At 38.5% G+C, this 50,859-nt stretch overlaps 3 protein-coding genes across 4 annotated transcripts; 2 read left to right on the top strand and 1 right to left on the bottom strand.

Moving 5' to 3' along the window:
- The first annotated feature begins 14,188 nt into the window (after positions 1–14,188).
- cbx1a (chromobox homolog 1a (HP1 beta homolog Drosophila)) lies at positions 14,189–32,840 on the top strand. Its single transcript, XM_057345682.1, has 6 exons — positions 14,189–14,379; positions 16,089–16,192; positions 24,645–24,801; positions 24,956–25,118; positions 31,259–31,353; positions 31,633–32,840. The coding sequence occupies exons 2-6, from the start codon at positions 16,144–16,146 to the stop codon at positions 31,775–31,777; spliced, it is 609 nt and encodes a 202-aa protein (XP_057201665.1). The 5' UTR covers positions 14,189–14,379; positions 16,089–16,143; the 3' UTR covers positions 31,778–32,840.
- Positions 32,841–32,944: 104 nt separating this feature from the next.
- nfe2l1a (nfe2 like bZIP transcription factor 1a) lies at positions 32,945–40,893 on the bottom strand. The gene is made up of 6 exons (XM_057345681.1): positions 40,798–40,893; positions 39,475–40,124; positions 36,568–36,738; positions 36,035–36,124; positions 34,909–35,052; positions 32,945–34,805 (listed from the first exon to the last, which is right to left on the bottom strand). Exons 2-6 carry the CDS (start codon positions 39,988–39,990, stop codon positions 33,489–33,491), a joined length of 2,238 nt encoding a protein of 745 aa, XP_057201664.1. The 5' UTR covers positions 39,991–40,124; positions 40,798–40,893; the 3' UTR covers positions 32,945–33,488.
- Positions 40,894–41,703: 810 nt separating this feature from the next.
- Positions 41,704–50,534, top strand: copz2 (COPI coat complex subunit zeta 2). 2 transcript variants are annotated; one of them, XM_057347181.1, is made up of 10 exons: positions 41,704–41,815; positions 43,221–43,289; positions 43,855–43,939; positions 45,664–45,755; positions 46,004–46,059; positions 47,400–47,477; positions 47,637–47,688; positions 48,752–48,790; positions 48,982–49,014; positions 49,564–50,534. In XM_057347181.1, the coding sequence occupies exons 1-10, from the start codon at positions 41,798–41,800 to the stop codon at positions 49,609–49,611; spliced, it is 570 nt and encodes a 189-aa protein (XP_057203164.1). In that variant the 5' UTR covers positions 41,704–41,797; the 3' UTR covers positions 49,612–50,534. The 2 variants fall into 2 exon arrangements, with proteins under 2 accessions (XP_057203164.1, XP_057203165.1); XM_057347182.1 differs by lacking the exon at positions 48,982–49,014.
- Positions 50,535–50,859: the final 325 nt, after the last annotated feature.

The following is a 50,859-nucleotide window of genomic DNA, read 5'->3' as shown; positions in this document are numbered from 1 at the left end:
GAGAGAGAGAGAGAGAGAGAGAGAGAGAGAGAGAGAGAGAGAGAGAGAGAGGAGGGTGTAAGAGACATCCAAAGAACGACAGTGTGAGCTCAGACCTTTCATGCACCAGAAACTTTGACAGTTCGACAGGTTCTCAGCGACTCAGAAAGGCCAAATGATCACTATGTAACCCGACAGATAAAAGAAAGAGTAATAAATATAAATTTTTTGAGACACACACGCATCATTTTCGTTCCTTATTAAAACACACAGTTTCATAAGCAGCAGCGTGGCTTTGAGCCTGTGAGGTCCCGGTTTGCGTCGCAGCTGTCGGTGTGCGTATACCGTGCGTGTGTGGCCGCAGGCGGTGTGTTCTGCGATAATGGAAACGGTGTTTGAGGCTGAGACTGTATTAAGGGGATAATTGAGTTGCTCGATCAGGCGAAGCTGAATTTTGTAAAGATTCGTAGAGTTGGCAGACTAAACCGCCTCCCTCTTTCGCTTGTTCTTTCCATTTCTTTCTCTCACGTCAGCGTTCTCTATTTTACTTTCAGCTCGCACACACACAGAAGAATAGTATGTGAATTTCACGGCTCGTACACACTGCAAAGTTTCGGGCGTGACGACCACATTTATGTGTGGGAGTGAACCCCTTAAATTATCGTTCTCTGGGTGTGTATGGATTAAAAGAGTCTCTCTCTCACCACACCAACCTCACAATGGTTGACGTGGTGATCGCCATAGAAAGGGTTTGGCATCTTGCGACTGTAAATGAAAACATGCATGCCAATGGTTTAAACCATTCTTTGTTTTTTAATCAATCAACACAGACACTACTTTCAAACAAAATGGTGTTTCTAGACCAGAATGTTTCAAACCAAGGGCCAAGAGTCACTAGGGGACCTCAAGACAACTTACAACTATTTAAAACAAGCATAACATAAGCTAAACCATTACAATTTAGGACCTTCCTTTGTGTTTGGCTGTTTGAGGTGGACAACAGTGAAATAGATTTACTCTGGTATAGTACAGAAACTTGAAAATGTACTTGAGTTGAGTGTTTTCTACTTTGAAGTGAAACAGATTTTCCCCAAGTAAAAAACACTCGGATAAAGTTCAGATATTTGAAAACGTACTTGAGAGGAATAATTCACTACTATCCATCTCTCTTTATAACAAATATATATATTTCTAGTTATGCCAAGCTGTGGAACACTTTATTTGGTAGAAATTGTGAGTGGTCAGAAAGGTTGGGATGTGTATACTATGTGTAGGCAACTCTATAAAAACTTGGTAGTCAACACCAACATTTTGGGGGGAATAAACTCGTAGAATGCAGTTATCAATCCACTAAATAACCAAACCCAGTGTGTACAGAACAGAACGAAGCACTCAAAAGAGGAGTGACAACCGCATTCGGCTGGCGTGTAAACGTGGCCTCAGAGATTTTGGTTGATGGTTGATATAAGCTATACCTCCTCTCTCTCTCTTCCTCCAGATGGTAATGTTCTCCTCCTCGTCCCTGTGCAGACTCAGCTCCTGGAGATGGAAGGAGATTTATAGGGGCTCCTCGTCTCAAAATCACCGCTTTGAGTCTCGGCGCACACCAGGGTGTGTGTGGGTGTGTTTGACGGCATATCTTAGCGTTGCAGCTTGTGCGCGTATACATTCCACCCGGCTGTGCATATGCGCGCACGCACACCCATAATCACACACACACGGGCAAACAAACAGGGGAGTATGGCAAATATGAGTGTGTGTGCTGCAGGCGGGAGGTTTAGCTGTGTGTGTGTGTGTGTGTGTGTGTTTGTGTGTGCGTGTGTGTGTGTGCGTGCGCTCATCTGCAACCTGCTTGCTCTCTCATTTTCAATCTCAGCCCAATTAATTTAGCAGAATTAATCTCTCGCTGTGCACAGCCGTTCCTACCGCACACACACACGCTCCTCCTCCCCGCGACACAAGGCACAGTGAAACATGAAATAGTGTCTCATGCCACCATCCATCTGGCATCTTAGTACACGCACACCCACATACACACACATGCACGCCCACACCCCGGTGACATTTGCAGATTGGGAGCGTGTGAGAGATGGGGAAATGATTTCCTCTCCTAATGAAGAACTTGCTGTGTTCTCGCAGGCAGAAAGCTAAGGGCGGAGGGGATGAGGACGCTTTTCAGCCACTCATTTCACCGCCGTTGATGCCTCTGATCGCGAACACGCACAACGTCCGGATGGATAGAGTCCGATGAAATAGACGCATTATTTTGCTCACAGTTCTTCGTGGTGATTGGTTGATGTTGCAGCTGCTCTTCGACCCGATTGGTCAGAGTAAAATGTCGTATTTCATATATGGAACTTCACAGGCCTAAAACACTGTGTCAGAACCACACGTGAAGTAAAGGTTCCAGCGCCAAGCGTACATGTTTAATATAAATCTCCGTCCTACATTTTTTTTAAATGTTTTAGAATTTCAAGTAGCCGTAAAGAGCTTGTTTGTGTTTGATCGGGTTGGAGCTAAACTCTGCAGGACAGTGGCGCTCCAGGACAGGAGCTGAATGGGTTTGATATATAGCCTGTGGGGTGGGATCCTAAAGAAATTCATGGTGGGCCGAACCTCAAAGCGTAACGCCGAAAAAAAAAACAAGAGTTTGACAAAACATTGGATCTTGTTGTCTACTACGAACATAAACACAGATCTAAAAGTAAACGTACATTAAGAAATCCTATCTGGGTTTACTAAATCTGTGTTGTTCACCGCCAGTTCAGTATTTTGTGCCAAACTGTTGTTAACACAACAAGACAAAGGTCTTACACATGAGAAATTAACTCATCCGAGAATTTCTTCATCAAAATCATTTCTATCCACTCGGGACACATGCTGCCGTCTGAACACGTTGCGTTCAATCGTTCAAATGAAATGCACGTCTGACGGGGGTTTGCACAGCACCCAGCTGTCCTGCCCAATATAGTCTCTATGCCAGCCACAGTTTAAACCAGCCCTGCCCGAAATCATGCCAGCGGTTGTCCTGGCAACCTTGGCTTACGGCCCGCAACAGCTCCCTGACAAAGACAAGAGGTGAGAAAAACGGTAAACCAAAAAGTATTTCATTATAACAGTCCAGTTAAGACTTCACATTTAACAATCCATAATGTTTATAGAATCCTATAAATTACGTAGACGCATAAAACTGAAATAACTGTTTGTTAAACTGGATAAAGAGAACAATCTTGTATTTTTTTATGCATGTACATTGAGAAAGAAAGACGTAGGATATTTGCAAAAGGAAGGAAATGAGTCAAAACTCTGAACACATTCAATATAATATTATAAATGCCACCTTGTATCTCACATTTATATATGTACAGTATGAGTGCTTCTATGGTGAGCTAAGCTTTTATGTCCCATGAGTTCATTTAAAAAAAGGATTTTTACCATTTAATCATTGTTTTTAATGATATTTAAGGTTAGATAGAAACTGTGATGGAAACGTATACATTTTTGTTCCTTTAAAGATTAAATGAGTGGAATTAAAAGTGCAATGGATTTACTTATATCCCAAGTCCACGGTTTCTGTCTTAAAATATATTATTATTTAATAATTGTTATTTAATTATCTTTATTTAAACTTTAAATTTTTATTAAGTAATTAATTTAAATATTAAAAAAACATTGTGTACAAATTATATATTTAACAGGTTTTTTGTTGGAAATTTGTCCCTTGTTTTGACAGCTTTTCTTTTCACCATTACCAACAATTTTGCAAATAATAAGTTTGACAGAAAATATAACTTCATTTTCAACTAACTTTAATTTTGTCAAATTATACAAAAACGGCATTAAATTGTGTGCATTTAAAAATACTAACAATACATTTGGCCTTAGTGAAATAAAGTCTGCACTTTTATTTGACCATTCCATTTTCACCACATCTCAAATCACCATTACTTGTATGTGGTGGAAATTACACTTGTACATAACATACCAAAATAATATGGCAGATTTTCCTGCAATGTACGTAAATCCAAATGGTGGGCACTGGTCAACAGATAAAAGAAAATAAATAGTCAAGTTTAAAAAGTGATTTAAAGCAATTTCTAGTCCTGGGTTTAATTTCTGAAGTTCAAACGGTTGAGAATTTAACAAGCCTGAACGACACGAGGAGATATTTGTATTATTATTAACATTAACACTATCCTCCGATTCCATAACTATGTCTAACCACATTTTCAATTTGTATGTTTTTTTGCTTTTCCACCACTTTAGTATAGAATCAGATAAGAAGTCAGGGATAAGAAAAAAGTGTACATGGAAAAGAAGGAAGAGGATTGTGGCACAGCGCTCATCCAATTAAAACCTACCATCTCTAAAAATCACCCAAAACATGACCACAAGGCTAACCATTAGGCCACATTCTGACATTTTATTTTGCATTTACTTGTATTGAAGAGGAACAGATAACTATCAGCCAATGATCCTTAACCAAATAACACAAGCCTTGAGCTAGCACAATATGCACTCATTTTCAAATCACAACCTTCTTACATGTTTAGTGCAGAAAAGTTTAGCCATTTCAGTATACAGAAGCTGAATTCAAAGCAGTCGGTACTAGCACTCATTCTATCAAGCGTGCACCAGACACTGCTGACATCTAGAGTCCAAATGCTGCTATTAACACACTACTGCCCCCCACTTCGGATTAAGAGTCACTGGGGGCCGAAGATCTCATGGGTTTTTACAGTCATTGGGCCGTTTAAATGAAACATTGTGATAAGGCTATAATGCTTCAGCTTTTTTACTGAGATTCATTTGATTTAATTTAAATTTGATTCTAAGAACCAATTTAATTAGATTGTTTTTTTTTAACTCTGCACGCACATCGAACAAATGCAAAGTCAGAACGGGTTAGCATCGGGGCTCCTCCAATCAGAACGCTGCGTTCCGTTAGACAGAGCAATGCCGCCCAAAAATAACCAACTATGTACCAGACCAATGGTTTAGAAATTATGGACTAGGCATTACGGCCTCTGGATATCTTCCTGTTTCATTCAAGCTCCCTACGTTTGAAGTCCAGGCACGCCCCTCGACACAAACATGTCTTAAGGGTGAATAAAAGCCAGGTCACAGAGTTCCGTTAATGAATGGTAGGAATATGAGTTCATGGGGTTTGCGGATGAAAATATTTAACCTGTGTGCCGCCACGCATTCGGGAAGGGCCCCGAGGCTTGCTCCCCCCCACAGATCACAGCACAGGCTGTGCACCATTTATCTTATTGTTTGGACCACATGAAGAAGCAGGTAAGGACGTGTTTACGTGTAAAAAATGGGGCCAGATTACGAGCTTCCGTCCTGCACTAACTCGACTTACACTAACAGTTTATATTTTAATGCCCGATAAATGTTTAAACTGTACAGACGGAATAAATGGGGCGGTCCAGCCACGCAGTGCACAGAACCATAAAACTATGACTTTAAATCCTGACCCTGCATCACAGATCACCGCCCTCAAATGTGAAACTAATGATAAAAGCATCATGATTTATTCCGAATCAGCACCACGACACATTCTGAATCAGCATCGCGGTCTCCACCTCCAGGCGTCCGTGTTTGAAGGACTGATGGAAGGTAGCAGCTCAGGTGCACGTTGAGATGAGATAGGCCGGGAAACAAGTTACGAGGGTGGATGGGGACGAACAAGCATGAAAGAGAGAAATTAAAGGAAGGCATTAGAGGAAGAAAGAAGCAAAGCATTCCATCAGTAGGCACGGAGGGGCTTCATTTTTCCTCCTGACCTCGCGACGACCCTGGCGCTGATGGGGTGAAGAGCAGGTGGAAAGAGAGAGAGAGAGAGGTATGAGGAATAGGGCTTTCAGGAAAGACCGGCTTCCTGCTGGTAAAAAATATCTCTATGGCAATGCCACATGGAGCGTCTATGATGTCAGATGTTTAGAGCCACCACACACACACACACATACACACTCTCTCACTCATTAATGTGTCAAATTGTACAGAAGATAATGAGGCAGGGAGAGAAAGGATGGTCACACACTGAAAACGTTGCAGCCATTATTCTATTGTATTCTGCTAAATTAAATACTCCTTCCCTATATTCCCCTTCTTCATGCTCTAACTCAGTTCTTGCTCTCTTTCATCATTTTTTGTTCACTTTTTAGCAGGGCCGGTGCAATACACGCCCTGGCACAAACACGTACGTGTGCTCAGAAGCAGCGTGCTGCATCGCGTGCCCTCGGGGACCTAGTATGACTGAGAACAGGGGGTCTGCCATTGCCCTGCCGTTGAACCCGTTTCGTTCCTCCAACCGAAAACACACACACATACGCTGGGTGAAACATTGTCAGTTTTGGCAGCACCTTGCTACTAAAGCTGTCGTACACAAGATTCTGACCTCTAAATCCCAGCCACCAATCACATCACTGATAAGCACTATTAGGCCAGGACATGCCCCCCCACACACACTACTGTAGTCTCTGAGACATGACCACTGATATTTAACCACGTGTTATAAAGCCATTATTGCACAAACATTGAAAGGGATAGTTCACCCAAAAATGAAAATTCTGTCACTATTTACTCACCCTGAAGTTGTTCCGTTTCTTCTGCGGAACACAAAAGAAGATATTTTGAGAAATGCGTCAGTGGTTTTGTGTCCATACAATGGAGATCGATGGGATAAAATATCTTCTTTTGCGTTACAGGCCTTGAATGACATAAAGGTGAGAAAATGATTGAAAAATTACATCTTTTGAGTGAACTATCCCTTTAAACACCTTTTGAATAATAGTAAAATAAACCCAAAGTTAAATAACATGAAAAATAGAGGTATTTACCCCTAGTTATTATTTTACCCTGAATCCAGGTTTATTTTAATTCGGATTTATTTATATAAAGCTTTTTTACAATGTTGCATCGTCTCACCAAGACAATGAATCACACAAAAAAGAATATATAGCATACATATGGAATAGAATGCATGGCATTATTGTTCATTTGATCATCATCATAAATAGATTATAATCTATTGATATGGTATATGGAAGGTTGACAACTAGAAAAAAACTAAAGGAGATAAACCTCTCTTATGCTATTTTATATTATAAATATTCATATTAATGATTTAAAAGAATATATTATTTACAGTTTGTTTTCTCAATTTTTGCTGTCACACCACGTGGTATGGTTTATTTGTCAACTATCTGTACACTTTTTTGAGATTATGGGACATTTAGTCAATTAATGGCCTTTAATAGTTCCAAAATTTCCCTTAATACTAAGAAAATGATATAAGAACGTATAATACACATGCATAGCATTTCTGCCCCTGCTAATGACACCCGGCGGTTTGTTATTTCTGTCTGGGGCAGGTTTGTCTTTAACTGTTTCTGTAGGGGACATGTACATGGACCCACTGTCACCGCACGGTTAACAGATCAGGCATCACGTCCCTCAAGTCAATACCCCGACCATCACTGCAGCGTGTGTATGAAGAAATGAGCTGGATTCTGTCAGCCCTGCACGCTCAACTGATAGAAGACCATCTGAAAACCACTCCATCCTTCTACCTCACTCCCTCTCCTCTCCCCAGGGAGCGCGTTACTGATGCTTCTGAGGGGCCGTAATGGCGGTTTAAAGCGGACGTGAGTGGATGTGTGGAGTGGCCCTAATGATGTCTGTTTACGGCGCTCCCTTCCATCTGTAATGATTAGAGGCTGGATAGATGAGCCCTCGGGCCTGCCGGTGAGCCAATCAGGACGCACGGATGCACCGTCGTCCTCTACGGTGGCTCGGAATGGACATGGAACTCCGACCGTGAGATGACCCCTGCGTCTGACCGGCGGATGAACCGGATTACACCCAGGTCAGACGCAGGTCAAGAACACGCAGACTATTTATCTGAAGGATCAGACCGATTGGTGATTTTGCGTTCCTCTGTACAGCTTTAGGAAACGGAGCGCCCCTACGCCGCTGACCGCCAGACGACCTGCATCCCGTTTCGGGTGAATCTGAGGTCAGATGAATATTAATCGAAGTGTGTGAAAATACCGACTTTTTTCACTGACGTGATGGGAGCTACGGGGTGAGAACGATTTTCTGTTACAGAGATGGAATCCCCATTGGCATCCAGAGAACTTCAATCGAACACTAAACAAACACAACTTTCATCACAGGCTTTAAGCTACAAAACCTTCTCAACAGAAGAATCCCAAATTGGGTCGACTAGACTCCAGTATCCATTTTGCATGCAAATACTTTCGAGATTTTACATAAGTGCACCGTTGTTAAGGAGGTCAAACATCCATAAAAGACAGAGGTCAACGGTAATAATTTGGGTCAAGCCATTAGCCTCACGAATGTTATCGAACATTTGGGTTTTACAGAATGATGCTGACTACTGACTGACCTGTGACGACTGACGGTTGGGTGAAGACCAAACTCTCAGTGTTTGAGTCACCTCGGGCTCTTTGAATACACTGCTATGACTTCTGAATGACCCCGGGTTTCAGGTCATGGTGGGGGCAGATATGTATTAGAATAGTGGAAACTAGGCAACATCATAGATTGCCAGCTCTTTGGGAAAATTCTCTGTAATTGCCCGTTAGTTGACCTGCACGTCGATCTGAACCTTGGGGTCATACTTAGGTTAGAACATGTATTATGTATGTTAATATTGTATTATTCTGTATAAAAATCATTATTTTCTGAAAATGTTCCTTGCCTATAAACATGAAATCTAACACTATACTGTCAATGCAAAACCGATTAGATCACTTCAAAAGGAAAACCAAAGCATGGGCACATCACATAAACACAACAACGAATAGATCTTAATTTAAACAGAAATACGAGAGGACTAGTAGTTACAAGTTGAAACACAAGACCTGTCCTTTGATGCAACACACACTGACCAACTGAGTCACCTCAGTGGCTTCAGGGTCTTGAACACACCACTGATGTTGACCAAAATGTGACCTGATGTTGACCGAGATGTGAACCGAGGCCGCAGACTGACCCCTCTGCCGCCATGGCCGCCAGCTGACCCCCGTAGAGGTCACAGAGGCCGCAGCCTGCGGTCAGATCATTGCTGGACACAAAGGCTCACAGAGTGGGATGAGAAAAGAAACATAGGGTGGGAATAAAAGAGTGAAAGAGAAAAGGAAGACGTGGGGTCGGAGGTCACCACGGAAGCTCTTCCTTTCCCCGTTTCATCATCTTCGCCACCTCTTTTCTCTTTTCTGCACACTCGTTTTGAATGACCTCTGACGTGTGTTTCGGGCGAGGTCTGTGTTGACCTGACCGTGTACAGCGTCGCATTTGTAAGGCTTGTAATTACCGATCATTATATAATCCCAGGAGACCTAAACTAATAAGCGGTACACGATAAACCAGAGCAATAGTCTCATTCAGCCTGTCAATCACTCCTGGATTCACCTGTCTCGTCACTTACAATTAATTATTTCTCAGACGCTTTATCCAAGGCGTGTAAAAAAGAAGGAATTAAATGCAACATGTATGTTGGTTATATCACTTTTAGACTTAAAATATGTATTTCATTAGAATTTAAATTATTTTACAAATGTAAAGCTGATCATAACACACATCACAGTTTTTGATGAATACCATGCCTCCCTACAAAGGAGGTCTGTATTTTTGTTAGGTTTTTTTATAGCGTTAGAATATTGTATCCATTTCTTCAAGCATCTGGATGGATGCCATTACAGCTTTTTTCCCATCACTACAGAGAGACAGAAAGGTATACTTAAGATGAAGCAGGAAAGAAAGAGAAGAAAGTATGTAAGGTGGATTATGAGGCCAGAAAGTGCATTTCTGAACCGCAGAAAAATGACAAGAGGGAGGAAGAGACAGAAAGCATGTCTGATGTATTTATCCAGTTAAGTGCCAGCTTCTCTGTTTTGCAGCGGAAAGAATGTTAAAGAGCTCTACACACATGGACTATGGACACATAACACCTCACAGCACGGCGGGTGAGAGCGAGATGAACAGAGGAGGTGAGGGGGCAGAAATAAAGCAAAAGAGAAGACGATATTGTCAAGAGGAAGAGATGGAAAGGAGAAGAGAGTGGAACTTATGAAAAGGCTGGTTTAAATTGAGATGAAAGGCTTTAGGAACAGAAGAGCCGAGCTTCCCTCTGTGCTGCACTTATCAAACGCAGGTCTTTGGGGTCATCTATCTGTTACAGTGTCAGGACTGAGTCATTTCAACTTCTGCTGTCTTTATACGACTTGACGTATAGGAATTCTAGTATGGCGCCCTCTGCTGTGCGCATAAACAACGACACCTGTTCTTATTCACGCTGGAAATGTATTAGACACGTAAAAAAATGAAAATCATTTTAAAAAATGTAAATGAAGTAAAAAAGTGTTAATGGTGTTGTGTTTTTATTTTCTAATATTTTTGTAATACCCAGAAAAACTAACCACGATTTACAGTAACCATTGTTTACCTAAGGTGAAGTATTTGTAAATTACAAATGTACCATATTTTTAATTTACCAAATTTAACTGCATCGCTTTAGTTACAACAATCCACACGTTTACACAATAATGTCCATTATTAAAATATTGTATAAATATTAATAAAATAAAATAATATATTACAGTTTTTTCTCATGTTTTGCTGTCACACCATAGGACCAAAATATCTATAATAAATATAAACATGTATAATAATTATATTTTATTTATTTTAAATATTAAAATGTATAATGATTATATATTACGTGAAAATTAATTTAGCTCAAAACACAACTAAGGCCTACTGAACTTGCTTCATATTTCAACAGATTAACGGCACTACAACAGACTAATATTTATACTATACTTATATCCCATCTTCATAAATTCTAAACATTCACTAATCTTTAAACACAAACGCGAGTTTGTTATTGCAGGAAAGACCGTTTATTCATATATTTGTAGGGCTAATCTTATTGGACTCCCAAGCGCCATCTGGCAGTGAACAGCGGTACTGCAGGCAAGCGTCTCAACTCGATCACTGTCCAACACAGCTGTAAATAAAGCAGGCCGGAATGACAGGAGGGATTTTCTATTTCACGGTATAAAGGGCTGTGTCGGCACATCTGACGAGCAGATGCTCCAGGCAGGATTACATTCCTCAGCCGCGATGATGGTGTATCGATTTTTATTTCCCAACACGCGATGTTGTAACTCATACGACCAGCCTACCTACTGAACCTTCATCTGCATCCCAAAACAATTCATTTCAACACAGTTTCACCTGAAATGCTTTGAATTAAAAGCGTGTATCACTGAAATATTTTAATCAGCCACCATGTTCGCATTTGTATCGAATCTGTCATTAAAAATCCAAGCAGCACGCCACGCATTCAGCACTTAAAAGTGTTTAACATTCTCGTTACATTCTACGACACATGCTTGAATCGTCGTCATAATTAATGCTTCATGTAGCTTCATCGGGAATTACTTGAACTGTGAGTTATTACAAGACATGTTGTGTTACCTTGTGATTATTGGAAGCAGATCACGCCACATGTGCTCTCAACGCTCAGGGAAAGGGTTAATTCGTTTCGTGCCGATAGATGGCAGACTTGCACAACATTTCAACCTTTAATGTCATGCTTCGGTTACGTTGATCCAGACATAAGAGGGCAGTATACGAGTATCTAGTGTTGAGTTTTCACACAGCCTCTAGTCTGATATCCGGTTGCACTCTTAATAATAATGGTTTTTATTATAAGGTTCTTAGTAGGGTTGTAGGCTAAGTAATTATGTTCCATACATACATAATGCATACGTTTTAAAGGGATATTTCCATTTTTACAATTGTAAAATGTACAGCATACACGGTTGTAATATATACAATACTTTAGCACATCTCTAAAGAACTCTCACACTCGCATAGAATTACCTAAATTATTCAAAAACTTAGGTGTTTATTTTTTTCTATTTTTCCATGTTTATGTATATACTGTATGCTATGGTGCTCCTGGCGATTTTTAAGAACCTTTGACATAAAAGTTTTCTGAGGTAACACCTTTTTATTGAGTGTACGCAGATGTGTATTTTTTGTGACTTTATATTTTGTTTTAAACACCTAAAACCTGAATATAGAGAAGAGCAAACTGGCACTTCTCAGTGAGCACTGAGAGGTACTGTACTGTTTTAAATGTTACACATTTATTTTAGAAATGTGTAAAATTAGAAATTTTTATGTCTGTAAGACAAAATAACAAATTTTAAAACCTTATAATAAGAGAATTGTGTCATACAAGCTGTAGTTTTGCCAATGTTTAAAGCGGCTAACATCTCTCTCTCTCTCTCTCTCTCTCTCTCTCTCTCTCTTTCGCTCTCTCCCCCACCCCCGCCCCCCTTCTCTCTCTCTCTCTCTCTCTCTCTTCTCTTCGCTCCCCCCCCTCTCTTTCTCTCTCTCCTCCTCTCTCATCTCTCTCTTTTCTTCGCTCCCTCTCGCCCCCCCCACTCCTCTCTCCCCCCCTCTCCTCTCTCTCTCTTCTCACTCTCTTTCGCTCCGCTCCCCCCTCTCTCTCTCTCTCTCTCTCTCCTCTCTCTTCTCTCTCTCTCTCTCGCTCCTCTCCTCTCTCTCTCTTTCTCTCTCTCTCTCATCTCTCTCTCTCTTTCGCTCCCCCCCCTCTCTCTCTCTCTCTCTCGCTCTCTCTTTTGCTGGTTCTACGATTTCTTACCTCTCACTCTATGTGCAGAGTCCATATGATCAATAGGTGTAGGGGATTCAATTAAATTGCAGGAAGTTGCTTGTGTGTCCATGGTTACGAGCGAACTACTGCAGTGATGCAGAGCTCTAGACATCACCATGAGCCGGTCACTAAAAAGCACTGTTCAGTGGCAATATTGTTTTAAATTTGTGCACTTTATTATTAATAAACAATAATGTTATGATAATGTTATACATTTTTAACAGTACGTTTTATTTTGGTTGAACTACACTCTGCTAGGGCACAAGTGTGAAGGAACTGAATTCATACATCAACTAAAAACAACCCCGGGACAAGTTGGTTAAAAGCAATTGCATAGTGATGTTAGTGCTGGGAAAAGTTCTGTCATCTTTCATATAAATGTATACAATGTTTATTTTGTATTGTAATAAGGAGAATGTTGTACCATTGGAAATGCAAGGCCAGAAACATGCACCCAATGTACTTGCAGTATGTTTCAGATCTGGAGTTTTCATCAACTTCTGTTCTGCATCTGTTTATAAAAGTTTTTGGAGATAATGGACAGAAGCGTAGAGCCATCATTTTATATCCCCACCCTGGCAGCCGCTGCAGATGACAATATAAATATCACCCTCTGTTTGTGGACGTGTGGCTGGTTTGTTTGAGTAATGGGGTAATTAACTCAATCATGACACTCAGACAGATGATGTATTTTGTTAATGCTCCTCCTTTGTTCTCCACTCGTTTCTGAGCAGGTCTTTTTCCTCTACATTAACCCGACATGTGTGCTCGCACACAGACAGCATCCTCTGCCACATCCTTTATGAAATACTAGGTTGCGTCGACTGGAACAGTGTGAAATAAGTTCAAATAGGCTGCTTTGTCTTCTCTCTGCTTGTTAGGTCAACATGCTCTTGTTCACTGGGGCAAAGTGTACTATTGTGAAACAATGTGTGACTCCTTTTCTCCAACACTGAGATACTGACACATATTATAGAGGCTGTCAGGCCTCACACTTGATCTGATTGGTCCAAACCAGAGTCATATTCCACCCCTCCTCTCTTTTTGCATGGTGCATTTGTGTTCAAAATGCTTGTTCTATTTGATTTTATTTATTTTGTGTTTTTTACAATGCTGCATTGTTTGAGTCATCATTGTAAATATAACTGTGACTATTACAAGCTAGGTAATTGGACAAGATGCTAGTTTTCTGTCAGTGTTTGCCTTTGTGCTACACAAGTATTTGCAATTATAAATAAATTATACTATAAGCTGTTTTTTTCTTGAGAATTGGCCGAATGGAAGCCATAGAGCCATATATATATATGTATATATATATACACACACACACACACACACACACACACACACACACACACAAATAGTATACACAGATTGTACAGTAATACCAAATTCAAGCGCTTCAAAAATGGTCTCACTCCCTCCCACAATGGAAACTACAACTCCCATGATGCTCTGCTGTGTACGTATTCAAACACGTTCAGAATTGGCGGTTTGCTGTCTGTAGTCGTATAGCCTTTCCTTTTGTCTCACCAGCTGAAGAAACTCGGTAAAATCACAGAAAAAGCAGTAAAATAATAACAAACTCTTTCTGCATTCGACAATTAAGGCATAACTAGCACCACTGAAGTGCCAACATTGGTGTTTTATCGTCTTAATACGTTTTTTCAGAGGTAAGTGACGTTCTTTACAGACTGAAAACAACAAGATTGAGTGGATTTGCTTTAATGGCTGTGACCTTTGATTTAAGACATGTGCTTTTTTTGGAACAAAGATACAATATTTACGTGCTTCAAGCAACCAGTTGCTCTTGACATCTGTATGATATTCGTGCAATTTGTGGCAGTATTTAAACTCGTATCCAGGTCAACATGGAGAAGCTAGCGACCATGCTTCTGCAACATTAGCCACAAGGCTAGTCGGGGCGTAACGTAACTGTATAACGGTCATTTTTGCCTAATAAACGACAGCATACTATGCATGCATTGTGTTTAGACAGCAGAAAATGTACGTATTTGTTAAGTGTGCTGATATTTGGTACCATTTGAGGCAAAAGTTGCAAATGAATCAGTATAACAATTAGCTCAGCAACTCTGCACGATAAAGCAACGCCTTCCTCGCGCACAGATGCGCGCACGTGTTTTAGGTATATAACGTTTTTAATGTGTATTACACAAATCTACAATGTCAATGTTAGTAAGACGCGAACATACTAAATCGGGATGGGGTTTTTTTTAACTGCACGGGGTCACGACTACAATAATAGCGCGGAACATTGTGGCAAAATTTCGGCGCGCGCACGTTGCAGGAAGTTGCATACGCACTGCGTGATTTGTAAATTCAGAGCCATTTCCTTTGTTATTGTTTTGGATAAAAAAATACGTTCTTAATTTGTCGGCTTTTCGACGCTACTAAATAAAATGTCGATGGAAGCAATAGTCAGTTAGGGTATTTTTTTGCATACTGTGATTTCGAACATATTACTTATTTTGCCTACTGATTTTCGCAAACTTATTTAGTACAGAAGTAGGCAATTTAACACACAGGGAAAGTTGCATCAGTTGAAAGTTCAAAATGTCCTGATTAACTTAATAATATACATATAATATTTGCACATATTTTTCTGACATGGCTGTGAAAAACTGCTCCATTGGAGAGAACTGAGATTATGTAACTCCTTCATCGGCTCTGCTGTGATGGTCCTCCCCATTTCTAATAAAATTCTCTATGTTGTGCTTTGATTTAACAAACAAGATAAGGTGTTTTGGATAATGTGGGGGAACAAATTAAGGCCTATTAACTAAACTGGTTAATGTGTAAATGTAAAGTTTTTGCAGCGACAGACGAAAACAACTGAATTTATTATACTATTAAAAGTACGCAATAAAACCAGGTTTTTTTTTGCATATAGATTATAATTTGCATGACCATACTTGTGCTACAAATATCGTGAATGCTGTGGTGAGCCCATGGTAAATGTGTGGTTATTGTGGTTTTACTTCAAATACCATAGTTACACTATTTTCATGTGGGAGCACATATGATAATACGCATTTCTTGCAACAAAATGCCCTTTTTACTGACTGGTATTCAATTCAACGCCATAAAAAGCCAAATTTCTGACATAAACTCATTGCCATGTTTTGCAAACCTTTAATTTGATGCGTTGTTTTAAATCATCTTTAATATGCATCGTTGAGCTGTAAAGCAATTGAAAAGGAGCCTGGCACCATGAAATGCTGGACTGTACTGTGTTATCCGCATTGCTGTGTAATATTACCTGTCATTTTATTTCCTTCCTTGTTTGTCCTTCCCCGATATCTGATTCATGAACCCCACCCTTGCCCTCACCTCCTCTAATTCCCACTTTTACTCTGTTCAGCACTGTTGACGTTGACAAGGAACCGGAAGGTTCCGCAGATCCTCCTCAGACAAGCATGAGCCAACCTACAGACACAGCCAGTGATGCTCCCAGCGTCACCGCAGGTGTTTTACAACTTCCTCCTCAGCCCATGATTTCTTCTGCTGTGCTGTCGGTCTTTACATATGTGTGGGGAGGGTTTCTCCCAGATGTTGAAATGTTCAGATCTTCAGATCTAATGTCAGCTTGCAGGAGAGCATGGCAGATCTTGTATAAAGTTTTGCCCTAAAAATCTAGAAATACAATCATACATAAAATTCAGTGGACGTTAATAATTGAAAATTATTCATTTAGCAGAATATGTCAAAAGAAAAAAGTGTCAAGTAATGGGAGGCCTGTGCCCCTGTAGAGCTTTGAAAATATGACAATGCTTTAAAGCACATTTGAAGTTATGGAATTATGGTTTGAAGCACATTTAGAAAAGCTAATCTCAATTTTATTGGTAAACATGATTCTAATATTTGAAACTTACACAAGGTAAGGGCACAGTCCTATACAAAAATATCTTATTCTAATAATCATATGTAGCTTTGCACACTGCTGGCATCTAGAATGATTTTGATCAGCATTTTATTGTTCATATCAGAGGGCTCTTTCAATTTCTCTTACATTTTTCTTTTTGTAATACTACTACTACTACATTTTATTTATAGGCTCCTAACTGACTCTCAAGGACACCGTACAGCAAACAGTGTAGGCCAATGCAGGTGTTGTAATGTGGGAGTAATGTTCTCGGTTATAGGAGTCTGACAGATAATTTGTAATTATAAAATTGTTTATATCGTTATCGGAATTATATCGTATTGACCGAACTGCATGAATGTATTTCAATATCAATTTTGGCCATATCGTCCAGCCCTAAGTTCAATTAAATTTTAGTAATCAAATTAAATAAAATTTTAGTAAAAGTGTGTCTATTACACTGAAATCATGAAACTTAAAATATTTAACAGCAATTAGTTAAAAGCTTAAAAACAAATGTTTCATTATTTGTTTATTTAAATGATGTTGAATGCTTTTTTAATTATGTCGCAATTTAAGTAGCCTACAAGTTATAATTAGGGTAGGCCTAGCTATCAACAAACAAGATGGCCAACATTTTATCATGTTTTTATTATTTGTAAAGTAATGTGTGTAAACAAAAAAGCAAATAGAAAGCAAAGGACAAAAAGTACAGAACAAGCTACAGAACGCATTTGATCTCGCGCAGAGCGAATGAAAAAGCAGAGAATAAAGCATTCTGCACATATTAGCTAATTTATAGAACATGCGTAGGCTAAACACTGTAGTCCGCATGTGATTATGATGTTAATATTATTTTACATGTTCTTGTTGAGGTAATGCAAACATGATGAAAGTCTGCTCAATAAACAATAACTTCGTTTGAGGAATCTGCGCAAAACTCATGTCTGGGTGACTGATGTTTCTCGCTATCGTCGCATTGGTCACAGCTCAGCTCATCATTGACAAGTTTACAGACACAAAGTGAGCTCATTACTATGATTCGCTGTTTGCTTTGACAGATTTCTTTAGCCTGAGGATGAACGATTTGATATTTGAGACGTTTAAAATGAAACTAACCGCGGAGGAGTTCAGAATACGCCATTTATCTGTTGATTACTTGAGACTGTGCTGAATCTAGGGCTGCAGCTATCAATTATTTTAGTAATTGAGTATTCTACTGATTTTTCCATCGATTAATCGGGTATTCGGATAATAATTACTTTTTCTTTATTAAAGAGCAATACTAAATATACAAGAGAAAATAAGACAGGTCTCTTAAAATGAACAACTAATTTGTTTCTTTTTTAGAAAAATTAACATATTTATTGCTGAAATTGCATACATTAATATCTGTGAAAACTAAACCCATTTAGTACATTCCATTGCCATATTACATTCAAAATGCAATATAGGCCTAATTAGGGATGGGCGATATTATATCGTTTGCGATATACCGGTAGAAATTCCCCACACGATAGGAATTAGTCTTCCCGCGATATAAACGATAAATTCTAGTTGATGACGTATTTCTTTGTGAGACCCATTCACAGCTCATATGTGAAGCGAAAACGGGTATAGCGGAGGGCGGACGTGAAGCTGAGAAAGAGTTTGCACTAAAAGACTAGCTCTAAATCTCGTTTAGGTTGGCACTGTAGATGCATCCGAGTTTATGTTTAGTTTCACTTTCTTTTTTTTTTATTCGTTTGTTAAGTATTCGTTGATAGTCATAATACGTTACACCACAACATTTAGTTTGGCTAAAAGTATTTATTTAAACATTCGTTAGATGTTATGCGCGCGTGCGCAAATTGTTTAATATGGTTTCTTGCCTATATACACGGATAAACGGAGCGTCCCGTGCACAGCTCACGCCCACATGTGCTTTCATAGCGACAGAGCGTGCACAGCACTGCTGCCTGTTTACATACAGTACAAAAGTTCAAGAGAGAGTGATTGACAGCGTGATGCTATCGATCGTTTCCACCCAACAATAGAATATATACAGTTTTAGGTATGACATGATGTGTTTATTGAGCTTTTGTTCATTTAACTTTTCTTTACTACAACCTTTTGAAGTCGAATCTCATTATTATATTTTATAATTACAAAAATACTGTAGGTATATTTTAGGAGCTGTTTGATTTGTGGTAAGTTTTACTTTTTGATAATATTTGTTTTTCTGAGGGTTTAGACTACATGCAGCTACTATCACTTGACGAAAAAAACAGCGGTGGATGGTGTTATGGATATATCGTCATTTTTATCGTTATCGCAACAAATACCAGGAATTATCGTGATAGAGTTTTAGGGCCATATCGCCCATCCCTAGGCCTAATACAAATGTATATTTTTATAAATAAGAAACATTAATAAAAATAGAAAGGTAAACAACTAACTTCAGCGTATGCATGATGCATTTAGTTTATCTAAATTAGTTTTAGTTTCTTTTTTTGCTATTAAATAGTAATATATTTGTCCACATAAAAATACAGTTAACCAGACTTTTATTTTGGCAGGTCGTCGGAAGACGCTTATTTTTTAGTCTGTTATCACTCAGTAAAATGTTCTGAAATAAAATCTCAGAGCAACTCTGAAGATGAAGTTCATGTGTTCATGTCCTCATAAAGCGCAGACGCAGACAAATTCATGAGCATCACGCGTGTAGCATGTTAAACTGTGCAATTCATTCACTCAGACACTCAGAACAGACAGATGACATGTGTAAATAACAGGATTCGGCATCAACTAGTCAGCATCTAGTTTGATGGATTCAATGCAGCCGGAAAACAAGTTTCACTCGCAAAATAGACGAAAACTAAGTAAATAGCAGTTCAATAAGCTATCACTTATTTATCAGCATGAGACATACGTGTGAGCGTGTGAACAGACTAAAATGCGTGTGTCTCGCGGTTAATATGTGAGACTTGAGAGCCACAGAGTTTAGCGGGCTGTGCGTCAGTAATAACGGTCCTTGGGGAAACGCATTTCTCCATGTTTACTGTAGTTAAATGGATTAAACGAGGCTTCGAGGCAACAAAAATTGCCTCGATGAATTTTTGTATTCGAATTACTCGAGTTACTTGAGGAATCGTTTCAGCCCTATCTGAATCATTTTCAATCCGTTCACAACTAGAATGAACGACAGGCGAATGCTCTTGTTAAGTTTATGTGAAGTTATCTTTACATTGTGTTGTTAACACGATGAAAAGTGTCCTTAAAGGAATATTTCACTACTGAATCAAAATTTTCCCATGTTTTACTCACCCTCAAGGCATCCTAAACGAATATGATTTTCTTCTGGAAGAACAATGTAGTCGTCGTTATAATCCCAAGTATCATTTTACTTCCAAGTGGTAGAATGGGAGTGGATGGTAGTTGACTTTTTGAAGGTCCAAAAAGTACATCCATCGATCAAAGAACAGCTCGACACGGCTCTGTGGTCTTAACAAAGGTCTTCTGATGCGAATCGATGTGTTCGTTTAAGATAAATATCCATATTGACAGCACTATTAACGTTAATGTCTAGCTTCCGTTATCCCTCGGGCTGCGCTCTCACTGATGCTTGCTTTCCGGCAAATGATGGTAACAAATGCTTCCGCATATAGGAGCGACATCCTATTGGCTCAAAACGAAAAATGCCGCGTTTGTCACCGGAACTTACGTCAAGGTAAAAATAACTTCAAATAAAACTTAGCAAGGAATTCTCCAGTCGTTCATTCTTGCTGTGAACGGGTTTGAAATGATACAGTGGTGTCTTATAACAAATACGTTCCCTGAACTTCTCCGCGATTAGTTTAGTTTTAAACGTCTCAAATATCACATTGTTCGTCCTCACTCAGGCTCATTCAAATCCGTCACAGCAAACAGCGCATACTACTAATACGCTTACATTGTATGTGTCTACTTGTCAATAACAAGCGTTAAAATTCACGAAATTCCACAGAGTTTTCTGCGGAGATCTGCGAGCGCTTATTCCGTGCTGCATCGAGCATTTGTACTATGAGTGTGGAATTAACGGAGAGCTGGCGCTGAGCGTGAGAGAAACTGCTTGTGTAACCAGTCACTTGCACAGCTCCTGCTACTAGGGGACCTCGAACCGGGCGTCGGTCCGGTATAGGAGTCGGTCCCGTCTGCTGCTAGAGCACCTCTTGAGGTCAGGAAGTGCACCTTCCCTGAGACCTGCACAGCTCTCTCTCTCTCGCTAGCCTGGGGTTTGTTATAAAGTACGGCACTTCCGTTCGAAACACTTCAAAAAACAAGTAAATTTGCACGTTTGCAAATGGTGATCTCCGCAAAAATATAATTTGCTAATTAATATTTTTGGTAGGGATGCACCGATCCGATACTCTGGATCGGAATTGGGGCCGATACGGGTATTTTTTGCTAGATCGGGTATCGGACTGACGGGTTCCATTCAAATCCGATCCGTTGCGTTACCCGTGGATGATACTCTTAAGCGTCAAAAAGGACTAACTTTCAGGAAACCACTGTAAAAGTGTTCATGCACTGTATTCCACATCATGTATTTTGATAGCGTTATGCAAGGAATAAACCAATAAAGCATAATTAAGAAACTCTGACCTCCGCTGGTGCTGTTATCTGTCAATCTCCATCCAGCATGCATGTGTCCGGTAACAGTCAGGCCATTTTCATTATTCTTCATAATCACTAGATAATAGTCTGGTTTTGTTTAAAATGCGTTTTGCCAGAGACGGTACTCGCTGAGTGTATTAGATTAAAGCACTAGCTGGAAGCGGTCTGTGTTGTGCGTCATTCATACACAATAACACTTTTTTTCCAACTGTTGGATGGATGCAATGCACTGCACTGTGTTAAACACATAACATATCTCTTCTCTTTGTGTTATAACTGTTTTGAACTTGGGGAGCAAAGATCCCTGCGACATCAGAAGGATCATCATAAAGACGTATCATTATGCGTCCGGGATGCTCGTGAGTGTAACGGGTGCATTAAGCGCATCATTCTGCGTCCAACGCGCATGACTGTAAATAACGTAGAAGCGAATGTATTAAGTGCATCATTCTGTGTCCAGGATGCGCATGAGCAAGTCTGTTCCACTCTTATAGAGACTTTTATAAAGTGATTTTATAAAGTGAGTTTTGTGCAATAAACAGATTTATTTGTTAACATTTTTTAAGTATCTGTACTTTGAGACCACATTGTAAAGCATATATCATACTCCAATAGAATTTATAAATACATTTTTATNGTTTTTAATGAAGTGTTTTGTTGTAGGGGTACAGAGTAACTTACATTACATTCTTTTAGCAGTCAGTTATAGGCCTAATTAATATAGGCTATTAAATTTTTTGTTTTAATGTATTTTGTTTTGCTCAATTTTATATTAAGTTGTATTGTATTTTATTGAAAAGCAAGACAAATTTTTAAAAGCAAATTTTGACTTCAGTTTGTGCAATAGTGAAAAAAATAGCTTAATAAATAGAAGAAATGCAAAAACCATGTTCGGTGTTCGGTATTATTCGGCCTTCGGCCAAGTGTTTCACATCATGTTCGGCTTCGGCCAAGAATGTTAGATTCGGTGCATCCCTAGATCTTAATGTACTCATGGATTAAAAGGTTAAAAACATTAAAACTTTAAAACATCTATTTATGAAATGTAGTGGAGTAAAAAGTATGATGTGCTTTATAATGTTGGGAAGTATTTTTTGTCCAAAGTAAAAACAGTCTGATAAAGTAGATATTTTAAAATGTACTTGAAAGTAAAAATGCTTAAGTACTATCCACCTCTGGCAATAAAATATAAAAATATGCAATTCTACTTTGATCAAGACAAACAGTGCTAGTATCGGATCAGGATCGGTATCGGCCGATACTCAGAATTCAGGTATCGGAATCGGATCAGCAAGGAAAAAGTGGTATCGGTGCATCCCTAATTTTTGGTCGCAAATGCGCCCTGTGTGTTTTTTTTCCTAAAGTTATGTGGTCAATAGCAGCTGTCATTTGGTCTCCTGACAGAGTGGTCACCTGATTGTTGTTGGATAGGGTGATCACTGATATAATATCAATAATAGTGCATTATATAACAGATTCTTTGTTGCATTTCTGTGTTATTAATAAGTTTGTTTCACCATTTAATAGGGATGCACCGAAACGAAAATTCTTGGCCGAAGCCGAACATGATGTGAAACACTTGGCCGAAGGCCGAATAATACCGAACATGGTTTTTTGCATTTCTTCTATTTATTAAGCCTTTTTTTCACTATTGCACAAACTGAATAGTCAAAATGTGCTCTTTATAATTTGTCTGGCTTTTCAATAAAATACAATACAACTTAATATAAAATTGAGCAAAACTAAGTAAATTCAAACAAAAAATTGAGCCCTCTCCCTTCATGAATAGCCTATATTAATTAGGCCTATAACTGACTGCTAAAAGATTGTAATGTAAGTTACTCTGTACCCCTACAACAAAACACTTCATTAAAAACTGTCATTCCACATTACGCCTATAAGATAAAAATACGAATAAACTAAAACTGTTGGATTATTATAGGCTACATTGCAAAATGATTTGAGAAAAAAAAACATCCAACGCAAGCAATTCTGACGGATGCTGACTGACAACCATTTCAGTTCACGTCTCTCCTCCAAACTCCGCCCACAAAAGATGACTGTTCTCTCAGAAGGTGCACAGAACATACTTTGACAAGTTGTTTAGTACAGGGAACTGTGCACGTGACCACTGTATGATGTCAAAGAATGTCGCGAGCGGCAGGGCTACTGTCAGACTGCCCGCTTCCGTCTGAAGTAAAGTTACCGACCGGTAAAGACGCTTTCATTCGGAAATTTACTTCTGTGCAGCAAGTCCCGTGCTGTGTCTTTCTCTGACACGTCTTTAAAATGCTCCACACACACACACACTGCCAAAATGTTTGCGGCAGTAATAAAGCGCACGCGTTTCTCTCTCTCTCTGCGCTTGTTGCTGCTTGATCGTATCACGAGTCATGTTCGGTAAAATGTATTCGGCCACTTCACATATTCGGCCATATTCACATAAACTTGCGTTTTTTGCTATATTCGGCCGAACATTTTCGGTGGCCGAACATTCGGTGCATCCCTACCATTTAAGTTCCTGTGTAGTTATTTTAGAATGTGCATTATCCATTTTTATAAAAACTGAGGAAATAGAGACCTTCCCAAGTAATAGAATATTTTTGGTCAATTACTACTGAGAAATTCAGTGATGTGGTGGTGAATTGTTTTAGTCCCAACTGCTATTTGCACTGCTTGGAATATGATGAAACGAACATGCTAAAGATACTATCACAAGGATTGTTTGAACCTCTTAAAAGGTAGTTTGCAAAAAATCATATTTATTGATCGTTTATTCACCCTCATATTAGTCAACCTGTATATCAGTGGTTTTGTGTATGTACAATTGAAGTCAAAGGAGGCCAATGTTGTTTTGTTACCAACATTTTTCAAAATATCCTCTTTTTCATTGTCCAGAAGTAAATAAGTCATATAGGTTTGAAATGACATGAGGGTGAGTAAATAATTTTCATTTTTGAAAAGTATTCCTTTAAGGAATGTTTGTGTTGTTGTGTAGTATTTGTAGTTTGATTCAGAGGCTTGTGCTGAATTTCATGGTAAGTCTAAACATGTTGCTGGTTAATAACCTGAAACCCTCACATTTGTTTTTTTAACATTGCTTTTAAAAGTGAAGAATATGACTTAAGCACCAATCACTGAGTTTGGCACCAAGTTTGGTTTTACACAGCTGTCAAGATGTGTGTAAAATTGCCCTACCGCTCTTTTGAATGTGGAATGTTACATTCGGCTGACAGACAGACTTTGTTGATTTTGTCACATCCTTACTCTTAATAAAACTCGTAGTAATTTGTAATGTTTTTCTGCACACATGGGCACTATTGGTGGCGTTTCATATTGCTTCATTATTTACCTGTTTGAATACTACAAAGTGTTTTTGTGATGAAACTGACCCTTCTCTTCCCTGTCCCCCTTCCACAGAAGTCAAGCTGGCGGCCACTGCAGGAAAGAAGCAGAACAAGAAGAAGGATGATGTTTTAGAGGAGGAAGAGGAGGAATATGTGGTGGAGAAGGTTCTGGACAGAAGGGTTGTGAAGGGCAAAGTCGAGTACCTTCTCAAATGGAAAGGGTTCACGAAGTAAGTAACAGATATCAGCAGGAACTCCACTGCTATTGTTTAGTAGATGAAGGTTGATTTGTAGCGAATTGCATCCTTTTGTTAAAAAAAGTGAAAGTTCCTTGCTTTATTCAGTCTAGCCATGTGATTTATGAATCCACGTGCCTTTTCTTAGTGAAGACAACACATGGGAACCAGAGGACAACCTGGATTGCCCCGATCTCATCGCTCAATACCTGCAGATGCATAAAAGTGATGAGAAGAAAGATGGAAAGAGAAAAGGTGAATCTGACACCGATGGCGGAGAAGACAGTCGCCCCAAGAAGAGAAAAGATGAGGTTGGTTGTAATATTTTTCTTTAGTGTTTAGTGTCATTTATGTATTGGGGATGTGCATCCCCATACTGAGGCTGATGCGATACGCATCTTGATGCATAGCCAACGATACAATACATTAAAGATACATATGAAGCAGCTACCGATGCGATCCGATTCATCCCTATTACAATGCAGAAATTAATCAAAATTAAAATTCGCCACAATATCAAAAATTATCAACACAAACATACAAATGGCTTTAATAAACTTGATCGCTCAGCAACCTTTAAAACAATTATCTGTTCCACGCTGCAGAGAAGCTCGAGTTTCTCTGCAGACGCCCGCTTTAGTTTAAACAGGCTTCACTTGACTGAGCATTTACTGATTTTGCAAAAACATTGTAAACAACGTGAACATTATGATCATACACCGACCTAAGCGTTTATGTATTGTCTTGGTAATATTATATGCAGTCTGGTTTATTAACAGGTTTTTCGTTCGGTCTGCGTGAGCTTGTTCACAAAATCGAAATAAAAAACTTTCTCAGACTTCAAAAAACATTAACGATTAAGTCATTTTTGAGCTCCCATTTTTTTGTACGTCATATAAATGAAAAATGCCCTGCTGTGATATCCTGTGAACTCATTTTTACTTTAAGACTCCACTGCGTTCCGTTATAATTTGTATTGAGGCTCTGTAAAAATGCACTGACGCCACTCCTGAACAATTTGCTTTTATTTTCATTTGACAGTTCATATTTATCTTCGTAAACTGGCTGAGCTTAATCCTTCTGTCAGAACCTTTCATTCTTATTGTCATTGTTCTGCGTTTACCAATAAATATATAAATAAAAGGTATTTAAGTAAATAAAAACAACATATATGCTACATAATAATAACAACCCAACAATATAGCTTTTTTTAGCCATATCTGGCTTAGCGGTAGGGGTTGAGATATTGGCAAACAAATGATATCTAGATGTTTTCTGGGATTTCCCGATAATGTGATAAGCAGGTGATATTTTGCATCCTATAGTCTTATGTTGTACTAGTTCCATTTTACATGTTACCAGGATATTCATTGTTGATTATAGAGATAAATGGAGAATGAGAAAGATTTTCCCATCTAATCCTGTCATCATTTACTCATTCTCATGTCAACCTTTGTGATTATTACTTGTGCAGAACTACAAAGAAGATATTTTAAAGAACAAAGTTAACCAAACAACACTGAACCCCACTGACTTCCATTGTATGGACACGAAGCCATTGAGACATTTCTCAAAATATCTTCTTTTGTGTTTCACAGAAGAGTCAAATACAGGTTTTCAACAACATAAGAGTAAATAAATGATGTTAGAATAAATTATATTTGAATGAACAGAAATTGTGATATTTTGAGTAAACGATCCCTTTAAGGAAAAGGTCTTTAAATGGAATCATTAAAGTAAAAACACAACACATCTGTGCAGCATACAAGCAAGAAGCACACGGTCATAGAAAAGTAGCCTACCAAAAGCAAACTTGTGTGGGATGCTTATGTTTTAGATTAAGTTGTATTATGTTCTTTGGAACTGATTTTAAACAAAGTCGAACGATTCGTTCACACATGCTCTCATTCAGATTTTAGCCTTATTGTTCCCACATCAGAGCTATATGGATGTTTTCTTCCGAACTGACCGTATTGGTCAGAAAAACACTAATTAATTCCCTGAATAACATCACCTGACACTGTCCACTGGCTAAAAATGCTAACCGCGCTGTGAATGCACGCGCAGTGCTTGACTGAAGTTTTTGCTTGACATACGCCCTTATGTCTGTTCGAGCCAGCGTCGTCTTTGCACATGCGCACAATTACCAACTTTGGTTTTTAATCTGATCAAGTGTTTACATGTCCTATCAAGCGGATTACAAACGGCATAAACCACCCCTTACAATCTGATTGAAATTTCAATCGGCTTGGGCATTTTTAATCTGATTGATGTGTTTATATGGAGCGTTTTCATTCGGATTGGATTTTTAATCTGAATACATTGGTCCATGTAAACACAGCTACTGAGTGCTGTTTTTAGTGGAGCTTAAAAACCGCGTGACATATTCGATAATATGATTTTGCACATTGTTAAAACAAGATTTACGATATAATTGCACACGATATATCTTGCAAACCGCGCTATTGAGCAACCTAAAAACACAGCGAGGGATATTCCGTCACCTTGACAGCCCTAACATTCACGGTTAAAAAATATGCACATGACATTACATTACTCATCACGTGTCTCTGTGCGAAGGCACACTGGGGGACAAATCCTGGGACACAATGCATTTTCCGAGATCTCTGTATGAAAAGGCTATTAAATAAGTTTTAACTTCTTTTTTCGGTCAGTACGTCTACCTCGGGTTGTTTCGCCATATACAGTGTAAATGCAGAGATCGGATACGTGTCACTTTTAAAAGATGTAAGCGGGTCATCAAAAATATTGGATATAGTTACAAAAACAGAATTGAGTATCAAGAAATGCATTGTAAATGCGGCCAGTGTGATCCAATGCGATTCAATGCAATAGGATGCAATGGAAAAAAATATGATGCCATGCAATTCAATATAATACCCGTGCTGAAAAAAATAATAGAACTTTGCCCAAAGCACAATAGAATATTTTATGAAATTAGTGGTTATAATAGGAATTGTATTGGTTTTAATAAAAACTACAGTGTCTACTGGTATGTGATGGATTCTATTGGTGGGATGTTATCTGGCAGATGGGATCTAATAGAACAACATTAAATTATATTGGAATAATTACCAAAACGCAATCCGAAAAGCAAAATTAAACTGATGTGCCTCCTGACTTCTAAGGCAGGTACTTTCACAAACAGGTCTTGACGTGGGGGAGGTATTGGAAGCCCTCGTTCTCTGTATCGCTAAATATGTTTACAAATAAAAAAGGCGATTGCATGGGTTATTGCATTGTAACAAGCAGAGTTGTTAGCCAGCGGTAAATGAAAGAAGTTGTAATCGTTTGCTGACTTTGCATCATGCTAACGGTTGCGGAGCCTCTAGCAGCTAACATTACAGCTAAATAATTCATCTATGCTGCCTTGAAAATCTCTTCGATATAGGTCTCTCATGAGACTGAGTAAAGCAAATGTTGTATTTGGACATGCCTTAATGCCTTTCTGCCTTGGAATGCATCCTCTGACGGCGGTTAGCACTTAGCTGTCGGATGAAGCATGACTGTAGCTTTGTCTCGTTTTGGAAGGCTGCGTCCTTGTGTCATCTCGGTATACGGCGGATCCTCAAATTAAAATTACACGAGACGTCCTTCGTAGGACATACTGGCAGAAAAGGAAACAGGATGTACCACGTAGCTATGACAACACGTTGCACTCACACACCTGTCAAATTAATTAAAATGATTTCTACTTGATTTTAAGAGGTAAAAAGTTGGTTACTTTCTACCCTAAACAATGCCAAAAGAGTTAAACAAATGTAGCTTTTTTTACTGTTTTAAACATTTAGAAATCACTAAACACTTGTAAACATATTTACTACATATGCCTGCTAAGATTAAAAAAACGTGACACAAATTGTAACATTTAAACACCACATATTTGATTTAATGTGCAGCTTCTGCCGTTTATTCAAATAACAGACGTTGGCCGACGCAAAGAATTGTGGGTTATCTCTAGCAACAAAGGATGCACCTCATGTGTCCTCCGAATTCTCGTGAAAGTAGGTCACATTAGAAGGGTGCATACGGAGTGTCCTACCTGCTTTTATGAAACGAGACGCCCTCAATGACGTAGCAGGCTTCAAATGAGACCTCCGGAGGACACAGCCTTCCGAAACCAGACACAGCATGTGTGTGACTGTCAGGACACGCCTCGGTCTCCGTAGGGATGTGATACGTCATATTCACGGTGCAGCAGTGATGACAGAACGCACTAGAGAAATCAACCTACATATCGATTTTTACTAGGGCTGCAGCTATCGATTCTTTTACTAATCGAGTATTCTACTGATTTTTCCATCGATTAATCGGGTATTCGGATAATAAGTACTTTTTCTTTATTAAAAAGCAATACTAAATATACAAGAGAAAATAAGACCGGTAATTTGTTTCCTTTTTAGAACAATTAGTTTTTATTGCTGAAATAGCATACATTAATATCTGTGAAAACTAAACCCATTTAGTACATTCCATTGCCATATTAAATTCAAAATGCAATATAATACAAATATATAAATAAGAAACATGAATAAAAATGGAAATAATAATTTCAAACAATAGCCTATGACTTTTATTTTTGCAGGTTGTCAGATGCTTATTTTTTAGTATGTCTGTTTCTTCACTCAAACAATAACATGTTTGTGAAATAAACTCTCAGCGCAACTCTGGAGGTGAAGTTCATGTCCTCATTCAGCGCAGACGCAGACAAATTCATGAGCATCACGCGTGTAGCACGTTAAACTGTGCAGTTCATTCACTCAGACATGCAGAACAGACAGATGACATGTGTAAATAACAGGATTCGGTGTCCACTATTCCGCATCTAGTTTGATGGACTCAATGCAGCCGGAAAACAAGTTTCACTCGTAAAATAGACTAAAACTAAGTAAAATATCAGTTCACCATTTCAATAAGCTATTAGGGCTGTGACGGTGGCAGTTTTTTACCACCACGGTGGTAATAGACAAATCGACCGCGGTGGTGCGGTGGTTGAGAAATATATATTATTTATATAAATAATATTTATATTATTATATTTGCGTGTAGCAACCACATGACGAGTGGAAGAGAAATATAGACCTTATTTAAATACTTGAAATTGTTAAATAATTGAAATATGATATCTGAAATAAATGAGGATGAAACATCCGTCAATGTTTAACGTGCAAATCCATCAGTGAAACAGCACACTACAGTATATAAAACATTTAAATAAACATCAATAAATAATGAAAACTTAAATTATATAAGAAAGCTAAATACTAAATAAAAAAGCTCTTGTTGCAGTAACTTCAGTCAGTGGCGTATTAACCCTTACAGTCCTTAACAATTCCGTTTGAAACAAACTGTTTAAACCTACATTGGCTTTCCTATTCAGATTGCCATAAAAACTTTACTTTTTCTGACTCGTTGATGTGAAACTTACTTGTTGACGTTGTCCAGATTAAAATGTGTACAGCTGCACTAAATGCGCGTTCAGAAGATGTGCACAGGAGCGCAAATGAAGAGATGTCTCTCCGCAACCGCGGCAAAACCTGCGCGCGCTCCGACTAAAAAAGCAAGCTGGTCATAGCCAGTTTTTATTTTACGTATCTGTTCATTTCACAACAAGATCCATTGCATAATCCGCAGAATAACCTGGGTTTTGCCGTGCAGGCCTGCGCTCGAACGCACCAACGGATACTTATGCCAATAATTTCTGTTAATTTAAAATCTTTTAAATAAAACCATCCACAACTGAAAGGCTACAACTAGCAATCGTTATCGCAACTCTCATATTTATTACACCTATATTTGTTAGTGACGTGCACTACCGCCGGTGGCAGTTCGCCACCGTCATGGCACTTTACCATCGCGGTGGTGCGGTTGTTACGGCAACCGTCACAGCCCTATAAGCTATAAGTTATTTATCAGCATGAGAAATACGTGTGAGCGTGTGAACATACTAAAACGCGTGTGTCGCACGGTGAATGCATTTGCATGAGACTTGAGAGCCCTGTAACATGAATAGAGTTTAGCGGGCTGTGCGTCAGTAATAACGGTCCGTGGGGAAACGCAGTGCTCCGTGTGTACTGTACTTAAATGGATTAAACGAGGCTTCGAGGCAACAAAAATTGCCTCGATGATTTTTTGTATTCGAATAACTCTAGTTACTCGAGGAATCGTTTCAGCCCTAATTTTTACCGATGCAAATATGTTAGAAACCATTAATCGCGATGCAAATGGGAACTTGTATGCAATGCACAACTTTTTAAATCGATGCAATGCATGGTTACCTTTTATGCCGATGCAAATTGATGAATCTTGTGTGCTGAAAATTGTGTATTGCTCACTGCGTGACTTTACAGGGCTCCTAAAAGTAAATATCCTAATACCTTTGAAGATTGCTGTATATGCAAATAATCAAAGTCATTCTTAATGATTACAGCAAGAAAAGCCAAGAGGCTTCGCACGGGGGTTAGATCCAGAACGCATCATTGGAGCTACAGATTCCAGCGGCGAGCTTATGTTCCTAATGAAATGGTACGTAAAGATGTTACACTTATCAAAATAGAGTGACTAATAGTGAATTTTGCTGATAACTTGGGTTGCATCAGGTTGCAAAACAGGCTGATACTAGATAAGATGTCAAGTCTTACCAAAAAGGCAAGCTATTGAGCCGTCAGCTAGTTTAGGGAGTCAGTCTAGATTCTGAAACTTTCTGTTTGGTAGAGCCAAACCTGGTTTCAACCCAAGTTTGGCACTCACCAATGTTGGGTGGGACTTATGTTATTGCTCATTGTTTCTACCTTTGCTCTACAGGAAAAACTCTGACGAAGCAGATCTCGTTCCAGCTAAGGAAGCCAACGTTAAATGCCCACAGGTGGTCATCTCCTTCTATGAAGAGCGACTGACATGGCACTCCTACCCTTCTGAGGAAGAAGAGAAGAAGGACGATAAGAACTAACTGACGTGAGTTAGGATGCGGCAACTAAAGTCCAATGGCTTTTTCCACTCGTGCTGTTAAACCTGGACTGGAGTCAACATTAGTGGGCAAAGAATTGCTGATTATCTTTACAAAATGCTGTATTTTCTGTTGTTGAATTATGGGAAATGGAGTGTATGTGCTGCACTAGTAGTAAAATAAGGTGGTGAACTTGGATTAGGTATGTACTTACTGGGGTGACTCTTATGTCAACATCCTTATACTTCTGGATATTACTAACAAGATTATTCGATTCTTCAAAACTTGGATTATTTTAAGTTTGTTTTTTCTATAGAGTCCTTAGTATCTTAGTAGTGGGCAGATTGCTGTCCTAGCAGTGTTTCAACATTTTTAGATATAGTATGTATACTGTACTATATTTCCAAGATTCTACCAATTTAGATGTATATTGTATACTTTCTACAATTAAAAGACATTGAGGCAATTCAGCATATTTAAACTACATTTCCCATAATCCAAATACACACATTTACGTCCTTGTCATTGTATTTTACTATTTGCATTACTGTGCGAAGAGCAGACGTGTTCTTTAGACTCCAGCTTGACTGACTGGTCCTTTCAAGTTTTTATATGCCAATGTTCTTCCTGGTTTATATTATGTTTAAGAACATTTCCCAGTACGCTGTATTAGCCCATTAGCCTTGTTCTTCAGGACGATTGAGTACAAGCAGAACGGAATATACAGTCATTTTCTTTTTAACTAACATGTAAGGTGTATTTCACAGATCAGATTTCATTATGGGATAAACAAGGTATTCATCTCAAACCACCTCTGCACCAGCATAAATATAAAGCTATTGACAAAATCAGGTTTGACTGAAACAGAATTTTGTTCACATTTTCACAAAATATGGTATTCGCATTGGCATTCTCTTCTGCTGTCTACCAAAAGTACTTGTATTGCTAATCTGTAATGTGACTGCATCATAATCCTCTGATTGTCAGTTGTCTTTTTTAAGTGTACTGTTATTTTCTTTTCCCTTAAATGTTCATTTCATTAAAAATAAAACCTTTTTTAAAATCAGTTCTGTTACCTGTGGCCATGTATGAAAAAAATAGTGCTTTTCGCGTAAGGTTGTGTTGTGGATTTGAGTGTAGACTTATGAATTAACGCATTAGAAGACACGGGACAATAAATAGCTTTTAATTAAAACAAAAGAGAACAATCCCAGATTGTCACCAAGAACAATTCACTGCAAAATATTAAACAATTTAATTAAAAAAAAGTAATTTACAATATCAATGGAATCAGAACTGGTCTTTTCACATATGTACAACTCTCTTTTCTTTACAGTAACTCAATAAACCGGACAGCTCAAACTTATGAAATTGTTTGCTTTGCTTGAAAAATGACTTTTCTTGTACAAAGCAAATCAAGAGAATAATCACACGGTATATTTTCTTTTAAAATAATGTTGCAAACCAAGCAAATTGTTATTAGGGAACGAACTGTATTCACCGGGTATGAGCCATGTTAAGGCACAAAGCCAAAGTTTTGTCCCAAGCAACTTGATCTTTGACGATTAGTGGCTGGCATGTTTGAATACTTGGGTTCCTGAGAATTCTCCAACCCTTTGAGCTGTGAAAAACCAGCAGGTAGACCTGACAGCAGAGAGCATTTCCCCTGAGCCTGTTTTCATCTTGTCCATCACTCGGACTAACAAACATCACCTCACTTCTTTTCTTTTCTTCTCTTACTAAGTTTGCGTCTGGAGTGTGAATCGGATCTACGCGAAACAAGTCCAACTGGGCCGTTATCATCTTCCTCCAAGCCGAAGCCGTAGTCTGAGCAGAGCGATCCCTGTTCCTCCCTCATTCTCTCACACACCTCTTGATACAAGGTGTTCAGACGTTGCTTCATTTCTCTGACCGAGCGACAGACCTCAGCGTTTTCTCGGAGTAGCCTGGTGCGACGGCGTCGCAGGCCGTCCACGCTTTGCTCCAATCCCACCAAAACATCCAGCTTCCTGCGTCTGCAGTTCTGAGCGGCCATTTTGTTTTTACCCCTGCGGCGGATCTCTCTGATAAGCGTGAGCTGTGTGCCGGTAAGATGATTTTTCGATAGTAGCTGATTGAACTCTTCAACGGGCAGGTTTATGATAAATTCATTGGGGAACGGGATGTTCAGCGCACGTGCGCGTTTCTCATCCCGATTGGAGAGCTGTTCAAGCTTCATTAGGGGGTCATCAAAAAAGTGCTTTGGAGATTTCTTCTGGACGGAGGTGCGAGGCTGGTTGTAGGTGTGATCGTGTCCAACGTGCTCAAGCCAGGGGAGATTATGGAACTGCTTGGCTTCCAAAAAACATGTATGAGACATTTTGGTTTCTTCTAGCATGAAGCCACCAATCGCCCCTTCCTCCTCTTCTTCCTTGATGTGGGTGAACCCCACGGCCCCTTCTTCAGGTATCAAATTGGGAAGTGGGCTGGAGGGTGATGAAGGGCACGAAGATGAGGAGCTAGAAGATTCAGACCCACTGGGAGAACTGGGACTTTGGCTATAGTCCAGAGATAAACCAGAGTCTGAATCGGCTTGCTTGTGCTCTTCAAATTGGGGGATTTGAGCTTGGTTAAATTCACCAGAAGCCAAATCCATTAGACCAGTTTCATTAAGCATGGCTTCTTCCAGCAGAGGATCTAAATGACTAAATGACAGGTTTTGTTGGTCAAACAATGAACATGGTAGGTAGTTACTGCTTCCTGAACTATTAATCCCAGGGGTTAGGAGGAGATCTACAATATCAGAGTCTTCAAAAAGGCAGTTTACATTAGAAGACATTTCAAAGCTGGTGTTTTCCACTGAGGGATTGTTAATACAGCGGGTTTCTTCCATGGCGATGCTGTTTGTGTCAAGACCTTCACTGGATCTTGGTAGAGTTGCTTGGTGAAGGCTGACATCCTGATGTACAAAGTTTTCCACGGATCCAATATTCCTGTTTGATTCACTGATATTGTGGTGAGAATTGTCTATTGTTTCAGTTGTATCCATATCCTGGGAAGAAAAAAATAAGTTAAAACCTACTGACTACCAGAACAATGAAACGTGGCATGAAAGCAATTTGGGGCCTAAAAGGAAGACGGTTGCCATTGGCTACCTGTGACTCCATAATGGCCAAAACATCTTGCCATTGTTGCTCTAAGCTGAATGTGGAATTCTGTTCGGGCAATAAAGGAGAGATAAGGGGCCTCTGAAACTGAAGTGCATGTTCTTCTACATTCTGTGCATCAGGTCCTGGCAACTGAAATAAGAAAAATGTTGGACTTTTAAAAATGTTTGGAAAAACTAACGTCCTTTTGGGCATTAACAACGTATTATTACAGCAGTGGTTCAGAAAACATATGCACATTTTTGTTGTTTTAAAACTTTACAATAAGGATATATTTGTTAACATTGCAGCATTTATTACTCTTACACCGTGCATCAGACGCAAGCGGCACGACCCGACAAACCTTCTAAGAACAAGGCATTTGTCACATCCATTGTGGACAAAATTATAATGGGTTCTTTTGTCGCGCGCATGGGATCCGGTGTAGATAGGGTGTAAGTTCCTGTTAATTTCAGCATTTACTAATACATTTTTTAAATCAAAAGTTGCAGCTTTTAACTTTACAATGCGCAATAAACTAACAACAATTGTACTGGTATTAAAGGGATAGTTCACTCAAAAATGAAAATTCTGTCATCATTTACTCACCCTCAGGTTGTTTCAAACCTATATAAATTTCTTTGTTCTGTTAAACACAAAGATATTTGTAAGAACGTTAGCAATTTTCAGTTCTGTGAGATCATCCACTACCATAGTAGGAAAATATTTTTTTGTTTTGTTCTGTTGAACACAAAGTGAGATATTTTGAAGAATTTAGAAACACAAACAGTTCTGGGGCACCTTGGACTACCATTGAATTTTTTCCTACTATGGCAATCAATAAAAAGTGAAAATTGCTAACATTCTTCCAAATATCTTTCTCTGTGTTCATCAGAACAAAGTAATTTATGATGACAGAATTTTCATTTTTGGGTGAACTATCACTTTAACTTAGATTAACAAATATTATTAAATGCTGAAAAACTACATTGGTCATTGTTAGTTTGTGTTAGCTAATGCATTTACTAATATTAACAAATGCAACCTTACTGTACATTGACTTGGGTGCAGAGTTTCCTGACAAATTACGCTATAAAAACATTACTGCCTTTTGCAATTTCAACAATGTCCATACCTCTGTATCCTCTCCTGAAAGCAAGTTGGTATCGATGAGACGCAAGCACTCTTCAATGGAAAGAGAAGTGTCCTCTCTTACACCTGACAACTGAAAAACAACCTTGAGTGAGCTTAAGGAAACGCTTTAATAAATCTCATATCACTCTAGCACAAAACTTTTGTATTTAGGACAATAAGCTACCTTTATTAGTCTAGCCTTGTTTAGAGTCGAAATGTTTTAACACGCCTTTAGTTGTGAATAAAAATAATTGCTCTAAACGTTTGGGTGTATTTGGAGATCAATACCAGCACAAATTCAGTACTCAATGTGCATATATCTATGCAAACAGACTCTCCAATACACTGTTCTATACAAATATGACCGTTGAGTACTTTCACATTATGCTTAAACTAATATTAAAAGTACCAAATGGCCCTTTTTTATGTTTAGGGTGAGTGCTTGGTTTAAATTATTTAAGAAGTCTAAATGTACATTTCACATCTAATTTATAAACGTATCTGATGTCTCATTGTGGATATAGGCCATCATACCTGTGCATTCTCTTCAAACATCTGGTCGTGAAACGGATTTGCATTTCTCCAGCCATCCATCATGAAATCCTCCTCTTCCTCATTAAACAGCTGGAGAGGTTGGGTTCCTGCACTTTCCACCTGGTCCTGATGATGTTCCTGTTCCCATAGTACAGACATACCATCTCCCTCCTGCAAATACAAAAAATACAATATGTCACTTTCCCTGTTCTAGAGTGGGATTATTGAATGCGATTAGTCTCTTGTTCCTCTGTGTATTTGTTATTGGAAGTTCCCCTAGCTTCCTGAGACCGCTGTGATTCATGTGGCAAGCGAGGCAGTTGATTTGTGTGTTTTTTAGTATTAGGGGAATCACAACCCAAGCCAACCTGGGTTGCGGTTAGGGACCTTTGACTGTGAAGCAGTAAACAATGTCTATACACACTGTCTGTTGAGTCCCAGATGCTTGCCCAGTAAGCCGGTAAACAGCATTGCGAAAGCAAATGTGCTTGACTTCTCCTATTACAAAACAAGCCGGTGATGTGGACGCCAAGCGAGCACATGCTTGGGCATATCTGCGTCAAACCTCTGGCCTGCACGGTCAGGTACAGGTGACCTTGGTAGAATTACAGTAATATGAGGAGGGGGTTTTTGATATCTGTGGTTCACAACTTTTCTTAGTCACATGCTGAGGTAAAATCGTACACCAAATATAAACTAATTGTCTCATAATCATGGAAATAGAATTCAACCATCAGTGTCTTCATATGTCACAATATGTATTCATATGTTTACATTGAAAAATGTAAACAGTCAGATCCAATAACACCATGGATTGTCTGAGGTCACCCAGAGGTCAAATGTGCCATAGGGCCAAAAATGCAGCATTATGTACATACTACATTAAGAAACAAGTCGGCCCTTGGTTCAGAAATAGCCATGTGGATCATGTGCATGGAAAGCTGTCAAATCTGATCTGGACGTGCGGGAACTTGACAACACATGGCAACTGTTTCTAAGTACAGGCTCCTAACTCAAAAGGGAAATTCGGTCAGTAGGTTCCAGACGATCTATAAGTGTGTGTGTGGACTTGGTTTTTATATGTTAGTGGGGACCTAAACCTGGATGCACACCAACTCATGGGGACTCGTGTCACTGTGGGGACCAAATTGAGGTCCCCACGGGCACAAAAGCTTATAAATTGTACAGAATGATAATTTTTGAAAATCTAGAAATGCAAAAGGTTTTCTACGATCTTTAGGTTTAGGGGTTGGTTAGGGGTAGGGGATAAAATATACAGTATACAACTCATTACGCCTATGGACTGACCCCACGGAGATAATAAAACATACATGTGTGTGTGCGTGCGTGACTTGTTTGAACATTAACAGCACCACTTCAGAAACCCAAAGTATTACATACTGTATCCTTTTAAAATTCCCCTAGCTATATCATTCATGCATGAACACAGAAGGCGAAAATATGTATGTTTTATAAAAATCAGTTTAATATATAAATTCAATATATTTGCTGTTATGTCCATGCTCATTTCAGGAGCTCATAATCGTTCATTACAGTATATACAATGTAAAAACTTATCTACCATGCTAGCACACACAGATCACATATTGCCCAGAATTTTCTGTGTCTCAGTAGCCTCTTATGGACGGTGTACTATACAACAACCACTATGCAACATGTTAATGTTAAATAACAAACGAAGGGGAAACCCAGTCAAGCTTTCCGTCCTAGAGTCATATCAAATGTTTGAGGTTGCTTAACACTCAGCTGTACAGTTCCTCTGGGCAAAAACAGGGACACAGACATCTGTCTGGCTCAATAACAAACCGCCCAGCATATCCGGACAAGATTATGACTGGTTACATGCCAGTGTTGTTTGGGTGTGTGTTTTTAGAACTGGAATTAGCATGAACAATTTGTTTATGGTTTAGCTACCCAAAGGAAATTTGTATTGCTCTGAGTTTGCTTTTTCATAGCTCAGGAGATTTGATTGAGCTCTCAGTTATATCAACTCAGATGTTTCTCCTAAAATTGCGAAATAATGTAGAAACAAAAATAGAAACAAATTAGACCATTTTGAAATAGCATTAGGAGTTTTTAAAATAGATTACATTACATTAATGTACAAAATCTAGTTGAAAAAATCTGGATTCAAATCTTGCATGTGATGAAAAATGTTTAATACTATTGACTTTTAATTACAGACCTGGCAAATCTGAGCTGAAGCTGAGACATTGTTGGCATCTTTTCTGAAACTGTAATGAAGACATTGGTGAGATTTCTGGGTCTTTTTCTCAGGGGACGCAGGAGACTTAATGAAATGTTCAATTCGACCTTGAGCTAAAAAGATCTCATTAAGTATCCATTTCATTTTGGATACTTATGTTCGTTTACTGCGTAAACTATCATATGCATGTTGTCATTCAAGGTGTAATTTCTTCCCTTTTGTGTTTACTTACATCTAGGAACCTTACTGTAATTTTAGTTTTATGAACTCAACTCCTAATCTGAAGATCCAAAGGTAAAACACTTCCTACATTTCTAGGAGTTCAACTTAGGAGGAAATCATAAACCACGTAACGACCGTTGTCAATAAAGTCATTTTTCTTGAGAAATGTGCTTGAATTAAAGATAAAAATGGGAACTTATTCAAGCTTATATAAGTTAAACAAATGTGAAATAGGTGTGTTGCACGTGTTAACAGTAACGGAGACATTAAACATCTTTTAAAGGCTGTAAAATAAATACTGTACATGACACAGAAACACACTTGCTGTTGGTAGCAACAACTTCCCATCCCCAAATATCTGAACTATTATGTAAGAAACCGCAATACAGGTTTGACATTAACAGGCAAGAGAAAATCTTTTCCAGCTGTTTGTTAAATCTTGTAAAACTACAGCTTACCTCTTTAATGACTTCATCTTGGTCTGGATGAGTAAGACTTCTTGACATATGTCCCACAGCTCCAAAGGTGTCATCCTCTCCTACATCATATCCCAATTCTCCTCCGCCCAACCTCATGCTTAGCTCTGAGGGGTCCTCCACATCTTCTAGACCACCATCCTCAAGGAAACCCATCTGAGATGGAATGGACACTCCATTATCAGGCTCTGTGTAGACCAACCAGGCTTCCAACTCCGCTACTGGCACCTGCAGATGATCCAAGGAGCGTACCCAACTCAATAGCCTGCGGGCTGTGAAGAACCCATCTAGATCCACGCTCTTTGGGTGTAGATGATATTCATCCACCATGTTCCGAAGGTTATGGAATTGAGTCTGTGTTACGGCTGAACTAGGGCCCACTAGGATTCTGCCAAGAGGAGGCAGGTAAGGATCCACGTCCACACGCATCCCGGCCAGACTGAGAAGAATAGCCACCTGGATCAGGCCATCTGTGAAGTACTTCTTCAGGTCCAGCATGGCCCAAACCAGTGAAAGGTGTAAAGTCTAATTTAAATGGAATATGCAAGTTTTTTTATAATGACTAAGTTGTTCTTTCTTTAAACGTCTTTTTTTGTTAAGAAATCTGTCTTGGACAATTCTGTGTGAAAATCCTGAAACAGACAAAAAAGATACAGCTTTGAATTAAGGATGCCACATTTACAAGACCACAACACGAAACGCCAAACATGTCTGAACAAACTTTAGTTCATTAAGGTGTGGGTAGGTAAGTCAAAATGTGCAGGGAAACACTGAAAATGAGAACGTTATCTTGGTTTGCAAACGCACAATGATCATAAACACCGATCTTTACAGCTGACCAACTTATGTATTTCTTAAAAACAGGGCAATGGACACTGGGACACTGAGTCACTTCATGACGCAATCAAAACATTTTCTATGAAATAAACAGGGTTCCATGTCTTGCTAGGGTCAGGCATTTCGGCCACAAACAGACAAAGACGTACAGTGAAGCTGTACGTTACATTAAGATCAAGATCACAAGGATGAGTGAAACAAACTTGCACATCACAGTCAGCAGCACTATTTTTTGTCACCACGAGAAACTAAATTAATACCTTCATTAGCCTACCTTAGGGTATTAGTATCTTTAAGGTGGTAAAATATAAATTATTTAAACATACGTGATTGCTGCTTCCATAGAAACGGCGTATAAATATTGTATAATAGACTCAACAGAATAGAAAACAGTTCGCATAATATAAGAATTCAAATTATCTTATTATTATTTTTAATAATAAATGTGGTAATAAACGTTTTGTTTACCTTATCTAGGAGAGAAAGTTCTAGTAGTCACTAGAAACTGGCGAGAGCAGGTTTATCTTGTGGATGATATGAATCACACTAATGCATGCACTGTAATAGAGTGCGTGTGTATTTATAGGGCACAAGTGAGTGGTCCGCCCTAAATGACGTGTTTTGACTTTCGGTTTTCTTTCGACAAGACAGCTCATGCTCGCCCCATGTGTCATTGTTTGGGAAAAGGCACTGTCCATTTTTCCAACACTTCAAATATTTATGGTAGTTATGTTGTTGTTTTTTTGTGGGGGGGAGCCCTAGCTGTTTTGTTCTTCAACAGAGTGTATACTATTCTGTTTATGATGTATTTTTTACTGTACTGTTAAACTGTACTAAAAGTGTATTTACGGTAGGTTGTGAGTTTAGGACGTAAGCCTTGATCTTTCCAACGTCCCCCCTCCCTCGCGCAGGGAAGTGGTTGCATCCTGTCAATCAAATAAGTTGCCGCAGTGGCCAGCCTATTGCAAGTGACGATTCTTACGGGTCACTCCTCCACTCTGTAACTATTCGGATTTACCTCATGCGGGCAGGCAAATTTATGAAATTTATTTGCATACAGCAGCCTTATCTAAATTACTCTATTATTACATTTCCTGTTGGTACATTACATACATGGCAGTAACGAATGTTTCTCTCTAAAACGGATTACAACAAAATACACCAGAAAGTGAACACCCAAAACATCCAAGATTTTTCAAACAAAAGATTTATATTTAACACTATGCTATTTATAATTTCGTACATCTAAATTTATTACACTTTTATATTATATCTCTGTGTTTATCTTCATTAAAAAGATTTTCCCAACCGGTACGCTGGCATAGCCGCCATTGTGGCTCCTGCCATTGAGCCATCATGGCGGCTGTGTGGCTGCAGTTGCAGATCCGCCCCCTGTGAGTCAGAGGATTTCTGGAGCGCTACTGTAATGACAGCTCAAAGCTGTCCACGTCAACACTGAGCTACCACCATGGACTGCGCGGCACTGGTAGGATATATGTATTATTCAGTCTCTATTTTTAATGTGTTTTACTCACTGTCACTTTGAAAGACTAGATCGTGTCGCTTTGCTAGCAGTTTACGTCTTTGAATTTCCGGTAAAATGCGTTTTCAACAGCAAATATATGCGCTTTATTATAATGTACGGCTTAGCGTGCTAACTTGGAACAATATTATAAGACATACTGCAATTCTAAACTACGGTAAATGTGCTGAATTATCTGGTATCATGCATAGCTCATGCATGCATTTGGTCTCGCGAAAGCTAAGTCGTTGTTGCCAGAACTCGATCGGATTTCTTCGCTAAACAAACGCAAATTTATGTAAACCAAAACTAACATTTATGAATATGCCACGCGGATTATAAACGCATGATTCGTTGAAGCGTACGGATGGGAATTTGGCCAATTTCACTTGCTCTGAATGGCTCATATCTATTCTCCACTCGCAGTTTGCTCTGAAAGTTTTTTCCGTCTACTAGTGGAAGATGTGGCTTTTCAGAGTGGGACGTGGATGCCACGTCCGCGGTGCGCGTCTCGAGTGGAGCGCGCGCCGTCTGGATGGTGCGCGTGATTGATTCCACAGGTGGACACTTGGGCTAGATCAGACCGTTTTAATTGTTTTATGCCTTGACCTATATAAACAAAATCTACTCCAACTACAAATGGTTAATTCGGTAGCAGTTGCAAAGGTATTGTAGCACTGCTTTTTATGCATAAAATTAACACGAATTTTACTGCAGTTAAAGTCTAGTAACTATACCTAAACCATGTTGGTAAAATATGGTTACTATATTACAGCCATCATGCTTAATTGTCTTAAAAGAAGGATGAGTTAATTACACTATTTTACACATTACACTAGTTAACTGGTTGAAAGACAACTTTTTATAAACTTTTACAGCGTGGATTTTTAGTGCATTATGTATGTCCAGTAAACAGAAGTTAACACAGGTATCACCGTTTATCTAGGGTGGAGTTACCTTATCCCGAAGGTGTGTATCGAGACAGACAAACCATTTTACAAAACATACAATGACAGACAGGATCCTTTTCCATAATTTTTAACCGGATGATCTAAAGAGCCACCCCGTTCACCTGGCCCAAGTTCTGTGATACACTCAGGCTCTGGATCAGTGGTAGTCAGTGCATGACAGAACTTTGGCCCGGACGGACCCAGACGTTGGAGTGGAGCCAGAAAGCCAACAAGCAGCACTGTCTGTCTGGATCTTCTCTTTTCATTGCCTTTGTCTACATTGTCTACATCGTGATGTTAGTTTAATGGCCTCTGTATGCTCACAACAGATCCATTGTAGAGATTGTACTGTATTTTTGTCAAATATGCAAACAAAAACCTTACTAATGCTGAATGCTCACGAATGTGTTTTTAATCAGGAACCATCACTATACACAGTAAAGGCCATCTTCATCTTAGACAACGATGGAAACAAACTACTTTCAAAGGTGCATAAAGCGAGAAGTGTATCCTCCTTTATTATTTCTTTTCTTTGGTGAAACAGAGAAAATTCCTCTAGACATTTGGGTTGCACAGCCGTGTACAATTGATGAAGTATTGCATGCAACATATTTTCTATTTGTTAATAAAGGTTAAATCATTTATTAAAACTGATGGCAGCAACGATCAGTAAATTATCTAAAGAAACCATAATACTTCATTCTTTAGACATTCCACTGTAAATCCACATTCCTGCAGAGTTTAATTTGAGATATAATTTAACACACTTTAGCCAGATAATCCAGGTCTTTATGTTCATTTGACAATTTCAGGAAGGTGTGTTAGAACTGTATGTGAGTACTCTGAGTTCTTGAAACCACAACAATTGTTTGTAATAAAGCTCATTCTGAGTCTGGAAAAAAAAACAGGTTAAAATAAAACTATGCAAGAATGAGGATCTGTGCCACTAAGTCATTCTAAAACAAGAAAATAGGCACGAAAATATGGAAAATGGGTAATGCATTTTAAATCACCACGAATATGCTATAAAATGTGATGCCTTTGCAATTTCAGTACTATGATCTTGAACTCTACCCCTCCGTGAAAGAGCAGAAGAATTTTGAAAAGAACGTCTTCAACAAAACCCATAAGGCTGACAGTAAGTTTTACATTATTAAGATGAACCCACTTTATTAACCAATACTCATACTTTCTCTTTTTCATTGAGCCGAGCATACAAAGATTGAATTGTGCTGATTCGGGTCAGGTTCTAAATATCTCATGCAGCATCCTAAAATAAAACAGACTTCATATCTACGTTACAGTGGGTCTTGGTTACATTTGCAAGGTTCCTCCGGGTCCTATAGGTCAGATTACCGAGAAACAGGGTGGGGAAGCTGTACAGAATTAACAAATGTTTATGTCACTTGCCCTGTGGGGTGAAGGTGTATGACACCAGGGCGATAAAGCCACCCTGATCAGTTTACCTGTTTAAGTGTTTGCTATGTTAATATGGTCATAATACACACCTCTATCTGTCACTAAAAGTTGAAACCGGTGAAAGGTGAAACTGTCTGGCCTGGTCAGATTTCTTCTGTTTTTGACCATAGTTTTCATTTCTCTGTTAAGAATGAATGTATTGCTGTTTGTTTGAGTTAAATAGAGTTAAAGATAGCGTCCGGCCTGATGTAGAGACATGCTTAATATGTAAAGTTCAGTAATCGACAAAAAAAATGTCTGACCTGTAATCAGCTTTTCCAACATATAAAAGAGAATTTTTACAAAACCTGCAACGGATCCTATATGGGCTGTACTCATTGGCCCATTGTATTGTACTGACTGTCATATAGTGCAGTATATATTAAAGTCCCAGTGAAATAAAAAATGACAATTCTTATTTTTTCATGAAATATTGCAGCGTTTATAGTAAATAGCTTATCAATGTGGGTCATTTTCTTTTTAAAATTCATGTACCTTCATAATCTTCAGTTAAAATCTGAAAATGCACTTCCGCCCTGAAATGCCTATCTATCTCAAATGACGTAAATTAGACGGCTTGGCCGGAGCATCCGTTAACTCCTCCCCTTCAACTGTTAGTCTGCTGCCAATTTCATTTCAAATTCAATGCAACTGCTGTTTGTACACATCCAATCAATCAAGCCACACCCTCTAATTTTCCCTTTTGAAATTCCTTTTCACTCGTAAATGTGTCAGAATACGGAAGTAAAAACGACCGCAACTTCTGGTTCACGGGGACTTTAAATAAATAGCAGCCACACTCTTTTTTTTCTTATAACAAATTATCTTGACTGTGAGAAGAACTCAGTATGCACATCATTTAATCAATGCTCTCATCTGGCACAATAATACAATGTCTTTAAATTATCTTCGTTTGGGGGCTTTTAAAGGTCCAGTGTATGTCATTTAGTGGCATCTAGTGGTGAGGTTGCGAATTGCAACCAACGGCTCTCTCCTTCCCTCGCTTTCGAAGCACTATGATGGCTCTCACAGAACTGAGATGTTGTCACGTTTTCGCTTTTTTGCCGAAGGAGAAAACGTATTTACGAAACGCGCTCTGTTGAGCAGTTTGTCCGTTTAGGGCTACTGTAGAAACAAAATGGCGAATTCCATGTAAGGGGTGTATGTAGATAGAAATAGCTCATTCTAAGGTATTAAAAACATAACGCTTCATTATGTAAGATCTTTATTCACCTCTGAAGACATGTTTATGTTATGTAGATTATATTGCATTTCTGTCAATAGATCCTCCAAAAAATTACACAGCACCTTTAAGCATGTATTGCTATTATAGATACAATTAAATGCAAATTTTAATAATTTATTCACAAATTAATGTTTTTGAATTCCTTTTTCTGTATACAGATGAGATTGCCTTCCTAGAGGGAATGACAATAGTCTACAAGAGCAGTGTAGACTTGTTCTTCTATGTGGTTGGCAGCCCCCAGGAGAATGAGGTAAGTCCTCTGTACAGATGAGCTGGCCTGTGATTGGTTGATGTGTTCTCCTTAATGCAGCCATAGGTTGTGTTATTTAATTTTCATGTGCAAACTCATACTAGTTTATTATGGAGACTCATATAGTTTATTATGGAGAGTTGTGATACTGATCAGCCATTAGATATTTGATACTTTTAGTTTGTATACAGTGATGCAGATTAAAATCATTTTTGGTTTCTCTCTTTTCTCTTATGTTTTGATTTCAGCTCATGCTGATGGCTGTGTTAAATTGCTTGTTTGACTCTCTCAGTCAGATGTTACGGTGAGTGTATACTACTATATTCACAGAAATATATTTCAAAGGTTGGTTTAACAAGAAATCAATTTAAATCTTTTACTGCGATGATCTTAATGACATTCCAAAACTGTAGGATTGACAATGCCCAGTTGCTTAAACTTAGCCGCTAATTTAAGACAGCGTCTTAACAACTATTCTCACTGACTAGCAATTAGTTAGGGCTAATCAGTCTTACTTTTCATATTTCAGTTAGCCCAATCTACCTTTTTATGTAACTGATTTAAAAAAGGTATAACCAGTCTTGAAGAAAAAAATTAGATGACTAACTTCTAAGACTAGTCTAAGCAGTTTATGCAAACGGCCCCTACTGTACCGCAATAGTGTCTAAAAGAGGTTGTGAAAAACATAAACATGCACTTTAAGTAAAATAAGGAATAAGGCTGTCAGTGTCTCCATTTCTTCCACAATCTTTCCTTTTTGTTTGGAAGAACATAAATAAATAATGAGAGAATTGTATTTTTTTTGCAAACTATTACCTTAACGGGAATGACAATTCTATCATAATTTGCTCACCCTCATGTCATTTCAAACATTTATGACTTTCTTTCTTCTGCAGAACACAAAAGGAGATATTTTGAAGAATATTGGTAACCAAATAATGGCGGTACCCATTCACTTCTATTGTGTAGACACAGAATCAATGCAAGTCAATGTAGCGCCCTTGTTCGGTTACCAACAGTCTTCAAATTAGGGTGAGTAAATGATGACTGGATTTTCATTTTTTGGGTGAACTATCATTTTAAGAGCAGTTTAATGACATTATTCTGGCTGCTTATTGGCAGTTCATGTAGTTTGATGTCTTAATAATAGACAAACATAGATACCACATTGACTATAAAAACATACGAATGAACGTGGGAGCTGAATAAACAGGGTATTTCTATAACAAGCACAATAACGTTTAACTGATTTTGATGGAGTACAAAAGCATCTCAAGTACTTTGTATTCCGATAGTTAGTCTTGGCATAAGTTTTGGTACTCCACAGAAACTATTATAAAAGTGATTGTGCTTTTGTTTACTTATATATGTTCATAGGACAGTATGGGACCATTCAATATACTGACGTATGCTGTGTCTATGGTCAGAATTCCCTGAATTCTTATCATGCAAGGTTTGCTGGTAACCATAGAAACTGGTGGAGGCACAGCAGAAATGACACATTCTTGCCATCCGGTTTGCTAAACACCACCTTGTGTATGTTTGATGGTGTTTATAAGAACCCTAGCAGTGCAAGCAAGGGCAATCTTCACCCATATGTTAAAACACCATTTAAATGTGAGATTTGTGGTTCTCCTCTAACAGAAAGAGTGTGGAGAAAAGGACTCTGCTGGATAATATGGACGGGGTGTTCCTGGTAGTGGATGAAATCATTGATGGAGGGTAAATACCCATTCTTGAGTAATGTTCATTTATTTGGGTTGCATACATGTGGACACTTAAAAAAATCGACGTATTCATAGCATTAAAAACAAAACCATATCATACGTATTCAACATTTATGATAATGTGGATGTATGATGCTCTTCAATTTGTTCGCAGAGTGATTTTGGAGAGTGACCCCCAACAGGTCATTGAGAAGGTCAACTACAGGGTAAGAGACTAGAGGAACAATATGTTTCATTAAATAATATGCTGACAGTTCTCGCATTGTATACTTTCTTTGCTTTTAAAAGTTTTGCTGATTGCATGTTTTTGAGCCTTATGATACACAAGAGACGGGTCACAGACACAACAGCAAGTCAGCAAAGTCTTTTATAGCCAGATCTTCTGTTTCCTGTTTGAATGATTTCCTCAGCACATCATTGTATTGTGACAGGAAGTTGCCCTTTTTATCCCAAAAGTGTAGTTTTTGATTCCTTTATTATGGATTAAATGTGAATAACTAGCAGGACTAGTGTAATCCGTACCATTCGATGAAATTAAATGCAATTATTATTATTTTTATTTAATTAGAGTTTTGCATTCACATAGTCAGTTGTTTCCGAAACGTATTAGTGACGTATATAGACACTATTTCACTAAACATCCCCTCTCTCGCCCTGTCAGTGTGTGTCAGAGCAAGCGTTTGGCTTTGTCCTTTTTGATTACATCATTGGGAACGTGGAGGGCCAAGGAGAGAAACGCCAGCTCTTGTAGCCCCTCCCCCACCCATTTATTGAGAAGAAGAAGCGGGTGAGAGAGCGGGCAGGTAACTGCATGGCGTGCGCGGGTGTATTCGAGGCTCAAAAGAGGAACAGCTGTAACTGAAGCAGCCAATAAATATTAAGCAAACGTCTCGTTGCGCTCCCTGACGGCCGACCGTAAACCTTTTGCTGTGGAGTGGGGAACCGTGATTCACATGAGTTATGCTCACAGACACTCAACAGCATGATCGCAGTTTAACAGACCTCAGACTGCTGACTGATGGGTCATAAAATCTGACGCTATAGTATACACGTGTGTATGTGTACGACACTTATTTTAGATAATTGATGCATTTGTAACTATTGCTGATGATAATAATTGGTCAAAATTGGCTTTGTGTTTCACCCCCACATGACTACACAATAACAGTTAGAAGCGTCTTGCACGATGTCTGTTTTAGTTGGTTGCCGTGTGCTGTATGTTGGTTTAGTTTGTCATTTTCTTTTTCTGCACTCTTGATTGTTTTACAGGCAGATGACAGCCCATTATCAGAACAGAGTGTGGCACAGGTACAGAACACACAAATACACCTTTACACACAGAAGACACAAAAGCATCCAAACACATTAATTCTGTAAATGTTCTGTGGTAGTCAGACTGTCTTACATAACTTTTGAAATATCTAAATCTAACCTTCATTAACATCTGTGCTAATTGCACGCTCATTCGTAACCTTGTCACTAACCTTTAACCCTTACAGCACATCACTGGCAAACTGGCTATCACTTCGAATGTAAGTGCATGAATGCATAAGTTAACTGTGCTGAGCTGTGCATGTGCATGAGAAAGATGCTGTATTCAGTTTTGCAAATAAGTAGAAATGGTTACAATGATTGTAAATTGTTCTAATTAGAAATACGTCTTTCCTAAGACAATCCGGGATACAAAAACTGAACTTGAATTGAAGCGCTGATGAGGGGTAGGAGTCATATTGCGGTCTTCATGCGCCACCCTGTGGCCGTAATGAGAAACTTATCCGAGTGTTTTGAGAAGGGTTGTCCTTGAGAAAAAACACCTCGAGAAATTTGAAGGAATTAAAATGACATTTTATTTAATTACGCTGTTCATTATGCAAATAATGTAAAACTTGAGAAAATAAATCAATTAAATGGTGCCTTAATTCGTTATTTTACACAAAAATACACAATAAACCTGAAAATCATATTTTATAAAATTATTAAAAACACATCTAATTTCACTCTGCAGGACACCTTAAATTTCATATATGTAGAATCATGGTCTGTCACATTATCCATTTTTAATCTTATTTTTTATTTTTTAGGTGTTGCAGTCAGCGAAGGAGCAGATCAAATGGTCAATTCTGAAATAAGTCAACTATTTTTTGTCTTGAAGTTATAATTAAATTATTAAAAGGAAATTGGGAAGCAGTTTGTTGAAAAAAAGTTGTAATTTAATTAATTATAGAAGTGTGCCATGAAGTCAGTTTATGAGGACGGCCTCTCAGTTAGTTTGAAAAGTATGCATATTTATATTTTTGTGGAAGAATGGCTGTCGTTAAGTGTAATAGAATGCAAATATGTATTTGCTTATCAGGTTCTGAAAAGGACATCAGCCAATGCACAATGTATTAAGTCCAATGCTATTTTTCAATACTGGTCAACCCATATGACTTGGGTTAAGACACTATTATGTCTTGTGTGGTATTTCTTTTTTTATTATTCATAACATTTGTATGATGTTTGTCAAAAAGTTCTGTTACACTACATTTGATATTACCCTACACTATGTAAAACATTGGTCAAATTTTACAATTTTGGGTGTAACATGTCTTATTCTGGTGCATTCATCATATTAAATAATATGTGATTTAAACCAGTTAATTAAGATGCTACCACAGTAAGCATATTTTTAACTTACCTGACAAAACCTTTTTACCTTGTATCCGAACAGATATATTTTACTGTTTAACAAATGTGGTGTTTATTGCTTTAAATTATAAATACAAACTATTATGATATTAATATGATTCATTTAGCGCTATGTAAATAATAATTGTCTTGTCACACCAATGACACATTATAGAAGTGCTATAGAAATTTACTAAATATTAAAATATAGCAAAACAATTAAAAAATGTCCTATTTGATGCTGGATAACTGAGAAGCCTTTTTAAAAAATATTTTTTGCGTACTAGTAGCCTATGTACTTTGTAATAGGATTGTTACATAGTCCCTATTATATCGAACCTTTTGTAACAACGGTTTTGTCATTATAATTTAATAAATATGATTTTGATAGAAGTTGTGTAGTCGTTTCTTGCTGAGTCTGCCGAGAACACATTGATGTTGCTTCGCATTGGTGAGAGAAAATGTCGTGTAGACCAATCAGATTTGGGTAATCATGAATATTCTCCATATGCGCGCATAAATATACCATTCACAAAGAGAGAAGGTGTGGCTTGGTCGGCCATTGGATGCCGTAAGCCAATGGAAATCGTAAAGCCGAGTCTCCGCCTCCGCGCTGCAACCAGTAATATGTCTGGTGTCGAATTGTCGAAACATGACTGGTCCCAGTTACGCATAAATGAGCGTTGAGCAAGTCGGGTTAACAGTCACTG

This window comes from Triplophysa rosa, linkage group LG11 (assembly GCF_024868665.1).
Source record: "Triplophysa rosa linkage group LG11, Trosa_1v2, whole genome shotgun sequence".
NCBI lineage: Eukaryota > Metazoa > Chordata > Actinopteri > Cypriniformes > Nemacheilidae > Triplophysa > Triplophysa rosa.
This window is presented reverse-complemented; position numbering and strand designations above follow the sequence as displayed.

What these genes read in the sequence shown, in the direction of transcription:
- cbx1a (XM_057345682.1), top strand. Translation starts at nt 16,144, where the DNA reads ATGAGCCAACCTACAGACACAGCCAGTGATGCTCCCAGCGTCACCGCA. An exon ending in AAATGGAAAGGGTTCACGAA is followed by an intron (nt 24,802 to 24,955) that starts GTAAGTAACAGA and finishes GCCTTTTCTTAG; the next exon opens with TGAAGACAACACATGGGAAC. An exon ending in CCAAGAAGAGAAAAGATGAG is followed by an intron (nt 25,119 to 31,258) that starts GTTGGTTGTAAT and finishes TAATGATTACAG; the next exon opens with CAAGAAAAGCCAAGAGGCTT.
- nfe2l1a (XM_057345681.1), bottom strand. Translation starts at nt 39,990, where the DNA reads ATGCTGGACCTGAAGAAGTACTTCACAGATGGCCTGATCCAGGTGGCT. An exon ending in AAGATGAAGTCATTAAAGAG is followed by an intron (nt 36,739 to 39,474) that starts GTAAGCTGTAGT and finishes TTGTATTTGCAG; the next exon opens with GAGGGAGATGGTATGTCTGT. An exon ending in TGTTTGAAGAGAATGCACAG is followed by an intron (nt 36,125 to 36,567) that starts GTATGATGGCCT and finishes GTTGTTTTTCAG; the next exon opens with TTGTCAGGTGTAAGAGAGGA.
- copz2 (XM_057347181.1), top strand. An exon ending in TTGAGAAGGTCAACTACAGG is followed by an intron (nt 47,689 to 48,751) that starts GTAAGAGACTAG and finishes ATTGTTTTACAG; the next exon opens with GCAGATGACAGCCCATTATC. An exon ending in AACTGGCTATCACTTCGAAT is followed by an intron (nt 49,015 to 49,563) that starts GTAAGTGCATGA and finishes TTTATTTTTTAG; the next exon opens with GTGTTGCAGTCAGCGAAGGA.